The sequence below is a fragment of the Narcine bancroftii genome, chromosome 3 (assembly GCF_036971445.1).
Source record: "Narcine bancroftii isolate sNarBan1 chromosome 3, sNarBan1.hap1, whole genome shotgun sequence".
In the NCBI taxonomy this organism is placed as follows: Eukaryota; Metazoa; Chordata; class Chondrichthyes; order Torpediniformes; family Narcinidae; genus Narcine; species Narcine bancroftii.
In genome coordinates, this window is record NC_091471.1 from 245,804,091 (window position 1) to 245,876,179 (window position 72,089).

Below are 72,089 nucleotides of genomic sequence, written 5' to 3' on the forward strand. Positions count from 1 at the left end.
TTTGCCAGGGTTTTCTGGTGTCATACCCAACCTCCAAAAACTCCTGAGGAAGTAATGCTATCCAGTTGGAGTTGCTCCAGTTTGCAGATGGTCATGGTTTGGCATTTCATGAGGCCATGGACAAATCTGTCAGCGTGGGAATGGGGTACGGAATTGAAATGCTTGGCCACTTTTTTTTGCTGATCGAATTAATGCGATAATGGTGGTGGATATTAGGGGATTGGTTGAAATTAGTTCCATTCAACATGAGAACCAAAATCAGAAGTTCTTGGAATTAATCCTAAAATGATTTGAGAAAATGGTGGGGAATAAAGTTAAATGTTGAATCTTTTCCTGGGATTAATTTCACACCATGGTTCACTCTATGCATTGAAGTACATGATTCAAGAAGCAACATTAAAATTAAATTTGATGGCAGCACAATATTCAAGGCAAAATGGAACTATGCAGGAACATTGTTTGAAAAGTTGGCATTAGTTTGCCTTGCTCGAAAAAAGATTTGTCTTAAAAAACATGAAATATTTTAATTGAGTAAGCTGTTTTAAAATGCTCCTGGCGTGTCTTTGTGCTTTACTGCTGTTCTTACAATAGAGCTGTCTTGTAAAGATTGACACTAAGAAAAAGATTATAAAGCAAATATAACGTGCACTGACACGTTACTAAAACTGTACCAAGGCACTGTCAAAAATGTTGCCAACGACAAAGAACCTGGTGAGACAGAATTATGTTTGAAGCTTTCAGGCAATGAGAGCCTGGACATTCATTTTGGTGTAACAACCATAGAGCACCACAGCACAGAAACAGACCCTTCAGCCCATCTAGTCTGTCCTAATTTATTTTGCTGCCTCGACCCAATGGACCATATCCCTCCAAACCTTTCCTATCCATGTTCCTGTCCAAATCTTTTTCTTAAATGTCAAAATTGAATCCACATTCACCACTTCAGGTGACAGTTTGTTCCGCACTCCCGCCGCTCTCCGAGTCAGGAATTTTCCCCCTAATGTTCCCTCTAAACTTTTCCCCTTTCACTCTTAACCCAGGTCCTCTAGTTCTTGATTCAACTAACCTCAGTGGAAAAAGCTTGCTTCCATTTACTCTATCCATAACCCTCATAATTTTGTATACATCTCCCCTCATTCTTCTGGGGAATAAAGTCCTAAACTGTTTAACCTTTCCCTGGAACTCAGTTCCTGAAGTTTGGGCAACGTTCTTGTAAATCTTATCCTCACTCTTTCAATCTTATTGACGTCTTTCCTACGGAACTGCACACAAAACTCTTAATTTGGCCTTACCATGTGGTTTTTAGACTGCAGGCATGTGACAGCACAACCCAGGACTTTTGCCACTACACGGGCAGTCTAAAAAGGAATGTGCCGGAATTTTGAGTTGATTCCTGCACTGTGATTTATCCTGCAAGGCCCCTACTACTTTTTGGAGGATGCCTGCAGTGTAAATCATACCGGAAAAACTCGTGGATGGTCACCCACTCTACTGGATGTCCAACCACCGGGACTGTTGCACTCAGGGACTTGCAGTCCTGTGTGAACGACCACAAGGGCAGTAATTCTTTTCCACGGTTTTCCCGACATTGGATTCTAAATACCACAACTTTACCATAACATCCCAACTCCTGTACTTAATACATTGATTTATGAAGGCCTCTTTGCAACCCTATCTACATGTGGCACCACTTCCAGAGAACTATGTATCTGTATTCCCAGATCCCTCTGTTCTACCACACTCCTTAGTGTCCAACCATTTACCATGTAGGGCCTTTCTTGGTTTGTCCTTCCAAAATGCAGTCCCTCACACTTGTCTGCATTAAATTCTATCTGCCATGTTTCAGCCCATTTTTCCACCTGGTCCAGATCTCTCTGCAAGTTTTAAAAACCTTCTTCACTGTCCACAGTATCTCCAATCTTAGTGTCATCTGCAAACTTGTGATCTAATTTACCACATATCATCCAGATCGTTGGTATAGATGACAAACAACAATGGACCCAGCACCGATCCCTGAGGCACACCATTAGTCACAGGTCTCCAATTAGATAATCATCTACTGCCACAAAGCCAATGCCTAATCCAATTTTTATTACCTCATGCTGAATGCTGAGTAACTGAACCTTCCTGGCTAACCTCCCATTCAAGACCCTGGAAATTTTCTATAGATGTGTGGTAGAAAGTGTGCTGACTGGCTACATCAGGGTCTGGTATGGGGACACCAATACCCCTGAGTTTAAAGCCCTGCAAAAGGTAGAGAACACAGCCCAGGACATCACAGGCAAAACTCTCCCTACATCTTCAAGGAACACTGCTGTTGGAGGGCAGCAACAATCATCAAGGATCTACACCACCCAGTATGCGCTCTGTTCTCACAGCTACGATCAGGAAAGAGGTCTAGGTGCCACAAGACTCACTCCACCAGGTTCAGGAACAGCTGCTACCCCATCACCATCAGATCCCTCAATGACAAATTAAATCAGGGACTCATTTAAGGAGTCTTACTTTTGCACTTTATTGACTTGTGTCTCCATAATTGCATAATCAGTTTGTTTACATTGCTTTATTTGTTTACATGTGTACGTGTGTACATTGTTTTCCCCTACCAATACGTGGTAATTCTGTCTGCAGGAAAAAGAATCTCAGTGTTTAATGTGATGTCATGTATGTACTCTGACAATAAAACCAAATTCTGTCAAATGCCTTACTGAAGTCTACGCAGACAACATCCACAGCCTTTCCTTCATTCTGATAATCGCCTCGAAAAACTCTGCAAGGTTGGTTAAACACAACCTACCATGCACAAAGCATGTAATGTTGGGGAGAACATGTGGTAATCAGGAGATCACTGATAAAAACAGGTGGAACAATACCAGAACATTAAAGGTAAACAAAGATGTCGGTGGAGCACCCAAACACTCATGGTATTGAAGCAAGCAATACTTGTAAAAATGTTAAACGTACGTACACATTAGGAAATCTTACACAATAGCTGACAAACACAATACATTTTTTATGGATTCCTTAATCCTCTCTTTGAATAGCATTTTAATACATCTGTTTCAATAAAATGTAGAGGAATGCAATACCAAACATTAAATGTTCCCCTGCTAATTACTAAGTAAGCTTTTCAACATACCTGATCACCATGCCAAGTGTTTTCATTGCTCTGGGACTGATTTCTGCTGTTGAATTTCTCTGAGCAATATTTCATTAAAACGGACTACACCCGATGTTTCCAACCATCTTCCACTTTGGAAATTTCCCTTGCAGTGTTACAGACAAGCTGTGCTTGTCCCAAGCGCTAACATGGGTTCTTCCCCCATTGGAGAACCCATGTTAGCCCCTGAGCAACTTGTTGCTGTGGTAAAACAATGTAATTGGCCAGTTGTACCTGTGGCCCCTTCCCACAGGTTCCTGCACGCGCTCAGTGCCTCTTCACTCTATTTGGCTTCCCCAGTGATATCCACAGTGTCCGGGAGCCTTCCTTTATGAGTGACAAGTTGTGCCAGTACCTGTTGGCCAGGGGCATTGCTATGAAACTAGGACCATTAGCTACAACCCCCTGGGGTAATGGGCAAGTGGAGAGGGGCAATGCTATGGTCTGGAAGGCAGTCCTCCCTGGCCTTGCAGTCCAAAGGCCTCCCAGTCTCCCACTGGCAGGAAGTTCTCCTGGAGGCCCTCTACTCTACCAGGTCCCTGCTGTGCACCGCCACTAATGCTACACCACATGAACGTATGTTTTCCCCCAGGAAATCTGCAACAGGGACCACACTACCAGCGTGGGTGACGTCCCCAGGGCCCATCCTGCTCTGAAGGCATGTGAGGAACCACAAGTCTGTCCCAATGGTCAAAAGAGTCCACCTCCTCCATGCCAAACCCCAATATGCATACATGGCATATCCAGACAGACACACCGTTTCCATTAGGGACTTGATTCCCTCAGGGCCCTGGAGACTGCTGTTAATCACCCTACACCCTCCTCATCATTGAACACACACAATGCACCCATCCGCTGGTATCCTGCCTCCGCTCCAAGGGAGGATACACCAGGCATGGCACCCACCCACCAGCGCAATACTGAGACCGTATAGGACTCTGCTGTTGCACCACAGCTGCAAACGGTTCTAAGACAGTCCCAGCGAATGACCAGACCATCTGATAGGCTAAACTTATGACTTTCAAACTGTAAGCGTGTAACTTTGTAAGTTCCACTTCGCCCCGCAAGGGGTGAATGTGGTAAACCACTGTAATGTTTCATTATCTGGTCAAGCATGCCTATTGGCTAGTTGTACCTTTGGTCCTGCCCCATAGGCTCCTGTATAAAGGTGGCTGTTCCACAGCCCCCTGCAACTCAGTGCAGGACAACCAAACAGTGGGGATATACTAAGTTCTCAAGTGAATAAAAAGCTTATTGGTTTCTCCACAATAGTCTCCTGAGTAGTGATTGAAGGTGCATCAGTTGCAAAACATGAAAACATTCTCTTTCGCTGCAGGTACCCATGAGTAATGGAAGCAGTAGCGTTAGGCAATGAAGATTTTGCTTCCTGAACAGTTTTGTATTTTATGGATTTTTGGCTGCTGATCACGAAAATCACCTTAAAACATTCCTATCACCAGCACAATACTGATGGATACGAGCAGGCGTCCAAGATATAGCTATTTCTGTGATTTCCTGTCATATTTTAAGTCTGCTTCAAACTTACAAAACTATGAAGGGCAACATGTCATTGAAACTTCAGTTCTGCATTTGAACTTGAACTTTTTCCCAGCTGATCTTGGTGACGAACACGGTGAAAGGTTTCACCAGGACATCGCGACTCTGGAAAAGCGGTATCGGAGCAACTGCAATCCATCAAGGCTGGCCGACGATTGTTGGACACTGACAGGAGAGGCATCAGATGCTGAGTACAAACGAAAATCAGCGGCAAAACATTTTTAGGTCGGTTGAACTGACGCAATGTGTCAGTGTCGTGAAACATGCTAAATTCAATAAAAGTTTATTTAATGTTTCTCCAACTTCCTACGTGATACAGCAAATCTGAAATTATCTTTGTGTTCAGCTTGAAGTTATTTATCATAATCCACAACTTTCAGGAAACAAAACTTTTTTAAAAAGCATTTTCCAGTGGTGAAATTTATAATCTGAGGAACACAAGTCCCTTGTGAGGATACTTACTAATTCTCCTTTCAGGAACACTGATAAACCTGCCCCTTCTTCCCCCTTCTTTTTATTTAGGCACCTGCCTGCTCTTTGCTCACAGCCTGATGAAGAGCAGAGGCCCGAGACCTTGGTGAACCTTTACATCCTATGGATGGTGAGTGACCTGCTGAGTTTCTCCAGCACATTGGCCTATTACACTCGACCACAGCATTGGCGGAAGTTCATTTATCAATGCTGATGTGAGCAATTGTTTTGACCTAGTGCACAGATTTTTTTATCTTCTTTTCAAAGCAATCTTGTGGAACTTTTATCAGTCATGAGTTCTGTTTGCTACAGTTGGAGGTAACTGTTTGGATACTGTTGACCATAAAATAGTATTGGCTTTCATCGGATTTGGCCATCTAGCGAGCCACATGCGGATCTTTGACGGAAATGTGTTGGCTGAGACAAGAATCGTGTAAGCCGTGCATTATACATGTAGTCCCTGACTTACAATCAATGCGACTGAAAAACATATATAAAAATTATGCTTTTACTGGTGAAAGTAGGGTCTTATCTATGGAAAATAGAGCCTATGGCAGAAGTGGCCAACCTCTCGCAAGAGCTGGCCTTGGTGGCTGCCATGTTATATTTGACGGTCAATAAACCGGATACAGTGAACTTCCGACTTGCGTTCATTTGGAGCCAAGACCTATTGGTCAGAACAGAACAAGGTCGCAAGTTGAGGACTACCTGTGCGTCAAAGACTCTCGCCTATGCCCCAGCTGCCCTCCCATACGAGCTCCTGACACCCCGCCCCTGCTGCCTACCCAGCCAAGCTCCCAAAGCCTTGAACGATACAGGTACTTACCGGAGTCAAAAGTAGTGTCCCCTTAAATTTTACCCTAAAAATTGGTCCACAAAATTCAACTATTACACATGTTAATACGGTATGTTTACTTTTTGATTATTCAAACTAATACGAAGTAGCAGCTTAAAAACTACAAACTTGAATAAATATTATTACTTTAATATTTATGTAAATATTTTGCAGCAAAATGTGCATATATCATTTAGGAATATACAGTAAAACTTTGTTAGTACGTGATTCGTTAATCTGCAGAATCGTTTATAGTACGGGCATCTGTGGACCCCAAACATTGATTTTAGGATGCCAGGCTAAAAGTGGCTAACAGCCACAAACTCAAAAATGGACTCTCATGACTCATTTACAAGGTGTGTATGTTAATATGTGGAGTTTAAAGGTCTTATTATAGGGTTTGAGTCACAGTTTTCTGTTTTCCTGCTTCCTGAATCATGACCTATATGTATCTGTTCCGCGACTCTGCTGTAATGTGGTATGAAACCTTGGACCCCAACTACCATGTTCTAATGAAGTTTTACTGTATTTTCATGTCTTGCGGCTCTGAAACATCTGAAGTTTATCATATGTGGCTTTTACGTTAAGCAAGTTTGGCTGCCCTGGGCTTGATGAACTTGTTGCAAAACATGAAAATGTGTTCTCTATCCCTGCAGTACACTCACAAACAATGGAACTGGTAATTAGTTGGGATTTTTAATCTGCAAAGCTGTAAAGGTAAAGGTTCCATTCTTGTCACATAATGCTACATTTAGAATGTAACATACATGAAATTCTTTAACTTTTGTTAGACAGAGAGTCTCTACTTTGTCACAAAAATCTACAGCACCTGGTGTTCATCGGTGGTCTCTCTTCCAAGTACTGACCAGGTCCGAGCCTGCTTAGCTTCCGAGATTGGACAATCTCAGGCTATTAGACTTCTGCTCTATAGAGGAACACAAGTCTCGAGGACAGACTGCTGGCTAATTTGCCTTTCATGTACACTGATACACCACTATCTCCCAGCCACTTGAAGATTTTGCCGCCACTTTGATCAACTGTGTCCATTTTAATCTCTGCCGCATGGTTATTACTGTAATAACGCAGTAACGCAGTGCTATTACAAACCCAGTGACCTTCATTCAAATCCAAAGAGTTTGTACATTCTCCCTGTGTCTGAATCTCCCTCCAGCCACTCCGGTCCCCTCCCATCCTCCAAAATGTACAGGGATTGTTGGTTAATTGGGAAATTTGAGTGACACAGGCTCGTGAGCTGAAAGGGCCTGTAACTGTGCTGTACCTCTAAATTTTACAAATTTAAATTTGAGAATCCACCGTGAGCAGATGAACGTACAAGAGCAGAAAGGTTGAATCCTGGTCTGTAATAGTCAGTAAATTAAGCTGTCTGTAGTTTCCATTAAATCAGAGAAAGAGAGAGAGAGAGAGAGAGAGAGAGAGAGAGAGAGAGAGAGAGAGAGAGAGAGAGAGAGAGAAGCCCCTTTTACACAGCCTCTTTAAGGTGGGAATATTGTGCCTTTATTGCACCACGCCATTCTGTGTAAAGGTACAAACATGGAATGGTGGGGGGGGGGGGGGGTCATTGTAGTCCCGTCTTTAAGCTGGCAGCAAAGGTAGTCACAGCACCCAATAAACGTATGCCAGCGTTGTTTGGTTCAGTGTAAAAAAGCAAAGTCGGCTTAATGATGGACCTTCTTTACGGCAGTATTGTGGGATCTCTGTGGAAAAAGGGCTAGAGGGAGGGGGGTGTAGGATCCTCTTGTGTTCATTATCCATTCTCTCATCTTTATGAGAATCTTTTCACTGACACTGTTGCTCTTGTGCAACTCCATTCCAGTTGGTTTTGTTACGAGCCCAGAGAACCCCAAAAACATATCTATATTCTGTCACAGTTTACACCTGTTAATGCACAAATTGCTCCATGGCTTGTGCTCTGGTGGTGAAATCCCATCCCTTCTCCGCACTGATCTAATTAGTTTTCTCGTTGATTCTTGACTCGACTGGCATTCTTCCCTTTGAGAAGGCGAGCCACCTTCTTGAAATATTGTGGTCTGTGTGATGAATGAGTGCTCATATTGGGATTGGACGGGGAGTTTTAGGATTGGGACCCCATCATTAGTGCGGGACAGGAAACATTTTCCCCAAGTCAGAATAACAAGTGGCTTCAGGAGGGAACCGATGCGGGTAATGTTCCCAGGTGACCTTGGCCTTTGACCTTCAAGGTCGTGGAATTTTTGTGTGTTTTGCATTGGTAAAGAGACCTTGCCAAGTTGCCAGAACGATATTGATGAAGGGAAGAATCAAAGATGTGAAATTAACACATATAATAATATATCTGCATACCAAATACTTGCATAATATATGGCTGGTTAGTGCAACTGTTACCGCGCCAGCGACCTTAGTTCGAATCTGGCGCTCTCTGTAAGGAGTATGTACGTTCTCCCCACGTCTGCATGGGTTTCCTCCGGATGCTCCAGTTTCCGCCCACCCCTCAAAACAAACGGGGGTTGTAGGTTAACTGGGTGGAATTAGGGCAGCACGGCCTCATGGGCCAGAAGGGCTTGTTACTGTACTTAAAAAGAAACTATCTAAAGGAACAGACCAGCCACGGAACTAAAACGCAAAGTGCAGGGGGATACTCAACAGGTCAAGCAGCATCTGTGGAGAAAGAGGCACAGTTAACATTGCAGGTTGAAGACTCTCCGTCAGAACTGGGCAAATGCCCAAGTTGGTAGCAGTTTCAAAGAGGGCGGAGGAAGATATAGGACAAATGGAATAACTCCGGTAGGATGAAGCAAGGGTTGCCAAGGTGATCTTGCCATTCACAGAGCTGGATAAATTAATGGAGGCAATTAAAGCAAGGGGGGGGGGGGGGGAGGAAGAAAAAACAAAGGGACAAGTTTGAGTTGTTGTGAAATGTAGGTCAGAGTTTCCGCTGAAACTCACATCCTGAAACTTGAAACCTAAAACAAACTGTCGGCAGATTAGATAGCACCCATGGAGAGAGAGAAAAAGAGTTTACCGGTTACAAGAGTATCCACATTCACGTGGCAAAGGCAGCAATGGGAGTTTCAGCAGTATCCAGGCAGTAATAGAAAGGGAAATGGCAGCTTTGGTGATGACACAAAGTTCTCCTAGATTCAGATTTCAGATATATTGTCAGAGAACATACATGACATCAATGCTGCTCTCTGACAGCAGCATTCCCTGTAGGTGCACTCAATAGTGGGGAGGGTTTTGCCTGTGATGTCCTGGGCTACGTCCACTATCTTTTGCAGGGCCTTATGGTCAGGGGACCATGATGTGCAGCCTGTCAGCTCACTTTCCACTACACCTCCATGGAAATTTCCCAGGGTTTCTGGTGTCATACCAAACCTCGACAAAATCATGAGGAAGTGGAGGTGGTGACTGCAGGCTTGAACTTGACACCAAGATCGAGATCAGTTGTTTTTACTTTCAAACAATTGTCCTGTGGATAAATGGTGCTGGAGGCAAGGGAATAGAGTTTTTTGATGAGATCAAAGTGGATGGCTCAATCTCAATGTTCATTTACAGGGCCAAAGAAGGTCTTGAGTGAGGCCTTGATAAAGTAAATCAATAATCTGTTTTTGAGTGTTTATCTTTACAGAGTATTTCCACTTTAAGAACAGCATGAGACAGGCATGCCATCACATTCGACACCATTGAGCACAAGTGGGAGGGACAAGCAAGGTGGCCCTTCCAGCCACGAGGGAACCAAAAGCCATGACATGGGATTGTAAAGAAGTCAGTATTAAATCCATTAGCCTCACTCACAACAAAAAAATAGCAATTGATTTAGATTTTAACCTTATTTGGGAAGTATATAATTTTAAACCTAATCATAAAGATTGCTTTCTGCCTTTTATGAACTGTTCTCGAGATCTAGGGATAGTTCCCTGGGTGGGTATAATGGGAACAAGACTTTCAACAACCATTTGCCGAAACTACATTACTTTGAAACATTTTCACTCATCTTTAGGCACTCATTAATTCAATTTAAAGTGGGCCATCTGGCACACTTTTCTAAAGTTCAGTTAGCAAAATAATATTTCCTCTAAATGTGATATATGCGGAACTGAGGAAGGTAGGTTGCATCGAATGTTTGACTACGTCCTTCTCTCTTTAATTTCTGGCAAGGGGTACTTCTTGAGGTGAGATTGGTGATTCATTTTGGATCAATCATGAATCCCAAGCAGCATATAAAGGGACGCATTGTCATTTTGGAGCAGAAGCACTCAACACATATACATTGCAGTATACATTGCAGTCTCAAAATCCTCCTTCCTCAGAGGGTAGAAGTACTTAACGAGATAAGGGTAAAAGTTTAAAAACAAACTTGCATTTCGCAACCTGTTCAAAATGCCTCAAGGTGGATTGCTGCAAACACCATGTTTTTGAAACATGTTCGCTGTTAAGAAACTGCAAATATTTTGCACATAGCTGGTTCCGAAAAACCAAATTGCAATTCTGGCAGAATCATTTGTGAAAGCACACAGGAGACTGCAGATGTTGGGAACTCATGCTGCTTGACGAACCCATTATCAGAAATTGGAAAATGCAGGGGAAAAGAGAGAAAAATCCCCGGTATCCAGAATTCAAGCAACTGGCAAAAAAATCCAGGAAATAAACATATTTTTAAAATTAAAATAAATTTTAAAATTAAATAAGACTTTTAGATTGTTAAAGTAAATGTTCTCTGAAGTAACACACATCGTGAGGCACTGTTTCAATATGGAAAATCGCCAGGCAATAGCTAGCCTTCGGGAAGAAGCTGCGAAGCGACACAACCTCGACTGCTATGGGGGTTGGGCGAGTCTCCGCTGAGGCCTCCGGCCTTCGGCGTCCCTTGTTGCCTGTGGCCGAGGCGGGGACAATGTAGTCTAGAGCAACTTTTTTTCTGTCTTGCCTAGTAATCGTGTAGCCTTGTGTCTTATGTTGTCTTACGCTGTTTTTTGTGCACTCTCATGCCATCTCACCAAGGTTTGGAGGAACGATGTCTCGTTTTTATACTGCCTTGCAGTTCATTTTTAAAAATGACAAATGAAGGCTACTCGGTGGAGTAAATGTCCATCCAGCGGAGCGCCCCGGTCATGCCCTGGCCCGTAGCAGCTGTTTGAATAAAATGGCAGCACCCAGGATGAAGAGGCGGCTGCTCGCCACTGAGGCAACTCTTCCAAAGTGTCTCCATGGCAAGAGCCTTTAGAATCAAGGATATTAGTAAGGCTTTATCTGTTAACTTGGGGAATGGGGGGTTTATTATGACAGTGGCACGGTTAGCACAACACTGTTACAGTACCAGCAACCGAGGTTCAAATTTAAATTTAAACACAGTAACAGGCTATTTCAGCCCATGAGTCCGTGCCGCCAAATTTATACCCCATTAACCTGCACCCCCAGTATATTTTGAAGGGTGGGAAGGAACCAGAGCCCCTGGAGAAAACCCACACAGACCTGGGGAGAACGTACAAACTCCTTACAGACAGCGTGGAATTCGAACCCTGAACCCGATCGCTGGCGCTGTAACCATACCAGACATTATGTTGGAAGTTACAGGAATTACCTGATCAAAGTGAACTTTACACAATTAAGGATTAGAATATTAATTTTTTTTTAATTACATAATATTTTGCACCATCTTTTGTCTTTTAAACTGTTAACTGTGTATTAGTTAGGCATTTTAAGAGAGTATCTCAAGCAACCGGAAAATTCGTATATCCGGGATCCACAATTCCAGTAGGTGCTGGATATTGGGGATTTTACTGTAGATAGGTAGTCTACAGTCACATGGTGTTCTAATTTCAGGTAATGAGTCCCCTCTTACACCTTTAATGCCCCTTTCCCGTCACCCCCTCCGCATTCCCTTTGGCTCCATCCCCCAATTCCCCCTTTACTATTTCTTCTCACTCTCCTCCCCACCTTTGGTTCTATTTAGTCTTTCATTTCACCACCATTTTCACTGCTCTTCTTATGAGATTCCATCACTGATGGTCTATCTAATCATCCCCTTCACCCTGTTCATCCCACCTTCCTTGACCTGGCCCACATTCTTGCCTCTCTCCCCCTTTGAAACACCATTGCTGCTGTCCATCATGTTCCACCTCAGCCTGGATGGCCTGTCCCGTGCAGGGTGCTTGGATTCATCCTTCCCACCCTGTCCTTTGCTGGCATCTCTCTCTCCATTAAAAACACAGAAATACTGGAGGAACTCTGCAGGTCTCATAGCATCCAGAGGAGAGTTCCTTGATGAAGGGCTCAGGCCCGAAAGGTCGGTAATACAGTAAAATCTCTGGCGTCTGGCACCTATGAGGATTGGTAGATGTCAGATGTGTATTTTCCAGTTGCTTGAGACTTACTAATGCACTAGCATTAAGAATAAACAGCTTAAAAGACAAAAATACTATTCTCTTCCTACATTGAACAAACTTCACTTGCTATATTTTGGGCACACACATTAAATGGTAGACAATGGAGGAGTGCAATGGAACAAAGGGATTTAGGAGTCATGGTACATAATAAGTTGAATCACATGTGGATAGGGTGGTGAAGGAGGCATTTAGTATGTTGGCTTTCATAAATCAGAGCGTAGAATACAGGAGTTGGGATGTTATGTTGAAACCGAATAAGGTATTGGTGAGGCCAAATTTGGAATATTGTGTGGAGTTTTGGTCGCTGAATTACAGGAAGGATATAAACAGTATAGAGAGAAGGCAGAGGAGGTTTATGAGAATGTTGCCGGGGTTTCAGGGTTTGAGTTACAGAGAGCAGGCTGGGATTTTATTCCCTGGAGCGTAGACGGTTGAGGGGTGATTTGATAGAGGTATTCAAAATTATAAGGCGGGCGGATAGAGTCAATCTGGGTGGATTTTTTCCATTGAGAGTGGGGGAGATTCAAACAAGAGGGTAAAAGGGGAAATGTCTAAGGGGGAATTTCTTCATGCAGAGGGTGGTGGGGGTATGGAATGAACTTCCGGCAGTAGTGGTAGAAGCGAGATCGATGTTAATATTCAAGGATAGGTTGGATGGGTATATGGACAGGGGAGGTGTGGAGGGTTATGGGCCAAATGTGGGTCAGTGGGACTAGGTGGGAGATGATGTTCGGCATGGACTAGTAGGACTAAACTGGCCTGTTTCTGTGCTGCAAATGGTTATATGGTTATATGAATATAAAAACCATAAAGTATTTTACTTTATTTTCAGTCACATACTTTAAAAACATTTAACTGTCGTTGCATCTAAGGTATGGCAGGCATATCACATGCCCTGGGCATCTCTTGAAAGGGGGCACCACTAAGCAGTTACTTTTAAAGTCAGACAAGCCAACCTCTGAGGTGCAGAATCTTTTGGCACTTGTGCCTGTGCGTCGACATTACTACCGCTAAACGGTTCAAACTCTGGAGAAATGACGGTTCTGTCACCTTGGGAACGGGAGTAAATGCCGTGATCTCCATGAAGACGAGGTTCTGGCATGCCTGCTCACTGTCAAAGCTCAGATCTGGTGGGGAGGCCCAGCCCTGCCATGTCGATCGACGGGCCCCGCCTCGAGTGGCTCCTGGGCTTTTACGAGGCGTTCGGCCTGAGTGAGCCCAAGTGTTATGAGAGCTGCAGGAGCTTGTCATCCAGTGCTTCCTCAAAGGCACGCACGACGCAGGCTGCCCATCCGACCCATTAGTCTTTAGGGGCAGCCGCACCAAGCCTCCGTGGGTCAAGGCAGACTCTGTGATCCTGCTCTTCTAGGTGTAGAAAGAGAAGAAACTGATAAAATGGACCATTTTGCATCATTTTCACATAGTGCCATAATTTGTTAATTAAAAGATTAACGAGCTTGACTTGTATTTTTGAGCTGATATTATGGTAAAGTTTGGACAGAGGCACAACTTCAGTGCTTGCCATAGGCCCTATTTTTCATAGATATTTTCCATGAAGCCGCCCGAAAGACGAACAAGATGTAGGTAATTAAACCACCCCCCCCCCCCCCCCCCCCACCAAGTTTACAGATAAAGCTTCTGACCTGGGCGATTCTTACTGAACAGGGATAAGGAGACACTTTAAGAGAGTTACCTCAACGGTGAGTGGGATCAACCAGCTCTTCATCCTGGGCGACGGCATTACTGTTCCACAGAACTTCATTCAAACAGCTGCTACAAGCAAAGTCTATAAGAGGCCTTCCGCTGGCTGAAGACTTGCTTCCATCCACACCAAAGGTTTACATGCAACTTCATAGAACATTTACTTTTACAATTTTTAAAAAAATTTTCATAGGTTTTGTTTTTGCCGGTTGCTTGAATTTGCTGGTTGCTTGAGTTCCAGATACCAGGGGTGTTATAGTATGGACGCTGCTGAGTTCCTCCAGCATTTTTGTATTTTTACTACAATCACTGCAACTGCAGACATTCATGTTTTATTCTAACTTGCTCTGCATTCCCAGGGTCAATGTGTTCCTCCCCCCCCCCCGCCCCCCCACCATTATGTTTGGGCACCTGCCTACACTTTGGTCATACCTCGATGAAGGGCTCAGGCCTGAAATATTGGTGATGTATCTTTATCTTTGCTATAATAAAGTGTACTGTTTGACCTGCTGAACTTCCCCAGCCTTGTGTTTTCACTTCCACCACGGTGTCAGCAGAATTTAGTGTTTTACTCCTGTTCTCAGATTTCAGATTTATTGTCAGAGTACATTAATGACATCACATACAACCCAGAGATTCTTTTTTCCTGTGGGTCAGGCAGATTTACTACTGATTAGTAGTGCAAAAAATACTGTACTCAACGTACACATGTAGACAAATAAAGAAATGTAAGCAAACTGACTGTGCAATGCAAGAAAAAAAATCAATAAAATGCAAAGTCAGGGTCCTTAAATGAGTCCCAGATTGAGTTTGCTGTTGAGGAGTCTGATGGCAGAGGGGGAGCAGCATCTGGTGGTACGTGTTTTGTGGCACCTACACCTCTTTCCTGAGAACAGAGTGTATGCTGGGTGGTGTGGACCCTTGGTGATCTCTGCTGCCCTCTGACGGCAGCGTTCCCTGTAGATGTTCTCAATGGAGGGTGAGGGTTTTACCTGAGCTGAAGGGCAGCTCAGGGGTATTGATGTCCCCGTACCAGCCCGCGATGCAGTTGGTCGCTGTGGAGTTTGCATGTTCTCTCTGACATCTCAGATTGTCCACCGTCAATTTCCTCTGGTGTAGAGATGAGTGGCAAAATCTGGAGGTAGTTGAGGGGAGAATAAAACATAACATGTTGCCGGGATTGCAGTATCTAGAATACAAAAAAAGATTAATTAGACTGGATCTTTAGTCTTTGGAGTGCAGAAGGTTGAGGGGGGATCTGATAGAGGAATAAAATTATGAGGGGGATAGATAGAGTAGATGTGAATAGGCTCTTACCCTTGAGGGTGTGGTGCTACACCACTGGCCTACTTGCAGGGGGCAACCTCTGTACCTTCAGGGGAGTATGAGGGACAGGACAACACCTGGCCGGCTGCCAATTAGCCAACCTGAATGGATCAAGCCCCACTCGGTCAGGTGTCAATCATCCTCCTGGATATAAGCCTGAGCCGGCCCTCCAAAGACTCACTCAGAGTTACTGCAGCACAGGCAGTCCTGCTCTGTGGATGTCTTTGTCGATTAAAGCCTGTTGTACAGTCTCTTCGGTTTTGTGTGTTTGCTTCTTTCTAACAGCACACCACAGAGGGTAGGGGAGATTGGAATGAGGGGTCATAAGTTAAGGGGTAGGGGGCAAAAGTTTAGAAGTAAAATGAGAGGAGGCTTCTTCACTCAGAGAGTGGTGGCTGAGTGGAATGACCTTCCGGAAGAAGTGGTTGCAGCAGGTCCCTTGGATGAGTACATGGATGTGAGAGGGTTGGAGGGTTAGGGACATGGAGCAGGTAGGTGTGAAGAGTGGAGTTCACTTAAATCAGTGTGGACGAGAGGGGCCGAGATGGCCTGATTCAGTACTGTAATTGTTGTATGTTTAACATTCATGTAGGATTAGTGTACGCTGTCAGAACAGGCTTGGTGGCAGCAGGACCTATTTCTCCATGTGTGTTTCCTGTGTGGTTCATTAAATATCACCAAGTACAGCTCTACACTTCAAACCACATTCACCTTAGAGTGGGATACGCTGTTGCGGTAAAAAAATCAACACACCCCATTCATTTATGTTTTTGGTGTGACTGCGACGCTTGGCATTTTTACGTCTAGTCTTATAGCTTGCTGAGAACAGTCAGTTCTTGAAGCTCTTATACCTGCCATTCTTATCAGAGGCTGATCTCACACCCTCCCCACCCTCCAGTTAAGGGGAGACGGCCATGGACTGAAATCATAAAATATTTTTAACTTTTTTTTATGTAGTCGGCAAGAGAGAAGTACGGAAGAAACTGACCAAACTTGACTGCTTCACAGGGAAGGGGGCCCCCATAAACTTTGTGCAGGGTCCTGAGGGGACCATCACCAAGAAACGGTTGGGAATAGCCGTCTTATACTGTTGACAATCATTCTCAGTAGGATTACAACATAAGCCCAGGCTGAGATACAGAGGGAAAAGCAGGTTCTGAGTTCAAAGGTACACAAGACTCAAACTTTGACCGTCTAACAGTCAGGCAATTAGTCTCCACTAATTGGAGACACCTCTGTTCACGCTCCCTTTGTCCCAGTTTATTTTATCTTCCCTCTGACTGAATGTCTAGAAACAGCTCTACTCACGCTCATTATGCACCAACAAGAGATATCAATTTGGGCACCATATTTAGCATAGCGGATCCAGCGCTGACTGAAGGAGTTTGCACACTTCTCCCCATTTTCACTGGGTGCACCAGTTTCCTCCCACCCTCCATAATAACGTACAGGGTTTGTAGGTTAATTGGGGTGTTTGGGCAGCATGGGCTCATGGGCCGGAAGGATCTGATACTGTGCTGGATGGCTAAGTTTTTAAAAATTTACATATCAATGCTGCCACTTACTGGGTCCCAATGAGGGATATCAAGGATCCCACCCACTCTTTCCCAACTTGGGGCGGCAGGGTTGGCATGGTGGGGCAGCACGGTTGGCGTAGCGGTTTCCACAATGCAAGATTTTGTACGTTGTCCCCATGCCTGCACGGGTTTTCCTCAGGGGGAGGGGTATAAACTAGGCGGTACAGACTCGTGGGCTGAAATGGCCTGTTACCATGCTGTAAGTGGAAATTTTTTTTAAATTTAAATTTGGAGGTGCCTTCCCTCACATTCAAGGTCTCCCAGTTACAGACGTCACGGATTTCAATACTCAATTGCATGCTGCCATCCTCTCAGCACAAGAGGCTGTGGTGAAAATACAGCAAAGAACCAAGAATTGTTTTGTGAACTTTTGGACTCTCCACAAACATGAAACGTGTGTAAGAGAAGAGTGGTTTGGAACATTACACTCCATTGGATGCTTTGTCTATATCTTCCTACTTCCTCATTTTTGATTTGGGTTTTCCCTTCTAATTATTGCAAAGGTTAGATCCTATGTTCTCCTGAAGCCAACACAGGTTGCATTGTGAAAGCACACGTCGTGAGGCAGCCAAAATCAATCGCTGTACCTGTTTCAATTGTGAAACCTTTGCATTATTGGCTATATTAATCCTGTCATCCTCAGGTGAAGAGAATGAACAGAGGACTCATTGAACTGCATGCCAGCAAGGTTACATCACACGAATCAGATTACTCCCAGTTATTGTTCGGATTCTTGATGTGAAGGAAGCAGTGATGATATACTGAAGGGAAGGCAGTGGTCCCGTGTCATGGATACTTTACCTACTCCATGTGGAGGTGGTTGGGGCAGGAGGATTAGCCCCTTTAAAACAAATTACTCATTTCAGATTTGTAGTCAGAGTACATACATGCAACCCTGAGATTCTTTTTCCTGCGGGTGAGGCAGAATTACCACTTATTGGTAGTGCAAAATAAAACTGTACACGATGGACACATGCAAACAAATAAAGAAATGTAAACAAGCTGACTGTGCAACACAGAGAGTTTAAAAATATCAATAAAGTGCACAAGTAAGAGTCCTTAAATGAGTCCCGGATTAGTTTGTTGTTGAGGAGTAGCAGCTGTTCCTGAACCTGGAGGTGTGAACCTTGTGGCACCGATATCTCTTTCCTGATGGCAGCAGCGAGAACAGAGGTGTGGATCCATGGTGTTTGCTGCTGCTCTCTGACAGTAGATGTTCTCCATGGTGGGGAGGGTTTTGCCTGTGATGTCTTGGACTGTGTCCACAACCTTTTGCAGGGCATTGGTGTCCCCATACCAAACCGTGATGTAGCCGTCAGTACGCTACCATCCACACACCTGTAGAAATTGGCCAGGGTTTCTGGTGTCATACCAAACCTCCACCAACTCCTGAGGAAGTAGAGGTGCTGACGTGCTTTCTTCACGATGCCATTGGTGTGTTGGGTCCAGGAAGATCCTCCAAGGTAATGACTCCCAAGAATTTAAATTTGCTCACCCTCTCCAGTGGTGGAAGGTGGTGTCTACAAGGTAAGAGCACAAGAAATACAAGTAGAAACAGGCTATTCAATCATAAGCCACATCCATTTTTACACTCAGCTCCTCTGCAAAGAGGCACAAGCCGTGAGGAAGTTGAACACTGTTCTCTACAGCAGCCCATTATCAACCAAAAAGAAACATTAGTGACACATTGATCTCCATATTACCATTCAATATGATCCTGTCTAATCTACAACCCCGCTCATCACTGCTACCCTCCCACTCAGCACTGCCTCTGTCACAACCCCCCCACCCCCGCTCAGCGCCACCACCTCCCACTCAGCGATGCCAACTCCCTCCCCCAGGGTCACCCTTCCCCGCCCTTCTGTCCACTCTCAACTTGTACAGCTTGGCAGCCACCAAGGCAAACCTCTTGCGGGACTTCCTTGTCACCAGTTATTTTGACGTGTTGGACACCCCTGCCCCTGGGGGAGGGAGGGGGTGATACCATGAGTTAACGCACTGGGGGACACCAACCCTATTTTCATTTCAAAAATATACAAAAGTTCTGTCTTTCATTGAACGATGCTTTTGAAATTCTATAAATTACAGGAAAGGCCAGCCTTTATTGTTCATCTACCCTTGTCCTTGAGAGGTTTCCGGGACTATTTGTGAAGTAGTTAATTGCAAGTAATGCTGCAGACTGGTTCAAGCTGAATAGAGTATTAAATATTTAATAGTTAATATTTTACCTTATCATTAATTGCAAAAGATCCAAAAGTTGGAGACATGATCGCAAATAGCCCCAGAGCATCTCAGAGGAAACCTTTCATCCAGACTGTCTTTTCTCTCATTTTGATATCCTCTTCAACTGGTTTAGTCCAAGTGCATCATCTCCTTGCTTGAGACCATCTCCAGAACAGACTCCTCTCCGCTTGGCTGCCGAACCTACTTCAGAATTATCTCAAAACACTCCATGAACTCTTCATTTTTCAATCTTTATCTTAAAAATATAATATCAAATACATAGCTATATATGATGTAAAGTTCAAATAGAAATATATTCAAATTATAGATAGTAAACAACAGAAAACAAGATGCGTACAATCCATGTTATTAGCAAAAAAAAAGGAAAATGAGAAAAGAATCTGTAACTAATCTAATTTCTAACCCCAACCTATTATCTGAGCAATTACTATCAAAGCCAGGCATCAACTACTACTTTCAATACATTAGAAACAGGAAAAAGGAGAACTTTTTTTATAGAAAAAGCAAAAATAATTTATCTATAACAATGGTTCTCAACCATTTTCTTTCCACTCACATCCCACTTTAAGTAATCACTAAGCCATCAGGTGCTCTGTGATTAGTAAGGGGTTGTTTAAGGTGATATGTGGCTGGAAAGAAAGTTTGAAAACCACTGTTTTAATCGTACTTCATTGACTCATTATGTGCGTGGTTTCAGAACTCTAAAGGGAATGGGCCAATGACAATTTTTCTCAAGTGAAATATTTCACTAACAATAGGGTCTAGAGCAGTGATTCTCCTCCTTCCCTTCCACTCACACCCCACCTTAAGCAATCCCTTACTAATCACAGAGCCCCGATGGCACAGGGATTACTTAAAGTCGGATGTGAGTGGAAAGAAAAAGGTTGAGAACTGGTGATCTATAAATTTTGAAAATTATTGAACCCTAGAAAGAAAAAAAATTAATGCTCGTTTTAATAGTTGAGCTCCTCATTTTCCCCAGAGAGATGGATGGCATCAAATCCAATAGCCATTGTGTCTGTGGGAGAGGGAGAACATCTATTCACTTGCAGAAAAATGAACCTCCTAGCAATCAAGACTCCATGAACACTTGATACGTCCTTCTGAATTTTGCAGACTAAACATGGTGTCACGTTTCCTGACAAGCTCCTTTATTTTCTGATCTCACGTAATTAATGGGGAGGGGCCTGCACACCAATCCCACCATTCGCTTCCTTCCTACCTCCCACCCACACTCCTATTTCCTGGATTTAAATAATCCTTCCCTGTGGCGCTGAGACCATTAGTAATTAACGGAGCCATTCCTCCATCTCCCCCCAACTTCCTCAACTTCCTAAAGTTACATACCCTTCAAAGTTCAGGATGTAATCAATGCAAGCCTCCAGCTTTTCTTTTTATACACTAATTAGAATGTTTAAATTTAATTCTGATCTGGTTATTGTTAAATGTTATATATTAATTGCAAATTATTTAATAAAACTGATTTCTCAGTCCAGCTGTTTTTGATTGCTACATGTAGTCTGGAACAGAGTCTGTAATCTTTTTTATTTAGGCACGCTACACACTGGCAGACCTTTCTAGTCCAGGAGCCCAAGCTGCCCAAATACACCAATTAACTGACAAACCCTGTACATTTTGCCCAATGTTGGTAACCTCTGACCTTACCTATACTCAGAATTGTCCACCATTTCCTGACACATCTCTCTTTTACCCCTTCTTTTTTTGTAATCTTGACCACTTGCTCCCCCCCCACCCCCACCATCTTGCTTTAAATTGTCTTTGCTTCCCTGATTATGCGGCTCAACCGGGACACAGGTCCCGTCACGGTTCAGGTAACCCCCGCATTTTCCCCTGTGGAACTTTCTGTTCCGTATGAACTGGAACCCACTTCCTTCATTCAAACTGCACTAACTTCCCTCATCAATTTTGGCCAACGCCGGCCATCACAGTCCACAGACTCCAACCTTCGAGGTCTGCTTCTAAGCTTCACCTTGAGGTCATCCCGCTGACCTTATCAAACATTTTTCTTTGTTCAACCTCGAATAAGGTGGAGGGAGGTGGGTTGCTTCCACTGGTAGGTGAGACTAGAACTAGGGGATCATTGCTTCAAGATTCAGGGTAGTAGATGTAGGACAGAGATGAGGAGAAACTGCTTTTCCACTCATGGAATGGTGAATCTGTGAAATTCACTGCCTATTGAAGCAGTGGAGTCTACTTCAATAAATATATTTAAGAGAAGGTTGGATAGAATTTTTTGTATAGCAGGGGAATTAAATCCATAAGACATAGGACCAGAAATAAGCCATTCAGTCCATCAAGTCTACCCTGCCATTTATTCATGAGCTGATCCATTTCCCCACTTAACCCCACTGCCTGGCCTTCTTCCCTGGTTAATCAAGAACCTGTCTTAAATACACCCAATGACCTGGCCTCCACAACTACCAGTGGCCACAAATTCCACAGATTGGCCACATTCTGGCTGAAGAAATTCCTCTGCATCTCTGTTCTAATTGGAAGCCCTCCAATCCTGAAGTTGCCTTCTCTTGTCCTAGACTCTTCCCATATGGAAAACAACCTTTTGACATCTACTCTGTCCACGCCTTTCAAAATTTGAAATGTTTCAATGAGATCCCCACCCTCCCCCCGCCCATTCACCAAAATTCCAACGAGTACAGGCCAAAAGCTGTCAAATCCTCCTCATACGATAACCCTTTCATTCCTGGAACCATCCTGAACCAAAGTGAACCTCCTTTGAACCCTCTCCAATGTCACCTCATCCTTTCTTAAATGAGGAGCCCAAAACTGCTCACAACACTCCAAGTGAGGTCTCACTGGGGAAGAGGTAGGCAACCATGATCTCATTGAATGGCAGAACAGGCTTGATGGGCCTGCCTCCTGCTCCTATTTCTTATGCCCTTCCCCCATTGTAATCCCTCTGGCCCGTAGCATCCAAACCTTGATTTGAGGGAGATGAACAATTCAAGAACATAATTCTGAAGAAAATTAAGGAGAGCCCAGACTAGAGTTCAGAATTATAACTTAGTCAACCACAAATCTACCAATGAATAGAGAAAGAACTTTGGTTTTCCAAAGAATGTGGAACTTCCAACCACATTGAGATAAACTATAAAGGTGCCTTTAAGGGGAAGCTGAATAAACATATGGGGATAACGGGCTGTGCATAACATTGAAAGGTCATTCTGCCATTACATCTGCTGCACACCAGCCCCCTCACATTCTATTCCATCTGTCTCCCTTAGCGATCACATACTTGTAAATATTTAAGTTCAGGTTCAAGTTTATTTATCATCCGATTGTAACAGTACAACCTGATGAATCAGTGCTCTCCAGTCCTTGGTGCAACGCACGGCAAACATACATATAGACATAACACACAGACAAAATTGCAAATACACAGTATGTATGTACAAATATTAAAATTAAAAATATTACTGTTAAGTGAATAGTTGAGTCTCGAAGGGTTTGTGTGAGCAGTTCATCGATCGTTCAGCCTTCTCGCTGCCCGTGGGAAGAAGCTGTCTCTCAGCCTGGTGGCTCTGGCTCTGAGACGCCCGTATCTCTTTCCCAATTGGAGTGATGCTGTGCGTCGGGTGGAAGGGGTCCTCAATGATTTTGCGCGCCCTTTCTAGTTGTTGATCCCAATAAATCTCGTCAAGGGAGACTCCAGTGATCCTCTTTGTTGCTCTCGTGGTCCTGTCGATTGACCTCTGATCCAATGCTCTACAGCAACCGTACCCACACTGTTATGCAGCCAGCCAGGACGCTCTAGAAAGTCAACAGGATGGTGGGCCCGCCTCAGTCTTCTGAGGAAGTGCAGTCGCTGTTGCACCTTCCTGACAAGTGAGATGTTGTGTGTCCAGGATAGGCCATTTTTTAAAGTGGGCTCTGAGGAACTTGATAATCTCCATTCTCTCTATTGATGTGTAGTGGAGGGTAATCCTCCCTGATCCTCCTGAAATCCATGATCATCTCCTTCATATCGTCCATGTAACATGAAATTTTCCACAGTTATGTTGTCTGATAAAGGCTCGTGGGAGAAAGGAAGTGGAAAGGCTTCTATTCTCTTGAGCTTCAATGAGAAGCAATCTGTGGATGGTACCTGAACATGTGGCATTGAATTGTCCTGGTGCTGTAAGACAATGAACCAACCATGGAACACCCGTAGCTGCCGGCAGGACCAAAGAGATGAATTGTCTGCCACCTGCGTGGACTAATTGTTTCTGTCATGAAAGGAATTCCAGATTGGTTGCTGCGGAGAGAGAGAGCAGAAGAAATTTACAAGGATGTTTCCTCGAATGGAGAGCATGCCTTACGAGGATGGACGAAAGGCAAAAGCCTGCAGATGCTGAAATTGTAGTAAAAACTCAAAAATGCTGGAGGAACCCAGTACGTCACACAGCGTCTGGGGGGGGGGGGGGGGTAAAGATATAGAATCAACGATTCGGGCCTGAGTCCTTCTTCAAGGTATGAGGATGGCTTGATTGAACCTGGTCGTTTCTCCTTGTAACAGCAGAAGATGAGGATGCCCTGTTAGATGTGTACAGGATGGTGACTGATCATGCAGACAGCCAGAGGCTTTTTACCCAGGGCTGAGATGACTAACACCGGGTGGTTTTAATGTGCTTGGGTTTATGTACAGGGGGATGTAAGAGCTAAGTTCTTCATGCAGAGAATGATGGATGTGTAGAATGTCCTGCTGGCAACAGTGGTGGTGGCAGGTACAATACAATCTTTTAAGAGACTATCAGATGGGTACACGGAACTGAGCAAAATGGAGAGTTATTCAATGGGGAAATTCTAGCCAGTTGTTAAAGTAGATTATAATGCAACACTGTGGGTTTAAGGGCCTGTACTGTGCTGTAGTCTTTCATCCATTGTCATCAATGAAGACCTTGTCACCATCGGTCACTTTAAGATTGGATGCGGTGGTGCCCGAAGATGACTGGTTAAACCAATTCGGGCACAGAATGTCCTGGAACATGTTTGGACAGATGTGTGTAGGCCCTGCAGTTGTTGCGCTGATGGCTCTGGACTTGCGCAGCTCGCACTTATGTTGTGCTTCAGCAGCGGGCCTGACAGTCCGTGTGCATAAGGCCAGACCAGGGAGGGCGGTTTTGTGCCAGTGTTTCCCACTGACTAGGCCAAGCAACCTTTAGCGTGTCTTTGAAGCGTTTCTTCTGCCCTCCATGCGAGCATCTACCAGCAGAGAGTTCCCCGAAAAGGAGCTGCCTGGTTATGCGCTCATCGGGCATACGGATGATATGACCTGCCCACTGGGTCTGCACTCTCATCAGTCGTGTGTGGACTTGCTCTAGAGAGAACTTCAGTGTCTCGTACTTGGTCTTGCCTTCTGCGAGGACAAGTCATGTGAAAATGGTCGAGCTGTCCTGCAAAGAGGAAGTCTCTCAGAACACTTTGGTAATAGCTTCAAGTCTCCTCAGGTTGAAGAGCTTTCCATCCACTCTGTACCTGAGGCTGATTCCAGAATCACTGGCCCGGAAGGCATCCTTCTGTATGGCAGTAAACGTCATGCTGAATAGCATGAACAGCATGAAGGTGCAAACTCACAGCCCTGCTTCACACCATTGGTGACTGGGAATGCCTCAGAGGATACTCGGCTGTCCAGCCCTCTGGCCATCATGGAACTGGTGTATCATCTGAATGAACTTGGCAGGGCAGCCGAACTTTGGCACGATGCTCCACAGGCCTTGTCAGCTGGCAGTGTCGGAGGCTTTTGTGAGGTCAACAATGGTTGCCTAGCACTCGTTATTCTGCTCCTGACACTTCTGAAGATGGCACACGGGGACAATCACGTCAATAGCCCCATGGTCTTTGCAGAACTGACCGGCGTCATGGCAGCTGTTACTCAGCAGCTCCAGCTGAGCCACCTCTTCCCCTCTGTCATCAGATTTCTGAATGGACAATGAACCACAGTCACTATGTCACTTCCTCTTTTTTTAGTCACATTGGTTGTGATAATTAGTTTTCCCTGTCAAAATTGAAATAATGGCGCATGAAGCCCTGTGACCACCAGGGGAGACCACACCTTGGCTTAATGATACCGGGGAGTGGTTTAGATTCCTTTTGCTCAGATATCTGGATTCTTGGCAAAGAGTTCAAACAAAGAAGCCATGGAGTTTTCGCTAACTTTGGCGGGGCAAGGTTTAATGCTCACCGACATTTCGATCATTTCTTAGCAAATGGCAAAGCCCCCCGCTGGAGCAAGTCAAGTGCAAAAACTGGATCCATGAAGCAAAAGGAGCAGAAAAGGGGATAATTATCTTGGTCTGCTGCTGGGACAAACAGCAAAAGCTCCCCCTCAGCAAGTCACCCCCCACCGCACAACAGAGAGATAATGTTGCTCCTGCTGTCTTATTTTTCCATGCAACATCAGAAAGAAAAAACTTCTGCTCACGCAGTGCTTGTTACCAAGACCACGGCAAAACTTCGGGAATTGGAACAGAGTGCAGACCCTCGGGACTCGAGGGGAAATTAAACCAGTAGAAAACAAACTCCCTCCTCGCCCCCCCCCCCCCCCATACCAGAAGGGGATAAATGACCATTGATCTACTTTTGGTGATATTGGTCAAGTTCGTTTTCATCTGATTGTACATAAACAACCAGACAAAACTGTTTTCCTGGACCACAGTGGACATAATAATCACATACTGTATACGCACAAAGATTCCATTTTAAATAAATATATAAAAATATTTTGGGATAATTTCCTCAATTACAGGATACTGTTCAGTCTGCAGGAAGAAGTCATTTCCCAGCCTGGCAGTCCTTATTTTGATGCTCCTGTACCTCCTTCTTGATGGTAGTGGGTCAAAGATCCTGTGCACTGGATCCTCAATCTGTCTTTGAGCCCGCTCCCGGTAAACGTCATCAGTAAGGGGAAAGAGAGGCCCCAGTGATTTATTTGGCTTTACCCTCTGTAGCCTTCTGCTCCGATGCTTTTCAGCTACCGTACCACACACAGTGATAGGGTCGGACAGGCCACTCTCGGTTGTTCTCCTGTAAAAAAATGTTGTCAAGATTGGGGCCTCCCTCAATCTCCTTGGGAAGAGTAGGCGCTACTGTGCCTTACTGGCTCATATGGAGGTGTTGTGGGTCCTGTCCTTGATTGTTTAGAAAATCATCTTGTTTTAGGATCCGGTCAGGAGGGGAATAGGGAGCCTCAGGTTTGTGAGTCATGGGAAAATGTAACACCTTTGGGAAAGCAGCCCTCCTGGGGGCAAATGATTTAGTCCAGCCACTCTCAACAGGGGCCCTACGACCCTCCTGGGAGCCACACCACATTTAAATAAAAGCCTTGTTTTCTTTTCACCTCACGTAACGTAAATATTTTTTTTGGTGTAGACGGTAGGAGAGAAACCAAAATTCGACTGCTTCACTGGGAAGGGGGCCCATAAACTTTGAGCGGAGTCCGAGTGGTGGGGGGAGGCAATAGCCGCACAAAAAAAAGGTTGAGAATGGCTGGTCTAGTCTCATCATTCACTTCAACCTCCAGAGATAACGGCGAATGTCCAAACCCACCATTTTCACAGGCTTCTGAGGACTCTACCTCCTGTAGCCAGTTGCCCCTGCATGCTTGTTGATCCTCCGCCCATTGTTTATCCAAGTCTTTCAATCCAATTTCTCATTTGATCAAATCTGCCTCCAATGCCCCTTGTGTACCACAGCAAGCTTTGCGGGGGATGAAATCCTCCTCATTCCCCCTTTGAGTTCTTTCGGCAATAAATTTGTGCTCTCTGAAGTCCAATACCAGCTGTAGCCCTGATTCAGTACATTCTCCTGCATTCCTCGTTTACCACTCATTTATTAATGCTGAACTCTGATTCCCTCAAATCAACCCCTCAATTCCAGACCTCGTTGGAGTCTTGGCTTCAAGCGTAGGAAGTTGGAGAAACATTAAATTAACTTTGATTGAATTTAGCATGTTTAATTGCTTAATGATGCTAACACATTGCGTTAGTTCAACTGAATGAAAAATCTTTGGCCACTGATTTTTGCTTCGTACTCAGCATCTGATACCCCTCATATCAGTGTCCAACACTAGTCGGCCACTATTGATGGATTCCAGTTGCCCTGATACTGCTTTTCCATTGGTTGCAATGTCCCAGTGAAACCTTTCACCATGTTCATCACTGACGGCACCAAGATCGGCCGGGAGGAAGTCCAAGTGCGAATGCAGAAAATGAATTTTCAATGACATGTTGTACTTCATGGTTTTGTGTGCTTGAGGTAGACTTAAAATATGACAGGAAATCACAAAAATAGGTTATATCTGAAAAACAATACATGACAGAAAATTTGAATGTGATTTTTGTGATCAGGAGCCCAAAATCTATCAAATACACTCAAAAGTGTTCAGGGAGCAAAATCTTCATAGTCCAGTGTTATTGATCCTCCCTTATAAACTAGCTTACTACAGCACAGAAGGAGGCCATTAAGCCCATAAGCTCCATGCTAGCCCTGAGATGAATATCTCTAATATATGGTAATTACGATTTGAATTAAAAATAAGGATAATTCTAATTACCCACAGCTTGGAGCACTTTCAAATAATGAAAACCATTACAGCAAACACATCTATTAAAATAATTTAAAATATAAATGAAAAACGAAAATCCCTGAACCAAAAATCTGGGACATGCTGATTATACATCTGTGGGAGGCAAAGCAGAGTCAGTGAGGTCCCACAAACAAAGACCGATTTGCTGAGGATTTCCAGCATTTTTAAATTAAAAATATAAATTATTCTTATCTTTCTTCCTTGTGACCTCAAAATCGCTGTAAAAGATTTTAAAAAAACAACTGGTTTTGCAACTCCAGTGCTAAATCTGACCTGAAGTAGCAACAGGTTAGCTGGCTCGAATCCATCTGCAAGTTTGGGATTTCCACATTTGCTACAAATTCCAAACCTTCTGTTCCATTCTCTAATAAATGCCAACAGTTTCAACAGAGAATTGCTGATAATTACCACTGAGAGTCGACTCAAATTCCTCCATTTCACTTTCAGTCTCTTGCATAAGAACATAGCAATAGGAGCAAGAGTGGGTCATCCGGCCTGTCGAGCCTGCTTCGCCATTCATCATGGCTGATCTGATGACAGGCTCTTCTCCACCTACCTGCCTTTTCTCTCCCACCCCCCCAACTATTAAAAAAATTATATTCACTGAGGTCGCCTCCATTACTTCAATGGACAGTGATAGATTCACCAACCTCTGGGGAAAAGCAGTTCCTCCTCAACTCTGTCCTAAATATACCACCTGAATCTTGAGGCTACATCCCCTAGTCCACCAATGGAAACAACATGTTATCTATGCCTTTCATAATTTTACACTTTGGAACATCCATTCCGTGATGAAACCACTCTCTTCTCTCCCTTTGGCTTGACTTCGCAGACGAAGATTTATGGAGGGTTATGTCCACGTCTGCTACAGGCTCGTTGGTGACTGACAAGTCCGATGCGGGACAGACAGGCAGGCACGGTTGCAGCGGTTGCAAGGGAAAATTGGTTGGTTGGGGTTGGGTGTTGGGTTTTTTCTCCTTTGTCTTTTGTCAGTGAGGTGGGCTCTGCGGTCTTCTTCAAAGGAAGTTGCTGCCCACCGAACTGTGAGGCACCAAGATGCACGGTTTGAGGCGAGATCAGCCGACTGGCGGTGGTCAATATGGCAGGCACCAAGAGATTTCTTTAAGCAGTCCTTGTACCTCTTCTTTGGTGCACCTCTGTCTCGGTGGCCAGTGAAGAGCTCGGGAAGGTGATGGTCCTCCATTCTGGAGATGTGACCCACCCAGCGCAGTTGGGTCTTCAGCAGCATGGATTCGATGCTTGCGGACTCTGCCAGCTCGAGTACTTCGATGTTGGTGATGAAGTCATTCCAATGAATGTTGAGGATGGAGCGGAGACAGCGCTGATGGAAACGTTCTAGGAGCCGTAGGTGATGCAGGTAGAGGACCCATGATTCGGAGCCGAACAGGAGCGTAGGTATGACAACGGCTCTGTACACGCTGATATTTGTGTGTTTCTTCAGGTGGTTGTTTTTCCAGACTCTTTTGTGTAGTCTTCCAAAGGCGCTATTTACCTTGGCGAGTCTGTTGTCTATCTCTTTGTCGATCCTTGCATCAGCTGAAATGGTGCAGCCGAGGTAGGTAAACTGGTTGACCGTTTTGAGTTCTGTGTGCCCGATGGAGATGTTGGGGGGCTGGTAGTCATGGTGGGGAGCTGATGGAGGACCTCAGTTTTCTTCAGGCTGACTTCCAGGCCAAACATTTTGGCAGTTTCCGCAAAACAGGACGTCATGCATTGGAGAGCTGGCTCTGAATGGGCAACTAAAGCAGCAAAGAGTAGTTCACGGACAAGTTGCTCTTGTGTCTTGGTGTGAGCTTGCAGGCGCCTCAGATTGAAGAGACTGCCATCTGTGCGGTACCAGATGTAAATACCGTCTTCATTGTTGAGGTCTTTCATGGCTTGTTTCAGCATCATGCTGAAGAAGATAGTAAAGAGGGTTGGTGCAAGGACGCAGCCTTGCTTCACGCCGTTGTCAATGGAGAAGGGTTCAAAGAGCTCATTGCTGTATCTGACCCGACCTTGTTGGTTTTCGTGCAGTTGGATAACCAAGTTGAGGAACTTGGGGGGGCATCCGAGGCGCTCTAGTATTTGCCAAAGTCCTTTCCTGCTCACGGTGTCGAAGGCTTTGGTGAGATCAACAAAGGTGATGTAGAGTCCTTTGTTTTGTTCTCTGCACTTTTCTTGAAGCTGTCTGAGGGCAAAGACCATGTCAGTAGTTCCTCTGTTTGCGCGAAAGCCACACTGTGATTCTGGGAGGACATTTTCGGCGACACTAGGTATTAGTCTATTAAGGAGAATCCTAGCGAAGATTTTGCCTGCAATGGAGAGCAGCGTGATTCCCCAGTAGTTTAAGCAGTCTGGTTTCTTGCCTTTGTTTTTGTACAGGGTGATGATGATGGCATCATGAAGGTCCTGAGGCAGCTTTCCTTGGTCCCAGCAGAGCATGAAAAACTCATGCAGTTTGGTATGCAGAGCTTTTCCGCCAGCCTTCCAGACCTCTGGGGGGGATTCCATCCATACCTGCTGCATTGCCACTTTTCAGTTGTTCAAACCACTATTGTATAGGTAAATGACCCTGCTTTCACTGGCCGGCTCGTGACCCCTCCCCTTTCTCCCCCATACAGCCTGTCATGCCACAAGCCTGCCCCCAGTTCGAGTCCGGGTCAGTCTGACCCAGCAACACAAGGGATGCTGTACATCTCTTGCTAATAAAAGTCTTCAGTTCCAGTAACTTTAGTCTTTGTGCAATTGATTATGCATCCCACATTCTGAACCTTTTTTTGGGCACCTTTCCTTCAGGAAGGCAAACAGAGCTGCACAAGTATTCCACTTGTGGCCTAACCAACTCCTTACCAATGTCAGGGGCAAGTCATCCTCATGTTATTGGTGGTGCCATCTGACTTGTAGCCCTCTGCATCTCCAATGCACACACTGTCATCCCCTAGGAGCTAGACAGCAGTGTAATCCATGGTCCAGTTCCTGCAGTATTCAGTTGAAACCCTTTCATTCTCACAGCACTGAACTCAAAGCAATTTAAAAATTTCACAACTTAGGAGTTACTTAATCCAAAGAAGAGTGCAAAACCCATTATTTTGATATATTAGCCAACAGTAACATTTTAAAAAGGTCATGTTACTAATTATTGTTCCCTTATTGTTGCAATCATTCTGTAATTTTTCACTGCACTTAAACTGATCTGGCTTTCAAATGTTATTATTCTCCCTCATGTATCTTCTCACAACATTACCATCATTACTGGTCTTTACATCCTTAAGTGCTCTTTTATTAATCATGATCAGAATGGAAGGCCTACCTTTGAAATCAGGCCCTCAGAGAAAACCCCTTAAATCCATGGCAGTCCAAACAGGGATAGTACATCCTCAACATCAATCTCTTGATTTGCTTTTGGACCACATCATGGTCAAGGAACGAACAGTGTGATTCCAAGTTAGAGCAGAGAAAGAATTGCTGGGGGATCTCTGCAGGTCAGGTAGAAGAGGTCAGTCAATGCCTTGAGTCAAATCCCGAAACCCTGCAGGCACCGTGATGGTAGTGAATGCACTACCATCATGGGGGAGCTCGGCCGGTCTCGCAGCGCCCACGGGAGGTAGAGCTGTCTTACCGAGATAAAGATGTATAGCCGATGCTTCGGGCCTGAGACCTCCCTCAAGGTGTGACTGAAAAACAGACTGTCTGTATTAAAAGGCTGGGGAAAGGGGAAGAATGGGAGGGAGAGGAGTCCAGGCCAACAGACAAAAGTTGATAATTGGATAGGATAAGAGGACAGGGGAGAGGAAGTAGAGGCCCTGACTGTTTTCTTCCCGAAGCCATTAGAATCAGAATCAGATTTATTGTCACGAACAAATCATGAAATTCATTGTTGGCCGTGGTCTAGGAAAGATCCTCCTCGCAAGAACTCAAATTTGCTCACCCTCTCCTCCTCTGATCTCCCAATGATCACAGGGTCGCCTCCCTCTGGTTTTCCCTTCCTGAAATCCATAAACAGTTCCTTGGTCTTGGAGACCCAACCCTATGTTCACCCAACACTCTGGGGAAAATAAAGTGTTTGGTCTACTGCTGCTTATGGGATCTTGCTTTGCACAAACTGGCTGTCATATTTAACTACAATGAAAGCAAACCATTGCCTGTAAAGCACTTTGCAATGTGCTGAAATTGGAACAAAAAAATCTATAAAAATGCCTCTTTCTAGACCAGAATGGGATGACAAATATTCCCATAACTATTTCCATCAGCTGGCTTAATGTAACATCCAGTCAAAATGATAAAGAATGATGTGAGAATGAGATATTAAGTCCCTTATGCTGAGAGAGTCTCATATTTAATTATAGATGGGAAGAGATGTACTTCAGGGAAAATCAAACACGTTTTGAATCAGTGGAGTACATTTTGGCTTCAGTCCTCCGACACACTTCAAGTTTCAATGATGGTATGTGGCAGTGATGGCATCTCTTGGAAGGTGAGCTTAAATTTTGCTCTTTAAGATTTTTCTTTGGGCAAACACTCCACCATAGTTGGCTACAACTGAGACAAGAATGGGCGGTGAGGTCAGAGAGATGAACAAAGGGTTTACTTCTCCCTGGATGGAGCAGAGTGAGCTGTCACTACGTGGCAGTGGTAAGAGTGGACAAGCCAGTTGCCCGGTTGGCTCGTGTCTGTTGGAAGGAAGGAAAGTTCTTAAACATAGAAGAACATGGAAAATTACAGCACAGTACAGGCCCTTCGGCCCTCGATGTTATGCCGACCTATATATTCCTACCAAAAATGAATACTGAACCCTTCCTACCTCGTAACCCTCTATTTTTCTTCCATCCATGTGCCTGTCTAAGAGTCTCTTAAATGCCCCTATTGTTCCAGCCTCACCACCACCTCTGGCAAGGCATTCCAGGCACCCACTACTCTTTGTGTAAAATAAAGACCCCTGACATCTCCCTTAAATTTTCCTCCCTTCACTTTGTACAGATGTCCCCTGATGTATGCTATTCCTGCTCTGGGAAACAGTCCACCTTATCTATGCCTCTCAAAATCTTGCAGGCCTCTATTAAGTCTCCACTCATCCTTCTACACTCCAAAGAAAAAGGTCTCAGCTCTGCTAACCTTGCTCACAAGACTTAATTTCCAAACCAGCCAACATCTTTGGAAATCTCCTCTGGACCCTCTCCATAGCTTCCACATCCTTCCTGTAATGAGGTGACCAGACTGAACACAACACTCAAGTGTGGTTTCACCAAAGATTTGTAGAGATGTAACGTAACCTGTCGACTCTGGAACTCAATCCCCCTATTGATGAAACCCAGCATCCTATCAATCCTATCCGATCAATCTGCATGACAACTTTGAGAAATGTATGGATTTGGATCCCCAAGGTTCCTCCACACTGTTAAGTCATCATCATTTAGATGCCTTGCCATTCAGCCTGGGCAATCATTTCTCTCCATCCATCATGATCCCTGACCCTCCGAATTGTCGTCATTACCTCCCTTGTTCACCTTCGGTGAAAGCTCCATCTTTGACCTGAGACCGTTGTTGATGTTGAGTCCATGATTATACAACAGAAAAATACTGAAGTGGCTTCCCATCACCTTCTTCAGTTGCAGTGTCCGTACTGGATGGGTAAACCCTGCCCATTGATCCGCAGATTCATCTGCCCAGCGTTTTTACTTTTACAACCATAAATTCCAATTTGTCAGATCCGCTTGTAAAAATCATCCACCATCTGCGATCCACGGCTTCACGTGACCCTGACTGGGAGGCTAAACAGGTACTACACCTTGCCTAAGGGTGACCTGTAAGCTATCAGAAGGAAGGAACACCTTACACCTCCTTGTGCAGCCCCGACACTGATCCTGTTGAGTATCTGACCCTTAACCTGTACTTTGGTTTAACCTTCCAAAATGCATCACCTCACAAAATAATTTTTTAAGATTAATCCATTGCTCAGTGTAGCTTTAGAGTCATACATTGTGGATACAGGCCCTTCAGCCCAACCTGTCCATGCTGACCCAAAAAACCCACCCACATTGGTCTCACATGCTTGTGTTTGGCCGCTATTCCTCTGAACCCATCCTATCCATGTATCCATTCAACTTTTCTATTAAACAGTGCCTCATCCACCTCCACGGGCAGCCTGTTCTATACACCCATCACCCTTTGTGTAAAAACATTATCATTCAGGTTCCTGTTAGATCTTCCCACTCCCCTCACCTTCAACCCTTGGCCTTGCCCCTACTCTGGGTAAAAGACTCTGTGCCCTTCATCCAACCTATTCCTCTCTGTACCCCTCTATGAGATCACCCCAGATCCTCCTGCACTCCAAGGAATAAAGCCCCAGCCTGCTTGACATCTCCCTAACCCCAAACCCTCATCCTTCAAGTCCTGGCAACAACTTATGAGGTTGTATCATCTCTATGCCCTCTCCAGCTTGACAACATCTGTCGCCTTTTCCTCTGTCACTCTGTCTCTCTCATTTCCCTTCCCCCCCTCCAGCTCTGCATTCGCAGAGCGACCCCCTCCCCCTATCAATTCTCACCTCTCTTGGCCTCTTCTCCACATCCAATCATCACCTTTTGTCTGTTGGTCTGTACCCCTTCCCCTGCCATTTCTTCTATTCAGATGCTGCCTGCTTTTTCTCATGCCTTGAAGAAGGGCTCAGGCCTGAAGCGTCGGTAATATATCTTTGTAGTTAAAACACAATGCTGGAGAAACTCAGCAGCTCAGACACAAATGGAATCATCTGGAAGAAAGCTCTTCCCTGGTGTCCTGCCCAATATTTACTTCTGATCATGTTGTCCTTCATGGGTATCTGTTGTACACATTGGTTGCTAGGTTTCCGATTTTACGAGAGGGACTGCATTCAAGTGACATCAGAAGCACAATGGAAATCCAAGTGGCCTTTGCTCTTGTTGTTTCTGTCACCAAGTTCCAGTCGCTCGTCTTTGATCTTGCAGAACATAGATCCTTACGAGACAGTCTGGTGCCTGTCTCATAGAATCGACCATTGCCTGGAGCGGGATCTAACAGGAGGCCATGGGTATGTTAAGTCTCTCATCTATCAAGTAGGGATTTGTTGGCTGAATCCCTCAAGAGAAAAGTCTAATCCCCTTATTCAGGATGAAGGTGAATCTTGCATAATATCTTCCAACAATCCAGTAGTATTATTAGTAACTGTGGAGAAGACGTCATTTGTCCACAATATGTCAATTTTAAAAAGTTGAAGTCTCTACATGTAAAGTTTTTTTAATAAATTTGGCACTGTTCTGGCCAATATTTTGCAAGTACCATATATGTCAGCGTATAAGACGATACTGAATCTTAAAAGTGTCACCCCAAAACCTGGGATCCTCTTATAGACCAAGTCTACCCAGTCCAACTGCCCCTGCCAGCTCTGCACAGGCTTTAAACAGCCTGTTAAAGGACCCAACCGTGGCTTCTTATATAAACGAAGAGCATAGCAGACAGCAGCAATTCAACGGTGCCCAATATTTGCAGCATCCATGGCAGAGCCCGCCATTCCAGGAACGGCCGCCATAGTCAGAGTGGACGCTGCTGAACAGAGAGAGCAGTAACTACCAGTGGCGCAGTACCCGTGCTTGATCACGACCGACGGAGGCCAGTTAGTTTGTTTTTAAAAAATTGTGACAGCATCATTCCAACGTCAGTAGGATGGAAGGTAAAGGGCTGTTGGGGCTGTCAAGATTTGGGGGAGTCTTATACATTGTGTATAGCGAAAAGCGTACATTTTAGGTGGAAAGAAAGTAAAACACGAAAATCTGCAGGCACTGCGGTTGACATTGAAGAAACTCAGCAGGTCATGCAGAATGCTTTATATCACAAAGAAAAAGATACATAAGTAATGTTTCGAGCTTGAGCCCTTCACCAGGTATGGAAAAATGTTGGCAAACAAAAAGGTAAGGAGGGAGGGATGGGGGGAGGAGCACGGTCCCAAAGGCAGGATGTAAAAGGTGGCGAAGGAGGGAATTTTAGGTGGAAATTCAGGGGTCGTCTTATACAAGTCATCTTATACGGTATGTCCATTTTGACGGCACTGTGCATATTCGGAGAACACTACAAACTCCTCGCAGAGCACCTATGACATAGGGATTACTTAGAGAGGTTTGTGATTGGAAATAAGTTTGAAAACCACTGAAACTAGAGGATCAGATCGGAGGTCAATCTACAGGTCTGTAAGACCAGGAGAAAGGATCACTGGGTTCTCCCTCACCCCCATTGTCATGATTTACCAGGATCATTGTCTAAAGAGAGCTCACAAAATCGTTGAGGACCCCTGCCACTCCGGACACAGCATCTTCCAGCTACTCCTGTCAGGAAGGAGATGCAGGAGTAACAGAGTGAGACCAGGCTGAGCTTCTTCCCAAAGGCCCCAAGATTTGAACAACTAATGAACTGCTCATACAAACCCTCTATTTATTTAGCAAAAATATTTACTTTGATATTTGTTTCGACATTGGGTCCATGGTGTATCATTTTTCAGTATGTGGCTTGTGTCTGTATGTGTGTTTGCAATATTTTGCACTGAGGACCGGAGAATGCTGTTTCGTCAGATTGCACTGATACAATCGAAAGTTAAATAAGCTTGAACTTGAACTTAAACACAAGACCTTTCACCCTCGGCCTGAATGCTTCAAACTAGACGGCCCAACGTCCTGACAACAGTCAATCAATGGCATTACAGAATTGTTATCACATTGATCTCTGCAGTGCGTTGCAGCATGTACATTTCCTGCTTTGTTTCAACAGCACCATGTTGTTTGATTGGCTGTGAAAAGTTTGCAGTGTTATCAGAACATGCAAAGTGCTGTCAAGATGGGCATACTGTTACGGGCCTAGAGGACCCAAAACCCAGCAGCAGTTGATATTCACCAAGTCAAATGCTATCTTAAACAAAAGTCGTTTTTAATTTTCTTTAAACATAAAAACTATTAACTTAACCTAACTTAACCCCCTTCTAATTCTAAGCGCATGTGTATGTAATGTGTGTGTAAGTTCAGAAAAGTTCTTTGGTTCACAGTCCAATCTCACTTCTCACTCCTCCAAGTTCACCGGTATCAGGCAATTCTTATACTGTGCACGGAATTGAACATTTATGAATTTTCTGAACTTCTATTGTTGTGTCATCTGCAAATCTGTTGACTCTTTTGAAGATGGGTCTGGTGGTTGCAATCGTGGGTCAGAGCATGAACCAGAGGGGGCTGAGCACACAGCCCTGAGGTGCACCGGTGCTCAGCGTGACGGGCCTCGATCTTCTGCTGCCAACCCAGACAGGCTGTAGACTTTCAGTTAAGAAGTCCAAAATCCAATTACAGAGAGGGGTGTTCAGTCCCAGCAAGGACAGCTTCTCCATCAACCTCTGGGGTATGATCAAATTAAATGCTGAGCTGAAGTCGATGAACAGCAGTAGAAAGAGTGGAGGGACATCACCAGTGAAACGGTTCCATACTTGATTTAGGACAAAGATAAGACGGCACTGCTTTTCCCAGAGGGTGGTGAATCTATGCAATTCGCCACCAGTTGAAGCAGCGAAGACTACCTCTGGAAATATATTCAAGGCAAGGTTGGATAGATTTTTACATAATAGGGGAATTAGAAGAAATGGGGAAAAGGCAGGTAGGTAGAGGTGAGTCCATCAACAGATCAGCCATGATCTCATTGAATGATGGAGCAGGCTTGATGGGCCAGATGGCCGACTCCTGGTCCTGTTTCTTGTGTTCTTATATCTCCAAGCGAATTGATCCAGTGTCTCTGGGAGGTACACTCTGATGTGTCTATCACCAGATGCTCAAAGCATTTCTTAATGGTGGAGGACAGTGTCATTGAGACCTGTTATTGGCAAGTTAGAGGGTATCTTCAACGAGGAATATTCTGACCACTTCATTACATTCAGTAATATTACTGAGGTGATACACCACTAGCCGACTGCAGGGAGCAACCTGTGTACCTGCAGGAAGAGCACTGGAGATCAAGGCAACACCTGGCCAGTTGTCAATCAGCCATCCAGTTGGCTGCCAATCACTCTCCAGGATATAAGCTAGATCCGACCCCTTGAGGTCATTCTCAGAGCTTGCACAGCTACTCTCACAGGCAGCTCTGTGGAAGTTTATGTGGAATAAAGCCTGTTGAACAGACTTTATGTTTTGTGTCTGCTTTCTGTTCAATAGCACAACACAATTACCATCACTCAGGACCAATGTCAACTGTGGAGGGGGGCACCATGAATTCAAATATTCAATAAGGGGGGCCAAGGTGTGAGGGGGAAGGAGAGAAACCAACTAAACATGATGGTTTCACAGTGAATGGGCCCATAAATTTTGAGCAGAGCATAATGGTATCCTTTTTCTCATCCCAAAAAAAAGGTTGAGAATGGCTGCTGGGCATTGAGGATCGTCTAGTGAAAAACAACAAAAGAGCCAAACACCCCCACTCCCCCACCCCTGCCACCCAATCCCAGAGGTCCATGAAGGCAATAAGTGCTATGGACAAAAAAAAATGTGTTAATACGACTCGTGCTTCCTGGGCCAAAAACTGCTGGGCATTTTGTAGCTGGCAGACGTGGTGCGCCAGTGCAGGGTGGTATGTTTCTGGCTCTGAGGTGGTACAAATCAAGCAGGTTAGTGGTCAGCTTCCGGAGTCATCCAATCAAACCGGATGCGCTCCACTGCCTTTGCGGATTTTGGGAAGGCTTTTGCGATCCGAGAGGTTGCAACTCGGAACCCCTTTGGAGTGGCCTGAGGAGGTGGAGTTTACGACCCTTGTGAGCCACCACTCAAAGCCAGAAAGTGATCTGAGGGCCGTCATCTTTCTCTTGAAGAGCCTCCTCCTTCCTCGTAAATTTAAAGCTATTTTGCACTCTTGTAGTAGGGAAACGACATTGAAGCAAGGATTTGAAAACAAGTCAAGAGTGACTTTCCAGTAAATGGGTTGAGGATTAAAATTTTTTGGTCAGGCTATTTATTTAAATCAGGAAGAATTTTACCCAAACATGTCTCCCTGCTGTTTATTCTAAGCATTTCAATGTAATTAGGTAAGGCAACTAAGTTAATGGGCAACAGAGTTGGTTGCTTTTATTGGCTTATGATAGATTATTTTTATAAATATTTAATCCAATGTATTTGAGTACTAGCCCATAAAAGGATAGGACATTGAACATACAGCATAATTCAGGCCCTTCGGCCCACAACCTGCATATTCCGACCAGAAGAAAACTAAACCCTCCCTACCTCATAACCCTCTATGCTGCTTCCCTCCCTGTGCCCGCCTAAGAGTTTCATAAATGCCCCAGTGTTTCAGCCTCCATCACCCCTTCCTGGCAAGGCATTCCAGGCACTCTGTGTAAAAAAACTTGCCCCTGGGCAACACGGTTGACATAGTGGTTAGTGCAACACCTTTACAGTGCAAACGACCGGGACAGGGGTTCGAATCCTGCGCTGTCCGTAAGGAGTGTGTATGTGTCTGCATGGGTTTTCCCCAGGGGCTGCCACCATTCAAAACGTACCGGGCACTGTAGGTTAATTGGGTATAAATTGGGTGACACAGAGTTGTGGGCTGAATTGGCCTGTTACCATGGTGGTGAAGAAGGCTTTTTGTATGCTGGCCTTCACGTAGAATATAGGAGCTGTGAGGTGATTTTGCAACTGTTCAAGACATTGGTGAGGCCAAGTTTGGAATATTGTGTGCAGTTCTGGTCCCCAAATTATAGTAAGGATATCAAAAAGGTAGAGAGGGTGCAGAGAAGATTTATTAAAATGTTGCTGGGATTGCAGGATCTAGAATACAGAGAAAGATTGAGTAGACTAGGTCTTTATTCATTGGAGCGTAGAAGGTTGAGGGGGATCTGATAGAGGTATATAAAATTATGAGGGGGGTAGACAGAGTAGATGTGAATAGGCTCTTCCCCTTGAGGGTAGGTGAGATTGGAACGAAGAGTCATAAGTGAAGAGTTAGGGGGCAGAACCTTAGAAGTAACATAAGGGGAAGCTCCTTCACTTAGAGAGTGGTGGCTGAGTGGATTGACCTTCCGGAAGAGGTGGTTGCAGCAGGGTCAATTTTGTCATTTAAGAGAGGGTTGGATGAGTGCATGGATGTGAGGGGTTTGGAGGGTTATGGACAGGGAGCAGGTAGGTGGGACTAGTGGAGTTCACTTAAATCGGTGCGGACTAGAGGGGCCAAGATGGCCTGTTTCCATACTGTAATTGTTATATGGTTATATGTCTAAATCAGTGGTTCTCAACCTTTTTCTTTCCATTCACATACCACTTTAAGTGATTCCTATTCCATAAGTGCTTTGTGATTAGGTACCAGATTCACATTGAGAACTAAAGATAAGTTACAAAAAAAATCTTCCCAAAACATGGAAAGAGAGGAACAAGACCAAGAAGTATGTAACAAAGTACCTTCTTCGGTCTCATACATGTCACATTTCAAGAAAGTGTTAGAGTAAAATTTACCCAGACTTGGTGTTCCTGATCAGGAAGGATTTGGAGTGGGAAAAGGGAGGGCAAGATTGTGGGTAGGCGATCAGGGGAGAGTTTGCATTGGGAGCGAGATGGGCGCAGGGTGGGACGGTCAGCAGGCAGGGAGGTCACGATCAGGATGGCATTGGAGGGATCACTGTGGGTGGGGGAGGTAGGAAAGAGAGGAATAATCTGGAGAGAGGCAGTGAGGGCACAAGAGTGCTGCCTCGTCACGCCTGGCCCCACTGCAGGGAGCCAAAAGCAAGGGAAGAAAGAAAGAATGTTCCAAAATTCCACCCGGGAGTTCATTTCATTATATTTAATGTCAATGAAGGATGAGAGGTCTACAAGATGCTGAGAAATATTGACAAGGTAGGCAGCCAATGGCTTTTTCACAGGGCGGGAGCAGCAAACACCAGAGGACAAGTGTGCAAAATGAAGGGAAGGAAGTTTAGGGGAGACATATTTAAATTTAAATTTTTAATTTAGACTAGTGGTTCTCAACCTTTTTCTTTCCACTCACATTCCTAAATAATCTCTATGCCATTGGTGCTCTGTGATTAGTAAGGGACTGCTTAAGGTGGTAGGTGAGTGGAAAGAAAAAGGTTGAAAACCACTGTTTTATCGTTCCTAATGGACTCATTATGTGCATGGTTTCAGAACTCCAAAGGAAATGGGCCAATGACAATTTTTCTCAAGCAAAATATTTCAGTAAAGCAGTGATTTTCAACCTTCCCTTCCCACTCACGCACCACCTTAAGCAATGTGAAAAAGTTGGAAAGTTTTGGGAAGATACATAGCCCACAAATATGAGTTATGAAGGTTCCGTTTTTGAAAGATCCCCAAATATTTTTATTAGGAGATATTTTTGATTTTGTTACAAGCCCAGAGGACCCCAAAACCCAGCAGCAATAGATATTCACCAAGACAAATGGTTACTTAAACAAAAGTTGCTTTTAATTATCTTTAAACATGAAAATAGAGTCACACTTTAACTTAACTCTATTGACTTACTAACCTAATTTAACCCCCTTCTAATTCTAAGCACACATGTGTGTAATGTGTGTGTAAGTTTAGAAAAGGTCTTTGTTTCACAGTCCAATCTCACTTCTCACTCCTCCAAGTTCACTGGTTGCAATCAATTCTTATACTGTGCCTAGAATTTAACATTTATAAAGTTCATCAGACTTTGGTGCTCGAAAGGTAAATGGTTACCACTTAGGAAGGTTCTTGTCAGTTTTCAGAGAGAGATTTGTTTTTCCAGGATATCCATAACTGATGTACTTTTATCAGTCACCTCAGTGTCTTGTTGATGAAACTTGTCTCCAGATGATAAGCTCTTTCTTTCAGGTCACCACAGATTTCCTTTTTGTTTCCCAGTCCTCTCCTCTTGCGTAAACCACAAGGGCATTGACCAGGCTGTCTTCCAAAAGCTTGCCAGCTTGTCCTGTTCCAGTCCCAGCTACTTCTGCTATCTGTAACACTGTCAAGTCATCTCTGTATCTCTCTCTCTCTCTCAGAGAGAAAGCCTGTTTGACTCTCTCTACTTGCAAAACCATATAATCCTCCTTCAGACAGTAGCAGCTCCGACATGCTCATTCATCTGTTGCCTTTTGTAAACAACAATCCATTAGTGAAGTCTCTTGAGCACTCTTCAAAGCTCTTGCAAAAAGTCTGAGTCCCTGACATGTCTAGCATTGGACAGAACTCCAGTATTTCAAGTAAGATCTGTTTTAAAGTGTTTGTATGTGGCCTACTCTAACAAACCTTTCCCAATTTATCTCCCAAAAACATATCTATATACTCTGTCATACAACTAATGGTTCCAGGTTAAACTAGAAAATCTACAGTTGCTGTGATTGTAGTTCAATATGCAAAAGGAACTCAGCAGGCCCCACAACCTTCTTTATGGCAAAGATGCTAAATAGGAAATGTTTGAGGCCTGAGCTCTTTGTCAAGGTAGGAGCAAAAGGCAGCCAGGCGTCTGAATAAAATGGTTGGAGGGGTGCGGCGGGCAGGGGAGAAGCACAGGGTTTCAGGCAAATGGACATAGGTGGATATGGGTGGGAGGGTAGTAGAGAAATAAGCTGGGAAGTGATAGGAGGAGGAAATAGCTCTGAATGGATGATAGGTGAGGAGATAGGAGAGGGAAGAGGTCGAGAGCTGGAGGAAAGGAGACAGAGGGATGGAGAAGAGAGAAACTTGGGAGAAGAGCTTAACAAAAATTGAAGGTTGATGTTAATGCCATCTGGTTGGAGAATGCCCAGATGGAACACGAGGTGTTGTTCGTCCAGCTTGTGGATGACCTCAGTTTCGAAGCATACGAGGCATGGACAGACATGTCAGCGTAGGAGTTGGCCACGGAATTGGAATGGTCAGCCACTGGGAGATCCCTGTCATTGATGCGACAGAGTGAAGGTGCTCAGTGAAGTGATCTCCCAAGTCTGCGTCCAGTCTCTCCGACGGAGAGGGGGCCTCAACGAGAGCACTGGATGCAGTGGGTGACACCAGCAGATCAGTTCCAAGTTAGTCAAAGTGGTGCTTGTTCAGATTTGTTTCAAGTTGGGTGAGACAAAAATGAAGGGACATGGGTTAAGGGTGAAAGGATAGATGATTATGGAGAACATTAGGGGGAACCTCTTCAATAAGAGTCTGGTGAGTGTGTGGAATGAGCTGCATTTAATAGAAAATTGGAAAGATGCATGGATGGGAGGAGTATGGAGGGCTATAGTTCAGGTGCAGGTCAATGGAACTTGGCAGAATAGTTTGGCACAGACAAGCTGGGCTGAAGGGCAGTTTCTATGCTGTGGTGTTCCACGTAAAATAGCCTTCAAAAAGTTCTGCCAAGGTACAATAATAAATCACTTATTAACATCTGGATGTCATTGGCTGTGTGTTAAATTTGCACAAAACAACTTTTGTCTCAATAAAGGCTCCCGACCCAAAGCACTAGCTGACCATTTCTTCCCCTGGATCTGCAGGAGGAACTCAGCAGGTCTACCCCCAGAGGGTTGTTAACTCGGCCAGAAACATTGCAGGCGCTGGGCTTCACTCCATCTGCATTTCAGAAAGCAGCCTCTATCCTCGAGGACTCCCACCACCCAGGCCGTGCCCTCTTCGCTCTGCCACCATCTGTGGTGGGGCAAGTACAGGAACCTGCTCTTGTACTATTTTTATTTACTTTGTAATGTGGTTTACATAAATGCTTTTGTGGCATGTTCACGATAATAGTCTCTGATTCTGATGGCAGAGGATCTCCCCATGGATGCTGCCTGATGTCCTTTTATTCTAAGGCTATTCTGAGAAGTGTCTCTCTTCCGTCATCAAGAACCCAGTTGTAAACTCTAAACAAGGCTTCCAAGCCAAATGCAATAAAACCTAATCCATATTGTGTCTGCCCATTGAGGCCAAAAGCTCATGATCAGAGAGAGAAAAAGAGATGTCAGTATCCTGGCAGGCTGAGAGTTGGCTGGGATGGAAGTGTCGGTATTTCGACCGATGAACGAAGAATAGGTGACATTCAGCTGCTGGTGCTCCCTAATGGAACAAGATGATATATTCTGGCAGTCAAGCTTGTTATGAACTGGCAATTGATAGACTTCATAGCCACTCAAGGTTGAGAGCAGAGAGAGGTTGACATGGAAAGGAACAGACGGATAATTGGCTGTAAAGCAATCAGGGCGTTATCTCGAAAGTCATGGTTATGAGAAGGTCAACTGGAGGGAGAAGCTGATCCCTTCACCTCTGGGCTGAGAAAACCCTTCACCGGGAACGTGGCCAGTTCGCAAGTACCTGTACACGAGTAATATCACAGCTCAGTAACACCCACTGTGCATGTTAACAGGGAAAGTCAGCGCCAATAAAGTCGTTTAGGAAATACAGGTACACGATCCTTTATCCGGACATCTAAAATCCGGAAAGCTCAAAAATCCGGCAAGTGGGGCCTGGCAGTTGGGGGAAGGAGCCGGGCAGCCGAGGGACCAGCAGTTGGGGGAGGCAGCCAAGGGACCAGCGGTTGGGGGAGGCAGCCGGTGGCCGAGGGTCTGCAGTTGGGGGAGGCAGCCGAGGGACCGGCGATTGGGGGAGGCGGCCGAGGGACCAGTGGTTGGGGGAGACGGCCGGGCGACTGGAAGGGGGTGTGGTGGATACAGCTACACAATTTGGGTGGGCTTTCTGAAATCCAGAAAAATCTGAAATTCGGAACACACTGTCCTCCAAGGGTTCCGGATAAAGGATCGTGTACCTGTAGTTTAGAGAGAAAAAAATGGCGGCACTGCTGGGACTACTTGTTACAGCAGCGTTGCCACTGGTGCGGATTGAAGAGAGTGGAGATACTGCGCTGTTCCAAAGGGTTAAACTGCCTGGTCCTAATGCTGACAGCCCAGTACAGGCTTTAAAGTCATATTAAGTAAAGTTTTTTTTAAATTTAAAGTAAAATCCTGCAACTGTGGAAGTCTCAGGTCAAGTTTGTTGTCGTCTGATTGCACAAGTACAACCCGAGAAAACAGCGTTCCCTTGTCCTCGGTACAAAACAGCAGACACACAACCAGACAGGCAAACAATGCATATGCAGGACAAATATTCATAAATAAATTGTTTTGTATTCTTCAGGAGTCTCAGATGGTCAGTGTGAGCAATTCCTTCTCCTTTGAGAAAGAGAAGCAGAGCAGTCGACCGTCCAGCGGAGGTGACAATTGCAGCAAACCAACGAGGGGCTCAGAATCTGAGAGACCCACACAGGCTGCATGGCGGCTTGCGATCGGGGGTGGGGGGGGAACCCACATGGGCTGTGGGCTGCTGGAGACTGACTCATGGGAACCATTTATCTGTACCGGAATTCGAGAGGATGCTGAGGGCAAGAAGAGATTTCAAAGGACCTTGGGCACTGAGGGCTTTCTGATCATGTCGAAGGTTTGGACCTGGGGCTTGGGCGGTCGATGGACTGAGCAGGAGTCTGTGTGACTGCGGGAGCACTTGAGGCAAATCCACGCACACTCAGCAACTCTGAAGAGATTCTCTTTCTCTTGTACTGTAAAGTGCGCCAGATGACCCTAATGGTGGCTCTTTGTCTACCTTACAACAGGCAGAAGGCAATTTTTGTAATATTACATGTTCTGTACCATTACAAGTTAATAAAGGAACCTTGAACCTTTTTTACTTGCCTGGCAGCATTATAAGACCATGTGAGGTAACAGCCTTAAATCTTTTAGGTAGAGAACCATATCTTTCTGTTATCCAACATTCATTAGACCTTGAACAAAAAAAGTCTGTCTTACAATTTTTTTCCACTAACCTTTGTGATTTTTATCAATGACCTGAGCAAAAATGTGAAGGATTGAGTCTCAATAAGTTTGCGGATGATACGAAGGTTAGAGAGAGAGAGAGGACGGATGGTACTAGGTCACCAAATGAGTTGGAAGATCTGCTGCATTCTATATACCTAAATCTATACACTCCATGGGTGAAAGCAAACAATTTATTAAAATATTCCATTTAAAATGTTATTGCCTTACGGTAGAAGCCAATTCCGGCCATTTAAACTCTCCACCCAATTAACTTATATCCCCGTATGTTCTGGAGGGTGGGAGGACACCAGAGGAAAACCCACACAGGCACGGGGAGAATGTACAAACTCCTTACAGACAGCGTCGGGTTCAAACATGGATGGTTGGCACAGTAATAGTGTCACGTGAGCCGCTACGCTATCCGCACGCTAACAGAGCTTGCTTACACGGTCATCCTGTGTCCATTTAAGCAGCCTCAACAAATTCCAGCAAACAGAGCTTGTGAGCAGAAAAAGAAACACTGGGGTCCAGGCTCAAGGACAGCTGCTGCCTCACTGTTACCAGACTATCGAATGCCGCTTTCGTGAGCTAACTTTTCCTCGCTAACAAAACACTGCTCTTTTGTTTTATTTTGCACTCAAGGGGAGGAGAACTTCCCTGGACAGCACGCAAAGCAAAGTTTTCCCACTGTATCTTAGTACCCATGACTATAAACAATTCAATCCAATCAAGTTCAATTCATGACCAAGCACAAGGCTATTATAGCACCTGTTCAAATCTAGCACTGTCCACAAGGTGTTTGGGCATACTCCCCATGTCCGCGTGGGTTTTCTCCAGCTATTCTGGTTTTGTTCTAAAAATCCAAAAGACTATAAGACATAGGAGCAGAACCAGGCCATTAAGCCCATCAAGTCTGCCCTGCCATTTAATCATGAGCTGATCTGTTTTCCCACTCAGCCCCACTGCCCAGCCTTCCCCCCATAACATTTGATGCCCTGGGTAATCAAGAACCTATCAATCTCTGCCTTAAGTACTCCCAATGACCTGGCCTCCAATAACTCCCTGTGGCAACAAATTTCACAGATAGACCACCCTCCGCATCTCTGTTTTAAGTAGGCCTTCAATCCTGAAGTTGTGCCCTCTTGTCCTGGACAATCCCACCGTGGAAAGCAACCTTTCTACATCGACTCTGTCCACACCTTTCTACATTCAAAATGTTTCAATGAGATCCCCCCCCACCATCCTCCTTCTCCTGGATTCTAATGGGTACAGGCCAAGAGCTGTCCAACGTTACTTGAGACAACCCGGTTAACGTAGTAGTTAGCACAACGCTGTTACAGGGCCATTGACCCTAGTTCATATACGATGCTGTCTGTAAGGACATCCTCCTCGTGTCTGCGTGGGATTCCTCCGAGTATTCCAGTTTCCTCCCACCTTTCAAAACATACTTGGGGTTGTAGCTTAATTGGGTATAATTTGGCTCGTGGGCCAGAAGGGCCTGTTACTGTGCTGCATGTCTAAATTATGATAACATTCCTGAAATGAGCCTTGTGAACCACCTCTGACGTACGGGACTTAGTGGGTGAAATGTTCACATGGTGTATTTGGGTGCCACAGGCCTGTGGGCCTGTTATTGTGCTGTATCTTATTAAATTTAAAATCTGGCAAAATGCAATGAGTGAAAATATCTAACACATTCAAGTCAAGTGGATGAAAATCAACACCAGTCATTTACTGAGTGAAGCCTCCATCAACCAATCTGGCTGGGATGTGTGCGGTAATGGTGCACAGTTATAGACAAGTAAACATTGCTGACTGTAAGGATACCTTCAGCGTTGTTCTAAATCTTCGATAACATTAGCATGTTGAGGTTTCTGGCACTCACTTTATCTCCTGTCAAAACATCTAATGTTACACTCTTAGATTTTTATTAAAATTTTAATCTCAGCTTTGCAAAATGTAAAGAAACTGGTCCAAAATATAATTATAAACTAAATGAGAAACTTGACATGCTGATTGAGCTCAATACAGTCATCTCCTTCTGACTAATGAATTTATGTACAAATACTGGCAATATTCTGGAAAAGTACGAATATAAAATAGCTCTATTTGTTAAAAAAGAGTGCGATTTTCACTCAGAAGTGTGTGTGCGTGCGTGCGTGCGTGCGTGCGTGCGTGTGTCTAAGTATGGGTGTGTGTACATGCATGTATATGTGTATGTGTGTGTGTTTGTGTATGAATGTGGTGTGTATATGTGTGTATGTGTGTGCCTATATGTCTGTAGAAGTGTGCATGTGTGTGTGTGCATGCACGTGTTCTATGTGTGTTTGTATCTGAGTTTGTGTATGTGTGTCTGTGTGTCTATGTATGGGTATGTGTACAAGCATGTGCATGTGTGTCTGTTTGTGTATGAATGTGGTGTGTATATGTGTGTGTCTGTGTCTATACAACTGTGTATGTGTATGTGCATGTGTGTTTTTGTGTGTGCATGCACGTGTACTATGTGTGTTTGTATCTGAGTGTGTGTGTGTCTGTGTGGGTGGGTGTGTGCATGTGGGTGTGTGCGCACGCGTGCATGTGTACTAAAAAATAAGTAAATTCCAACTTCTTGGCACCAAGATTTTAAATGTATCTGTTGTCGTCATTTCTCTCCACATATCTGCACAGCTCCTAATTTGTCTCAGAGTCAACAAGTGATTCATTTCCTGAAGACTATTCCTGTCCTAATTGCTCTGAAGATTTCTTTAGAACTAATGTAATGCATTAGACTCGAGGACTCTTATATTTCAAGGCTTAGTTTTGTTTATAAGCAAAACTACAAGTCAAAATTAGCAATTCATTACTTATTTTGTTGAGCAAAAGGGCAAAATGTTGGCAAGTGGATATTGATATAGACGTGTCAGGCAGCCACATTAAAAGGAAACAATGTTAGATGCTCTAAATGCCAACAATCTCAGAGCAGTGGAGGGCAAAGGGATTTATAATTGCTAATGGGGTTATTAACATGTAAGTGGCTGTATTTCATTACGAGTGAAACGTGGAAGCCTGCAGACGCTGTGATTGCAGTAAAAACACACAAATATGCTGGAGGACACTATCACAGCCTCCATAGACATATTTCCAACGTTTTGGGCCTGAGCCCTTCCCCTAGAAGGTCACTAATATAACATTACCTCCTATGGACTCTGTGAGACGGGAAGAGTTCCTCCAGCATTTCTGTAAATCATTAGGAGTTTGAGGAGATTTAATATGCTTCCAAAGACTCTTGGAAATTTCTTCAGGTCAACCGTGGAGAGCCTTCTGACTGGTCGCACCACTGTCTGGTACCAATGCCCAGGACAGGAAGAGGCTACGGAGCATCATGGGCACCAGTCTCCTCTCCATCGACGACATCTACAAGAGGCGGTGTCTCAAGAAAGCAGCCTCTATCCTCCACCAACCCAGACCGTGCCCTCTTCTCACTGCTACCATTAGGGAGGAGGTACTGAAGACAAACACCTAATGCTTCTACCCGCCTGCCATCAGATTTCTGAATGGACAATGATCCACAAAGCTATCTCACTTCCTCTTAATTTACGGGTGATTTATTTACTTTTAAAAATGTAATTTATAGCAATGTTTGCATTTGTAACACTGCCACAGAATAACAAATTTCGTGATACGTGACAATAAATTTTGATTTGGAATTTACCATGTTAGAAGAAGGTCCTGTAAGTGGATGTTGGCCACGTCAGTTCAGAGAGTATTCATCACTGATGCAAAGTCTTTGCCCGGCACACCATGCCTTTGGGTTATAAACTGGGACAGAGAGCAAATATAGATGCACCAAGATAATATCTCACCAAAATTGTGAGGAGGGATTATCCAAATTAGGTTCTTATTTAAAATAGTGGATGGCATCTTTAGCATAGGTGGGTGGAATGGTTAGCTTAGCAGTTAGCCCAACGCTGTTACAGTGCCAGCGATCAGACAGGGTTCAAATCCTGCGCTGTTTCTCCACGTGTCTGCTTGGGTTTCCTCCCACTGAACTAGGGTGCAGGTTGATTGTCAAGTCAAGAAGTCAAGTTTATTGTCATCTGGTTGTACGAGATAGCGTTCTCCATTCTTTGGTGCGAAACTTGCAGACATACAACCAGATGTAACACACGTACAGACAAGCGTATGCAGGACAGGTACTTGAATAACAAGTAGATAAATAAATGAATATGGTTAGCATGAGCAGGTCAGCTGGGTGTAATTGGGCGGCACAGGCTCATGGACAGAAAGGGCCCGTAACCGTGCTGTACACCTACATTTTTTAAAATTTAGAAGTTTTAAATACCCATCTACACACAGCACGATGGTCTGCGGAAATTAACAGCTGTATGTCTATGGAGAAAAATCTTAATGAATAAATATGACACTTTTGTAAAGGTCTGGCAGCCACACCTGGACCACATAGGAGCCCAGATACAGTAATCAAAAAGAACAAAAAAGGGTATAAAAGTAACTATTATATACACAAAAACATCGTTTCCCCAACTACACTATATGTAAGCTCTGACGGTGAATGGATCTGTATGTATGGAAGGAAAGGAGGGATGAAGGGAGGGACAGTTTTTGTTTTTGTTTGATGCTTATGAGAAAAAATTTAATATACCATATATTTAAAATGTTACAATGTGTATTTTTTGAAACAAAAAAGTGTGAAATAAAACCGGGCATTGTTGGAACTAATGAGCAGGTCTGGTAGCACCTGTGGGGAGCGACGTGGTGCTAACTTTCTGCCACAAGCTAGAATGCTGGTCATCCAAAATTCCAGATTTATTTAATGAGTTGAATTCAATTCCCCAGTTACCGTGGTGATATTTGTATCTCTGGTTCAATGGTCCAGAAGTTGCTGCTAGCAAATTGACCATGAAATGAATTGTATTTCTTCTGTTGTTCCTTTCTCGGTGCCCTGTGGGAATATCTGGCAGGGCAGTTTGAGGATTATAAGCAGAGATTTGCTTGTCAACTACTGTTATCTTCTTGTCATATTTTTAAAAAAAACAAATTGATTTAACCTGAATCCACTTTCTCTGATGAATCTCTGCTTCTTTCTGTGGTGTGGTTCTGCAGTTTGTCAGGAGATCAACTCAGCAGGTCCCACAGAACAAAGATAAAGATACATAATGAAAGGATCGAGTTTGATCAAGGTATGAGCAAAATGTCAGCAGGTCCCTGAACAGAATGGTGGGGGAGTGAGAGGGAAGGAGGGCAGAGCAGGGGGAGGAGGAATTGCTCTGTGAATGGGGAGGGAAGGGGGCGGAGAGCTGGAGGGAAAGGGGAGGGAAGGATGGAGAACGGAGAGTCAATGTTAATGCCATCCGGTTGGAGAGTGCCCAGACGGAAAATCGGGGTTCTTCCCACTTATGGGTGGCCTTGGTTGGGATAGTAGGCGAGGCTATGGGCAGACACACAAGCGTAGGAGTGGGCCGCTGAACTGCAATGGTCAGCCACTGGGAGGTCCCAGTCACTGATGCAGACAGAGCGAAGCGACCTCCCATAGGAGAGACTGGGCACAGACCGAATGCAGTAGGTTACTCCCGCATCCGGGAGTGTTGCTTCACTTGAAAGGACCCTGTATAATCTGCTGAGTTTCTCCAACACTGCATTTTTACTTCAACCACAGTGTCTGCAGACTTTCGTGACAAACTTCTCAGTAGATTAGAGGCCTTTTGGCCCATCAAGTTTGTATCAACTCTCAGATCCAATTGCATTTACTTCACATACCCATTAACGTTCAGAGCTTCTTTTTATTGTCATGTAATCATTCCAAAATGTACCATACATAATGCAATACATGGTACACTTTAACGTTGTCTGCCGTAAGGCAAACAAAGTGTTGCCACCAATAATAGGAGAAAGAGAAGCAAAAAAGAGTCCTTTCAGAGTCACTGAGTGTCCGTGGATTCACCTCCAGTGCTCTCACAGCCTCTGCAGCCACACAGAGTCCTGCTCAAAACACTGGCAAACTAACCTCCAGGTCCAAACCTCCGACACAATCAGGAAGTCTTCACATCAACACGGTGCCAATAATAAATAGTTGCTGGGTTCAAGAGTAGGTTCAATAGGTTCAAATAAAATCAAGGCTGGACATGTGTTATCAACTAAGCAAAGCAGCAGATATGGATGGAATTCCCCCAGAGGTCTGGAAGGCTGGCGGCAAAGCTCTGCGTACCAAACTGCATGAGTTTTTCATGCTCTGCTGGGACCAAGGAAAGCTGCCTCAGGACCTTCGTGATGCCATCATCATCACCCTGTACAAAAACAAAGGCGAGAAATCAGACTGCTCAAACTACAGGGGAATCACGCTGTTCTCCATTGCAGGCAAAATCTTCGCTAGGATTCTCCTTAATAGACTAATACCTAGTGTCGCCGAAAATGTCCTCCCAGAATCACAGTGTGGCTTTCGCGCAAACAGAGGAACTACTGACATAGTCTTTGCCCTCAGACAGCTTCAAGAAAAGTGCAGAGAACAAAACAAAGGACTCTACATCACCTTTGTTGACCTCACCAAAGCCTTTGACACCGTGAGCATGAAAGGGCTTTGGCAAATACTAGAGCACCTCGGATGCCCCCCAAAGTTCCTCAACATGGTTATCCAACTGCACGAAAACCAACAAGGTCGGGTCAGATACAGCAATGAGCTCTTCAAACCCTTCTCCATTAACAATGGCATGAAGCAAGGCTGTGTTCTCGCACCAACCCTCTTTTCAATCTTCTTCAGCATGATGCTGAACCAAGCCATGAAAGACCCCATCAATGAAGACGCTGTTTACATCCGGTACCGCACGGATGGCAGTCTCTTCAATCTGAGGCGCCTGCAAGCTCACACCAAGACACAAGAGCAACTTGTCCGTGAACTACTCTTTGCAGACAATGCTGCTTTAGTTGGCCATTCAGAGCCAGCTCTCCAGCGCATGACGTCCTGTTTTGCGGAAACTGCCAAAATGTTTGGCCTGGAAGTCACCCTGAAGAAAACTGAGATCCTCCATCAGCCAGCTCCCGACCATGACCACCAGCCCCCCCACATCTCCATCGGGCACACAGAACTCAAAACGGTCAACCAGTTTACCTACCTCGGCTGCACCATTTCATCTGATGCAAGGATCGACAAAGAGATAGACAACAGACTCGCCAAGGCAAATAGCGCCTTTGGAAGACTACACAAAAGAGTCTGGAAAAACAACCACCTGAAGAAACACACAAAGATTAGCATGTACAGAGCCATTGTCATACCCACGCTCCTGTTCGGCTCCGAATCATGGGTCCTTTTCCGGCATCACCTACGCCTCCTAGAATGCTTCCATCAGCGCTGTCTCCACTCCATCCTCAACATTCATTGGAATGACTTAATCACCAACATCGAAGTACTCGAGCTGGCAGAGTCCGCAAGCATCGAATCCATGCTGCTGAAGACCCAACTGCGCTGGGTGTGTCACGTCTCCAGAATGGAGGACCATTGCCTTCCCAAGATCGTGTTCTATGGCGAGCTCTCCACTGGCCACCGAGACAGAGGTGCACCAAAGAAGAGGTACAAGGACTGCTTAAAGAAATCTCTTGGTGCCTGCCACATTGACCACCGCCAGTGGGCTGATCTTGCCTCCAACCGTGCATCTTGGCGCCTCACAGTTCGGCGGGCAGCAACCTCCTTTGAAGAAGACCACAGAGCCCACCTCACTGGCAAAAGACAAAGGAGGAAAAACCCAACACCCAACCCCAACCCACCAATTTTCCCTTGCAACTGCTGCAACCATGCCTGCCTGTCCCGTATCGGACTTGTCAGTCACCAACGAGCCTGCAGCAGACATGGACATGCCCCTCCATAAATCTTCGTCCGCGAAGCCAAGCCAAAGAAGAAAGGCTTTATGTACGCAGAGGGATACCCAGAAATTAGGGTTTCACTTCTCCAGCACCCACCACCCACAGGCACGGTATACCCAGAAACAAGGGTTTAATTTCTTCAGCACCCACCACACACAGGCACGGTTTTCCCCCGTTTTCTGGGGCTCTGTGCCAGTCCTCTGCTTCCCCACAGTCTGCAACCCCTCGTGGCCACTGCTAATCATAGGCGCTGCCATCTCGGGCCCAGAAACCACGGATGCGGTATTTTAAAATAAAATACCAACGGTTCCTTTAACAGGCCATTTAAACCTGGCAGTTGGACTGGTTGGTCGGATCTTGCAGGGGAGCACTGAGACTTGGCTCTCTGCACATCCACACCAGCGGCAGCGCAGACATATTACACCATCAATTTTGGTGTGTGTGTGTGTGTGTGTGTGTGTGTGTGTGTGTGTGTGTGTGTGTGTGTGTGTGAAACTGTCTCTGTCTGTGTGTGTGAGAAACTGTGTGTGTGTGTGTGTGTGTGTGTGTGTGTATGTGTGTGTGTGTGTGTGTGAAACTGTCTCTGTCTGTGTGTGTGAGAAACTGTGTGTGTGTGTGTGTATGTGTGTGTGTGTGTGTGAGAAACTGTCTGTGTGTGTGTGAGAAACTGTGTGTGTGTGTGTGTGTGTGTGTGTGTGTGTGTGTGTGTGTGTGTGTGTGTGTGTGTGTGTGTGTGTCGGGCGAAATGGATGATGCAGGATCCTAAAGGGGGTCCTCAGATTGTGCTGCTCCCCTTGTCCTCCTCAAGGTCAGAGTTCTGGGAGAACCTGTTAGACAGACGGAATGGAGTAAGCACAGTTAATTATGGAAATGGTCCAGAGCAGCAGTGATGGAGGCAGTGAATGTTTAAATGTTTCACTGCACAAATCATCTCTCTAATCCCACGATGATAGGATAATGTACTGGTGCTTGTAATTGGCAACATATTTAAGCAAATAACTCGTGCCAAATGGTATATATTTAGCTGTGTGTGAGGTGTTCTGATTGTTAGTTACACCTTTGACCTGACATGACTCGTTAATTAGTAAAGCTAACTGTAAACCTCAGTTCCAATTCCCAGAAATACCACTGTGCATATCCTAAAACAAAATCTTGGCATTACATTGATAATCACGCTGTATCACTAAATAAAGATTTAAAAAAACATCTCACTGAAAAATGAACAACTGATTATCTCAATATCACAACCACTCAATATTTTCTTAATGCGCAAGTAACCACATGCTTGTTTTTCCCACATTCGATCCAAAACAATGTTTGTGTCTTCAAATACCAATCCAGAATCTGGAGCACAAAATTCTCAGCCCTATGGTAGCGACTCTCCTGCCTGAAATTTCATAGGATCCATTTTTTTGTTGAGAAAATCAGCGAATGTTTTGTGGCTTTTCCCTTGTCCAAAATAAAAAGAGATGATGCATTTAAGAAACTGTTGCCTTAAATCAGAGTTAAAATATAAGATCTTTGAAACATCCTGAGAAGCTGCACAGAATTTTTTTTCTCTAATCTGTCCATTTTTTTGCACAAGAATTAATGTAAGGGTTTGATGCAAGGCTTCTTGATCTGTGTTTGGTTAATAAGATCATGGGTGAACCTTGAGCTGGTCCGTTTTACCCTCTACCCCACGTTCAGTTTCCAAAACTCCCATGTTCCTTGTTTAATGTTCGGGTCCCAAAACCGCATGATCCTTGTTTAAGGTTTGGGTCCCAAAACCCTCACATTCCTTGTTTAAGGATCAGGACCCAAAACCTCATGTTCCTTCTTTAAGGTTCAAGTCCCAAAACACCCACGTTCCTTGTTTAAGGTTCAAATCCCAAAACCCCATGTTCCTTGTTTAAGGTTCAAGTCCCAAACCCCATGTTCCTTCTTTAAGGTTCAGGTCCCAAAACCTCATGTTCCTTCTTTAAGATTCAGGTCCCAAAACCCCCACACTCCTTGTTTAAGATACAAATCCCAAAACACTTACATTCGTTGTTTAAGATTCGGGTCCAAAAACCTCATGTTCTTTGTTTAATGTTCGGGTCCCAAAACCATCATGTTCCTTGTTTAAGGTTCGGGTCCCAAAACCCCCATATTCCCTGTTCCTTGTTTAAGGTTCAAATCCTAAAACTCTCACATTGCTTGTTTAAGGTCCAGGTCCCAAAACTTCATGTTCCTTCTTTAAGGTTCAGATCCCAAACCCCCACGTTCCTTGTTTTAGGTTCAAATCCCAAAACCCCACGTTCCTTGTTTAAGGTTTGGGTCCCAAAACCCTCACATTCCTTGTTTAAGGTTCAAATCCCAAAAACCTCACGTTCCTTGTTTAAGGTTCGGGTCCCAAAACCTCATGTTCTTTGTTTAATGTTCGGGTCCCAAAACCATCACGTTCCTTGTTTAAGATTCGGGTCCCAAAAGCCCCCACATTCCCTGTTCCTTGTTTAAGGTTCAGATCCCAAAACCCCCACGTTCCCTATTGCTTGTTTAAGGTTCAGGTCCCAAAACCCCAACATTCCCTGCTCCTTGTTTAATGTTCAGGTCCAAAAACCCCATGTTCCTTCTTTAAGATTCAGGTCCCAAAACCTCATGTTCCTTCTTTAAGGTTCAGGTCCCAAAAACCACCACATTCTTTGTTTAAGGTTCAAATCTCAAAACCCTCACGTTCCTTGTTTAAGGTTTGGGACCCAAAATCTCATGTTCCTTGTTTAATGATCAGGTCCCAAAACCATCACATTCCTTGTTTAAGGTTCGGGTCCCAAAATCCCCACATTCCTTGTTTAAGGTTCAGGTCCCAAAACCCCCACGTTCCCTATTCCTTGTTTAAGGTTCAGGTCCAAAAATCCCCACATTCCCTGCTCCTTGTTTAAGGTTCGGGTCCCAAAACATTCTCCGTCTCAGCCTTGAATATCTCCATTGGCTGAGATCCAACAGCAATCTCGAGGGGGGAAAATTAACACTGGACACCAGATATTTTCAGAAGGTTTGCTTCCTGCAGGAAAGTTGGAGATTATGATAGACAACTATGATAGGTGGCACAGATGATACCAGTTCGTGCAGTGCCTTTACGGAGCCAGTAATTAGGACTGGGGTTCAAATCCCGTGCTGACTGTAAGGAGTTTGTAAGTTATCGCCATCCTGTGTGAGTTTTCCCGGAGGTCTCCAGTTTCCTCCCACTGTTCAAAATGTACAGGGGGTGTAGGTGTAAATTGAGTGGCATGGACTTGTGGGACAAAATGGCCTGTTTCTGTGCTGTATGTCCAAATTAAGTTAAATTAAAAACCAAGCTGAACACAAAGATCATTTCAAATTTGCTGTGCCACATAAATTTGAAAAACATTAAATTAACTTTTATTGAATTTAACATACTTAATCGCAAAATTGCGTTAGTTCAACTGACCTGAAAATGTTTTGCCGCTGATTTTCATTTGTACTCAGCATCTGATGCCTCTCGTTTAAGTGTCCAACAATAGTCGGCCAGCAGTGATGGATTCCAATTGCCCTGATACTGCTTTTCCATGTCCTGGTGTAATCTTTCACTGTGTTCGTCACCATCTGCACCGAGATCCACTGGGAAGAATATGGAAAATGAATTTTCAATGACATGTTGCAATTCATGGTTTTGTATGGTGAAGTCGACTTAAAATATGACAGGAAATCACAGAAATAGGTTATTGCTAAGAAACGGTAAGTGATAAGAAAACTTTAACATGATTTTCGCGATCAGCAGCCAAAAATCCATAAAATAAACCCCAGAGTGTTGAGAAAGGTAAATCTTCATTGTCCAGTGTTATCAGCAAGGTCCACTGCTTCATATTCAAGCTCTTTGTTCAGAGATGTGTGCTGATGACCAGGAAGCCGTGTGGGGAATCCACCCTGGAAGAATGCGGCAGAAAAGGCGGCCTGTCGTTTAAGGAAGAATGATGCGAGCTGAGCCTAAATCCACAAGATTAGAAGAGTGGGGTGGGGTGGGGGGTGGCGTGACTGAAATCTAGAAAATTCCAATGATACCAGACAAACCCCAAAACTGGTGGGGTGATCTAGAATTAAGATTTTTTTAAAATAGAGGGTGCCCATTTATGTCAGGGATGAAGCAATGTTGTTCATCTCTGAGAGGGTTGTGAGTCTCAAAGGGTAGTGGGTCACAAATGGCAGCGGGTGAAACAGCTTTGTGTATTTTTAAGGCAAAGAGATTCTCTGAAAACTCTGGAAACCTTCTATAGCTGTACTGTGGAGAACAATCTGTCTGGTTGCTTCACTGTCTGGTACGGAGGTGCCAACACTTAGGATAAGAGAAAACTCCAGACCCTTGACATCACGGGCACCATCGAGGACATCTACAAGAGGAGGTGTCTTAAAAAGGCAGCCTGTGATTGCACTGATTTACCACAGCTTACACACAAATAAAGAATACCCTCCTTCATTTCTTTCAGCCACCACAAAGTCAACTTTTTTTACTATTTACAAGCCGCAACATTGCATTCTTCAGCTCCCCAAACACCACCCGGCTAAACCCCTCTGACCTTCTCGTTGGCTCACCGCCACGCAGGTGATCTTGGCACGCTTCATTTTCCTCCTCCCATAGCTGAGATTCATCGCCCGTATACTAACGCTTAACACCCCCGCACTATGACTCCCGCACGCCGCTTAAGTCATCGGCAGTGGCTGGCACCGCTCCTAACGGAGGGAACTGCACCACCGCGACTATCCTCAAGGAGCCCCACCACCCAGGCCGTGCCCTCTTCACCCTGCTGCCATCGGGAAGGAGGTACAGGAGCCTGAAGACGAGCACCCAGCTTTTTCCCCTCCACCACCAGATTCTTGAATGAGCAATGAACCACGGACACAGCCTCGCTTTGTCTTTTTCTTTCTCTTGTACTATTTTCATTTTATTTTGTAAGGCAGTTTATAGAAATGCTTGTCCTGTGATGCTTCCGTAAAACAGCGAATCTCCCGACGTTCTGACTTTCATTCTGGTCAATAAAGGAGGCAAACAGTTGCCCTGAAATGAAAACTGACCACTTGTGTCCATGGCTGCTTTCCATCTCGAGTGAAGAGAGCTCCCAGCTCAGCTCCGATGGTTCACAATTGAGTAATATTGCAAGGGTCACAACCTCAGACTTAATACAGTTGTACAAACAATGAAGTTAGCTGCAGGAGGAGGTTACCTTGCTCCTGAGTCGATTCTATAATTGACTGATCTAACTGCAACCACAGTGCCAGAATCCTCCCTTTCCATGGTAAGTGTTCATCCCCTTTGCTTATCATGAACTATTCAAAGCCTTTGCTGTCACATCCCTTTGAGGCCTCAAGGGAATAATTTCCCGGTCTTTGTTATAAATGTTATAAAAACCTCAGCTAGGACTTCACGATTAATGCCAGCAAATGGGCTTCGACTCCATGCCGGGGTGTAAGAAGTTTGCACCTTCTCACCAAGCGTTTCCTCCAGGTGCTTTGGTTTCCTCCCACCTTCCAAAAATAAACATACGGACAGTCAATTGGTGTATTTGGGTGGCATGGGTTCGTGGGCCAGAAATGCCTGCTACCTCGCTACATCTCTATATCCATAAATTTAAATTAATTTTTAGTTCAGGATCATAATTTTATTGTCATGAACAAGTCATGAAATTTTGTGGCAGCATCACAGAGCAAATATTCGTGTAAACCACTTTCATAACAATACATTTTTTTTAAATAGTCAGGCCGTGTCTGTGGTTCATTAATCATTCAGGAATCTGATGGCAGCGGGGAAGAAGCTGTCCTCTGAGGGCTCATCTTTAGGCTCCTGTTCCTCCTTCCCAATGGTAGCAGAGTGAAGAGCATACAACCCAGGTGGTGGGGGTCCTTGAGGATGGAGGCCGCTTTCTCAGGACACTGCCTCATGTAGACGTCCTCGATGGAGTGAAGTCTGGTGCCTGTGATGTCGCTGGCCGAGTTAACAACCCTCTGGAGTTTATTCTTGTCCTGAGAGTTGGCACCTTCATACCAGGCAGTGATGCAAACAGCCAGAATGCTGTAGAAGTTTATGAGCCTTCGGTGACATACCGAATCTCCTCAGACACCTCACAAAGTACAACCGCTGGCGATATAGATCATCCCAACGCTGGAGACATTGTCTCTGCATTCACCTGGAATCTTCTACATTTCACTCATGTTCCTTCTGATCTCCCAGCTTTGAGCCCAGCCTTACCTCAAGTCACCCTTGTGAAATATCAGTCCTGTAAATCTCCACTCTGCCTCCTGCAGCACTTGGTCGTACATTCCGAGTCCCTCCGCCGTCTCTTAGTTCACCTTTGATATTTGTCCATTTTCACCATCCGTCCTTGCCCAACTCCCTCCCCATGTACCCTGCCCCAGTACAAGAGGACCATCAATCTCAGTAACTTGATCATCGTACATGAATCTGGTATAATTCAATTAGTTCAAAGTGCAAATTAATAATAGACTGCATACGTGACGTAACGTAAAACGCTGAGGTTCTTTTTCCCGCAGGCCAGGCAGAATTTCTATTTATAAGTAAATGTACTCCAGAAGAAAAGTAATTACAACCAATGGAGAAACTCAGCTGGTCAAATAGTGTCCTTTATGTTGGAAAGATAACGATATATAATCAACATTTCGGGCTTGAGCCCTTGATGAAGATTCCTTGATGAAGGGGTTCAAACCCAAAACGTTGATTATGTACCTTTATCTTTGCTATATCAAGGACACTGTTTGACCAGCTGAGTTTCTCTGGCAATGTGATTTTCACTTCAATCTCGGTGTCTGCAGACCTTCATGTTTTATTCCTCCCTCAAGAAGAAAGAAATGTAAACCAACTGACTGTGCAAATGAGGAAAATAAATATTTAATTTAAATAATGAGCTAAGTATGAGTCCTGATTGGGTTTGTCGTTGAGGAGTCTGATGGTGGAGGGGGAGCGGCTGTTCCTGAACCTAGTAGTGCGAGTCTTGTTTCCTGATGCCAGCAGCGAGAACAGAGCGTGTGCTGGGTGTGTGTGTGTGTGTGTGTGTGTGTGTGTCTGTGGATCCTTGCTGATGGTTCCTGCTCTCCGACAGCAGAGTTCCCCACTCTATGGTGGTTTTGTCTGTGACGTTCTCGGCTGTGCCTTCTATCTTTGGCAGGGCTTTCCACGTAGACATGTCGGAGCCCTATACTACGATGCAGCCGGTCATCTCACTTTCCACCAATCATGCATGGAAATAAAACTAAAGGACAACAACAAGTATTATCATCTTAAAGCAACAACTGGACACAGGAACAGAATCACTTTTGGTTAGCAAAGAGTCCACATGTGCTTGATCAGAATTGTCCACAGTTAGAGGTGTAAGCCTTTTGCAGGATTTTCGACACCAATGAAAAGGCAGCGGCAGACAAATTGGCAGCAAGTTCCAGTTAAGTCTTTCGTCCTTCCTTTGACAAAGCAATATGCCTTAATGAGAACTCTTCGGTAATTTGCCAATATAAACGAACCTGCTATCATACAGGATTATAGATGAGTTTCCAAACTGATCCAATTTCCTTTCCCTCCCAGTTAGACAAAGCATTTGATCATAGCCAAAAAGACAGATAAGACTTTAATTTGTTGGCCGGCAGAGTGGAAATTGATAAACTATACTTAGTTGAGTCTCTAATGCAAGAATAGGGACTCATTGGGGGCTTATTATTCATTAGTTACTTACACATAACCTACAATGGGAATTAATTAAGATTTTAGGGTAATCAGTCTCAATGAACACATTGCTCCTACATTTCAGCAACATGTCCAAACCCTGCTTTACACGATTAATTCGTCTCGATTTTTACTCACGTAAGACAAATTTGCATCAAACGATTAATAGAATTCATGGGAATAATTGCACGGAATCCCCATCCTTTCAGGCATAAAAATGTTTTAAAAGCAACTTTTAGCTGCACATAATTATGATATTTTTCATTTATTTCATAATGACATCCTATAAGAAGCCTAATATCCTGAATACGCCTGAGATTGTCTGATCTCAGAAGCTAAGCAGGCTCAGGCCTGGTCCATACTTGGAGGGGAGACCATGAAGGAACACCAGGTGCTGTGGGTTACTGTCACTGGACAAAGTGATGACTCTCCTCCTGCCTTACAGAAGACAACAGTTTTAAAATTTCATGTATGCTACATTCTACATGTACTATTATGTGACAATAATGGAACCTTTACCCAACTAAACTATTTCTTCGAAAAATATTTGTCCAAAGTTGACTGCAAAGATTGTGATTTTTTGATTCCTCGCTTTTTCTAAACGGATGCGGACTTCTTTCCATGTTAGGATCGACATTTCGATTTTTAAAAATCCTTGGCCGCTTGCACAAGTTCAAATCCTTTTGAAAAAATTTCTGGGAATTTTGCCAGCATCTTCTGCTGTAATTCTTACCTTGTTCACTGTTTAAACCAAACTTGCAGCAAGTTTCCACACCCCGTGAAATTTATTTTCTTTCAGCGTTGAAATGATGTTAAAAGCTTTGGTTTGAATGGTTTTTTTTTGTACTAAGTGATTTTCGCTCTTGGTTACAATCTTCAGTGCTAAGATGAGATAAGTTCAAACGTTAATGGAGTTCTGTTTCGAGTCATTTGCATTTAGAGAAACTGATGCAGCTTAACCTTGTGGTAAAGCACCGGGTTCTGTTGACATGGGTGATGAAGTGAGAAAACGCACAAATGCTGGAGAAACTCAGCAGGTCAAACAGGGCCTTTATGTTGCAAAGGTGAAAATACATCACTAATGTTTCAGAGATTAAGGGCGCAAGCCCGAAGCATTGGTGATGTATCTTCAACTTTACCTTGTTCTTTATATTCCTGCTTCTTACTTAAAATTGTTGACTCACTTGAGCCCAGATTGTGTCTAATTTTCACGATGCTGGCATCGTCTTCATGTCGTTTAATAACTTCAAGTTTTTCTTCTACAGTAATTGCTTTTCCTTTTTAATATCACCCCCAGATTCTTCTCCACATTTTTTCTTTTATCCATATTCGCACTGCATCTGACTGTCAATAGGGCATGTTTTATTCAGGGCCATCCACATAACCGACTTGTAACTCGAGTTTTCCAGGAATATCTTGCAGCAACTGAGTAATTACGAGGGTAAAACAGGAAACGGTCGCAGTCTTCCAAATCACGGCGACTGATTTTCACGTTGATTGAAGTTGCATACAGTGGGGTTGGCCTAATTATTGCGATTAACCGAGATTACTCACACTTTGTCTGAGGCCCCGTGAAAATTTCATTTATCATTTTTCCAAACTCAGACAGTTGCAATAATTCACACTACAACAATCAGATTCATCAAATTTCTTCTGCTGAGTCTGGTTTTATCCCCCCTCCCCCCAAAACACAAAAAAGCACATTAACCATTTAAATAAAGAAACTTAACTTGCATGAAAAGGCAAAAATGCTTATTTAACATTAAAAAAGACTGTAGAGGGTTGTGCGCGAGCGCAGTGAGAAGAATTGAGACCGCAGGCTGTGAGCTCGTTAATCACAACTGATTTACTTTGAAGTTCACGCTGCAGCTTTTAAGGTCATCCAGAGCCCATCCCTCACGTCCCGGAACTCACATCACGCTGATGTAAGTGCGTACGCGCACTTCCAGTCTGGACTGGAATTGAGGGAACCGCATCACTATCTTTGCTGCAGCTGCCCCGCTGACCACACATGACAAGCGGTGTAATGATAGTGATCGAGGTTGCAATGCAACTAGCAATGCCTTAAGGATTATAGCTCCCGTTTGATTAGACGTGGGCTGGCACAGAAAAAGAGATTGCAGTACGTTAGATCTGTAATGGAGGCTTGCAGGCTCATCGTATGCCTCATGGTGCTGTTAACAACAACTTTAAAGTAAAGAACCTTTTCCTTCATCCATGTGTTGTCTTAGAACTCACACATATGAATACAAAATGCCACCACAAGACATCACTGACCGAAGATAAATAACAAATTAAAAAGGAAAAAGGTCTGTCAGACCTCACCGGCCTCCAGGTCTCTTACATTCATCTCGATTGGAATAGACCCTCCCCCTAGAAGAGGAAGGACAAGGGTGGTGAGGGGGGCAGGCAGCGAAGCACAGGGGACTGCGCAATATCCTTGCACCTATGTTACGCAGGTATAGTTAGAGACTAGGTTTATTCTCACACGTGGGAAGGAGAGTGGCCTTATTTGAGGTTTCTAAAATTTTGAGGAGCGTAAGTAGGATAGGTAGTTTTTTTTCTTTCCGGAGTGAGGGAGCCCAGAACGAGAGGGAACACGTTGAAGGTGGAATACACAAAAATGTTGGGAAAAAATCAGCAGGTCCTGCAGCATCTACTGGAATTAAAGGGTAAATAAGGTTTCGGCCCTGAGCCCTTTGTCAAGGTAGGAGCAAGACGCAGGTAGGTGCCTGAAAAAAAAAGGTGGTTGCAGGGGAGGAAAGTAGGGAGAGGCTCAGGCCCAAAAGGTGGTTTGGGTTGGTGCCCCCTCCATGGATCCCTTCCCAGAATCCTTAGTAATGTTTTTTATACCAATGTTACTCGTAAATCGTAATTCCTGTCGATCACTGAATGTAATAGTAGTGAGATAAACAACCAGCAAAATTAAAATTACACCTTTAAATTACAATATCATACAGATGGCAGCCACGAAAACAACAGCGCGTGCTTGCAGAGCCGGCAGATGAAACCACGTGATTCGAAGCACCATTGTAATTGGGTAATAATGACAGCTCCGACCAGAACCCATCAGAAGGTTCAAACAGTAAATGAGCATCGAGTTTTAGCCTTGTAGGTATATTGATACGTGTGAGCTGGGCTTTCGGAAAATGTTTTAACTATATTATGTTATAATACATTTCTGCTGAAACACTGCACAAAAATTTTATAGACAGTCATTTTGGGGGTCACCCCCTCTGATGGTGTCACCTGATGTGGTCCGCACCCCACGCACCCACCACTCCCCCCCCCGCCCCGCCCCCAGTGATGCCGGTGAATGTTGGTTATCCTTTGCTTTTTATAGATGATGTGACTTGCTGAGCTTCTCCAAGACCTTTGTGCATTCCACTAGAATCCCTGCACCTGCAGACTTTGTCGTTTAACGTATTGAAGGTGGCCTCTAGCCCTGGACGCACAGAGAAATTTGAAGGCGAACCAAGGGGAATCGTTGGTCACTTAAGGGGTGGGAAATGGGTAGAAGTGGCAGAGAAGGATGTTGGCCCTTTGCAAGTAAATGGAATTAGCAGAGACCAGTTTCATGGCCAGCATGGTCAAAATGGGGCAGTGGGGCCTGCTTCTGAGGAGAGTGCCTCCATTATTCCAGTGTAGACACAATTACAGAGAGCCTTGCAATATTTAACAGTTTCCATCCCAAGAGAAGGACGAATAATCATGCGAAGGTCGCAAGATATCGGGGCAGAAGGTTGGCTAAAGAAAGAGAAATCCGCTCGCAAGAAAGAGGTGAAAGGGAAAAGTACAGAGCTTGGGGCTTCAGCAACGTAAAACGTGGCTGCACATTCGGATGTGATCAAAAGTTCTGGAACTGAGGGGGTGAAGGAGTAGAAGGGAGAACAGAATGTAGACACACAGCACAGTAACAGGCTCTTCCGGCCTACAAAACAATGCCGCCCAATTGACCTACAAACTTTTTCTTTCTAATCATGGAGCACTTAAGGCAGTGGTTCCTCAACCTTTTTCCTTCCACTCACATCCCACTTTGTGTTCCCTATGCCCTCGGTGCTCTGTGATTAGTAAGGGGTCACTTAAGGTGGTGTGTGGGTGGAAAGAAAAAGTTTGAAAACTACTGTTTTAATCATCCCTAATGGACTCGTCATGTGCCCGGTTTCAGAACTCCAAAGGAAATGGGCCAATTTTTCTCAAGCCAAATATTTCAGTAAGAATTGGGTCTAGAGGAGTGATTCTCAATCTTCCCTTCCCACTCACTCTTAGGACTTTTCGTCCGATCAAAGCTCTTTAACACGACATTTTTTCCAGCATAAATTACGTCTGTGAAGATTAATGTATCCATCTGTTTATATTTATTATCTCCTTTTCTGTCTTGACACATTACGGTGATTTATACTATTGTTATTGTGTATCTTACAGAGCTTTTGGGCTTCGGCTGGATTTATGTGCTTAAAATAAACTCTCGTATTATCATCTTTAAAGCTTCCTTCTTGTTGTTGTTTGTCCTTCGTGGTCAAAGATGACCATGGCTTCAAAGTCCTGCGCTTGACTTGGATTACAGTGAGGGAGAGTTGCACAGACCATCAGCCTCACTCTCTCTCACTGGCCTATCTGGACCCAGTGGCAAGACATATTTGAGATGGGCTGGAGACAAGTCAGGGTGCAGCAGATGGCCAGCAGTGTTGTGTATGTGTCTCCCTGTGCCCTCTTAGCGCTCCATGGGGCATTGCTGAGAATTGCCTTTCTGCCCATTGAACCAGCGATGGCTTCTTCCACACAGTCCACCCAATCCAGGCTTCACACGCTAGGTAGACGAGCCCTGAGTATTGGGGGTCCACGGCAGTTCTTCCGGCCTCCCCACCCATTGTTGGGCATCCTCATCCGCCTTTGTGGCCGTCGGGAGACATCCACCTGCTCCTCCGTTGGGATGATCACCTAGTGGTGCAGTGATGGCACCGCCCCCTTTGCTTGTTTTCGCCCGCAAGCTGAAGCGGTTTCCAGGGTGTGGCCCGAGGAGCCAACAAGTGAGAGATTTAGGAGATGAGTGAGGTCCAGTGATGCCTACTATCCCCACCTCAGTAAGGCGAAGCTATCAGCACCAAGGGTACTCCCTCTCCTCAGAACTCCCTACACCCTGCTCCCTACTTAACTGAGCACAAGCCAAGATACTCAATCTGCAGCGTTTTGAGGCTGAGAAAGTGGGTTTGATCTCATCGTAATTACTGGGGGTATTTGGCAATGTTGGGCTTTGAGGTGCTGGAAGAAATGACCATCTCTTACCTGTAGGTTGAAAAAAAAATGGAGGCGCTGCTGAAACTGACACCGCTGTCACTGGTGCGGACCCAAAAGAAGAGGAGACACAACGCTCCGCCTGTGAGGTCCAACCGTCCCAGTCCGACTGCCATCGGCTCTCCGAAGGGTTTAAACGGCCCATTAAATGAGCCGACCGCGGGGTCTGCAGGTCACCGCAGTCAAGTGACTCGCACCAAGCTGTGGACTGCTGGAGAGTGACTTGAGACTGGCTGAAGGGGCACTGGGCATCGGAACTAAGATGCAAGAGAGGTGCTGAGGGCTTCCTGATCGTGTCAGTGGTTCGAATCTGGAGCTCAGGTGGCCGATGGTTTTGATTGGTCTGCGTGGCTGCGGGAGGGCTGGAGGCAAATCCATGGACACTCGATGACACGGTGGGGGGTGGGGGGGGAGCTCTCTTCTATTTTGCCAATCTTTCTCTGATGTAAGGGACGCTGGGTAATTTGTGCCGATGGTGAATCTTTGTCTACCTTACGATAAACTAATAAAACTATTTCATGTAATATCACATTTTCTGTTTTGTAACAAAGAATTTTGAACCTTGATTCCCTGAACTCAGACATGTTAAGGGTTGGGGAATGATCACAAGTGGACAGGAATAATTTTACAGTGAGAAAGGGCTGGAATTTGGGAATAGGGAGGAGGTGGTGGTGAGAGATAAAATGGAAGTGGAGCAGGGAGAATTCGAAAGGAGAGTTATTCTTGCAAATCTTTCTGGCTCACTGAATGGGGTCACTGGTGGATATCGAATTACTCCTCCATGCACGAAAAATTTAAGTGGGATGAGATTAGAAAGCAAAGGTCTGGCCCTTCTTGTTATAGCCGTCAGAACGCAATAAAACAAAGCAAGATCTTGAAGCACTAATGAAATTTAACGAACCGCAGCCAACTATATTTGGATCTTTGACCATTAACCCTCCCCACCATCGAGAACATCTACCGGTAACACTGCCGTCAGAGGGCAGCGGTGATCACCAAGGATCCATACCCCGCCCCCAGCACGTGCTCTGTTCTCGCTGCTGCCATCGTGAAAGAGGTGTAGGTGTCACAAGACTCACCCCACCAGGTTCAGGGATGGCGGGTCCCCCCTCCACCATCAGACCCCTCAACCAGAAACTCAATCAGGGACTCATTTAAGGGCTCTCACTTGTGCACTTTAGTGATTTTTTTTGCTCCATATTGCACAGTCAGGTTGCTTACATTTCCTTATTTGTTTACATATCTCCTTGGGTAAAGTTTTTTGCACTTAGGTGGTAATTTTCCCACTGGGAAAAAAGAATCTCAGGGTTGTATATGATGTCATGTATGTACTCTGACAATAAATCTGAACTTTAAACTTAATTATATCATTGGTCTCAGTTCTTTTCCTGACATGATTTCTTCAGTCCACTAAAAGAGGCTTGTAGGCATCACCCTTTGTCGTTACTTGTCATCGCCGCTCACAGTTTTTAATTGATAACAAAACACAGCAATGAAGAAGATTCAAACAAGACAGGTCGACCTGCCATCTCTCTGCCAAAATCCAGGCCATCTGGAACATCCACCGATATGATCATCGGGAGGGAGCTGGGGCAGATCCAAATGAAGCCCTTACCAAGTATGGACTCCGATCAGTAGAAATTATTTTTGTTTTAAAGGCTAAATAATAAAGGTTTCTGCCAAGTTTCCATCTCCTCAGGTTTGGAGGAGGCACGGTCTTCACCGTGATTTGATCCGAACCTCCTATCGCTGTGGATTTGGTGGAACGCGAGCTCTTCTTTCTTCTATGAGTGACAACAAGCCCCAATCTCCTTAACAATGTGATGCTCTCTTACGATCTGGTTATCTGTAGCACCACATATTCCTGTCATCTTTAATGCAATAATAGTTCTACAGGATCATGACGAAGCAAAATTTGAAGCCGAGTCAGGTTTTAGCTTCTCACAATATTGAAAGAGGCAGCTGGATGAGCACTTGAACTGTGAGGCACAGAAGGGTACGGACCTAATAGGGGTCAATGGAACAGCATGGCCACAGTGGGCTGAAGGGCTGCTTCTGTGCAGTGCAGTTCTCTGACTACGAAAGTTTGGCCAAAGAGGAGTTGGCATTCACAAGATGTATAGGAACAGAAGTCGGCCATCGAGTCTGTTCCGCCATTCTCATCATGAGCTGATCCATCCTCCCACTCAGCCCCATTCTATTTTCCAAAAAAAGGGGGGGTGGGGGGGGGGGATAAAGCAATGAAAAGGGAGAGCCAAAACAAAATAGAGGCATACATTTTGGAACTTGCTGTCTTCAAGAAAGGAGGTGGCTGGATAGAAACACAGGAGGCATTATCGAGCTGAAGCAAAGCACAAGAGTCTGTGGACACCGTGGTTGAAGTAAGAACACAACACTGGAGAAACTCAGCAGGTCGTGACTTACAGCCTACTCAACTTACGTCCATCCGCACATACGACCAAGTTTTTTTTAATATAAAATTTACGCAGTTTATGGTGTTTTTGACAAAGTATAACAGGGATACAGGGCGAGTAAGAGCCAATATGTGCGTATTTGCCTTGTTAGTCGACGTCCCAGGATCCTTAGGCTGGGCGGGGCCATCTTGATTCCTATGCGCATGCACGAGTCTTCGGTAGGCGTATGCACAGTGGGTTTGCGTATTGGAGTTCGGTTGGTGCATGCACAAGAGTTGAGGGCCCAAATTTAATATCGTCAGGGTGCTTAACTCTCGCGTAATTAAAAAAAAATTTTTAGACATACAGCTCGGTTACAGGCCATTTCAGCACACAAGCCCATGCCGCCCAATTACGCCCAATTAACCTAAACTCCCCCGGTAGGTTTTGAACGGTGGGAGTCCCTACTGAAAGCCTATGCAGACACGGGGAGAGCGTACAAACTCCTTGCGCGGGATTCGAACCTCGGTCCCGATCGCTGTAATGGCGTTGCACTGACCGCTACGCCGACTGTGCCACCCACTTAACACAAATCTGGCCAATTCAGCCCAGTGAGTCTGTGCTGTCCAATTTAAACCCTATTAACCTACAACCCACCCACCCCCCCCAATCCTGGTACATTTTTGAACAATGGGAGGAAACCAGAGCCCACCGGAGAAAACCCACGCAGACACGGGGAGGACATACAAACTCTTTACAGACCGCATGGGATTCGAATCATGGTCCTGATCGCTGGCACTGTAAAGGCGTGGCACTAACCGCTACACCAGCCATGCCATCCCAAAATAAATCGAGGTGATAAAGGTGATTGAGAAGCTCCTGAACCATCAAAAGAAAAGAAAAAAACGGTTCACTGAGGTCTTACAGGGGAGGAACTTTAGGATGGAATGATATTCTCTGAAATAAGCTGACAAGGCACTCTGTTGTACATCACTGCAGAAGTAGCTTTAAAATCATTATCAGAATTTATTGCCGGGAACATGTCACCGATTTTGTTGTTTTGCATCACAGTGCAATCATTTATATAAACCACCTTACAAAATAAATAAAAACAGGGCAAGAAAAAATGAGACAGTATCTGGGGTTCATTGTCCATTCAGCAGGGAAGAAGCTGACCTTCTGCCGCTGGGTGCTCGTCTTCAGGCTCCTGTACTCCTTCCTGATGGTGGGAGAGTGAAGAGGGCGTGGCCTAGGTAGTGGAGAGAAGATAGCAACGGAGGACATTCTACTGGTTCCCCAAGCTGGAGTTTGTTTGTTAGGATGAGATTTACAGGACCAATTGGCTATTGGCACCAGACCACAGGAATCAGGAATCGGGGTTCAATTGTATGTATTAACCAAGGAGGATCGGGAACTAATAAATCCTGGAGTATGGGCAAAAAGAGGCAGTAGAGGAGTGTTAGATATTCCTCTCTTTAAAAGATCCTGAGCAAGTAATTAGACGAAAGAAGTATCAAATTCCGATGGCTGGCCGAAAGGGGCTGCAGCCAGTAATTGACCAGTTGGTGAAAGATGGTATACTCGAACCTTGTATGTCACCTTTTAATACCCCTACCCCTGAGGCGAACGACCAGTACATATCCAAATATTTAAAGGGACTTTCTGCCTCTCTATACGAATTAAAACAGAAGGGTTTATTAGCTCAAAACCCACCCCTGGAGCATCCTATTCATTTTATTAAATCTGGTGATTGGGTATATGTAAAAGCATGGCAAGATCACCAACTAAAACCTGTCTGAGACGGCCCCTATTTTGTACTTTGGATTACAGACACCGCAGTGCGAACAAAAGAAAAGGGGTGGACTCACATAGAACGAATTAAACAAGCTGCTGATCCACGGACTAAAGACATTAATAATCTACTCTCCACCTGGCGAGCAGTCCTTCATCCTTCTGATCTGAAAGTTACACTATGCCGGGAAAAAGTGCTGTAATGTTGTTTTTACCATTTGCTGTTTTTTTTTACTTTGATGTCCTCCAAGACTGGCACCTGCAATGCTGCAGGCTGAGTTTTTTTCTTATCCTGAGCGTTGGCACCTCCGTACCAGGCAGTGATGCAACCAGGCAGAGTTCTCTCCACGCTACACGTGCTGAATCTTCGGTGACGTGCCGAATCTCCTCAAACTCCTCACAAAGTATAGCCACTGGCCAGCCTTCCTCATGATTGCATCAGCATGGAGGCCCCGGGACAGATCTTCGGCCAGGAATTTAAAGAGTTCTTGACCTTCTCCACTGCTGGCCCCTTGATGAGGACTGGTTTGTGTTCCCCTGATTCTTCACAATAGATAAAATCTCCTTCTCAAAAGAAATATAAATTACAAATTTGAAAATAAATTTAGACATCCAGCACAGTAACAGGCCTTGCCATGGGCCTTGCCTCCTACTTACACCCAGTTGACATACAACCCTGTTCATGTTTGAAAGGAGGAAGGAAACTGGAGCACCCGGAGGAAACCCACGCAGACATGCGGCAAACACCCTGCAGGATTCAAACATGGTTGTAAAACCATTGCCCTAGCCATGCCGCCTAATCGTCAACCGGGAAAATATGCTTCTCTTGACAGTGATCGCATAACTGACTCCAAAAAATGAAAAAGATCAGAAGATGTTTGGGCAGGAATATTTAAGACCTATCCAGAAGAGCAGTCCTTCTAAGGGAAAGATCCATGAACCAACTGGTAAATGGGACATTGGCGTAAACATAATGGGCTGAAATGCCTGTTTCCATCCTGAACAACCATTATTCGCTCTGTGTTTGCCAAATGATCAGAAGATAGAATCCAGTTCAAAGATTCAAGCTCCGCGGGGACTTTCTATTGCTTAACCAAGGACAAATAAAATTACTCCTTTGCATTCTTGGCCAGGCAAACGTGGTTTTAATTGAGAAAATAACAGAATTCTTTCCACTGGCAGAAGATCAGGAGATGGAGGAAGCAGATCAGAGATAACCATGACAGGAACCTACGAGATGAAAAGATTCTTGAGCGAGTCTGATCCGCAATACAATGCAGATTGCAAGGAAGTGCTCAGAGGGAAAAGAGAAAGGAAATGTTTCAGGGAGAGTGGAGCCACTTAGATCGTTCTTTCCACTGGGTTGTGCAGTCATCAGCGAAACAATGCGATTATGTAAGGGTAGTAAAAGAGAAAGTCTGCAGACCCCAGGGTGGA

At 44.7% G+C, this 72,089-nt stretch overlaps 1 long non-coding RNA gene across 1 annotated transcript; it reads right to left on the reverse strand.

Moving 5' to 3' along the window:
• Nucleotides 1-18,009: 18,009 nt before the first annotated feature.
• LOC138758453 (uncharacterized) lies at nucleotides 18,010-25,599 on the reverse strand. The gene is made up of 3 exons (XR_011354288.1): nucleotides 22,708-25,599; nucleotides 19,239-19,489; nucleotides 18,010-18,530 (listed from the first exon to the last, which is right to left on the reverse strand). It is a non-coding gene; the product is annotated as an uncharacterized lncRNA (long non-coding RNA).
• Between the last annotated feature and the right edge of the window lie 46,490 nt (nucleotides 25,600-72,089).